Raw genomic sequence first — 52906 nt, 5'->3', positions numbered from 1 at the left:
ATTTAGCGGTCTTAAATCAACGATAAAGGACCGCAAAATTGAAAACAGAGTAGCTTTATCTTCTAAATATATTTTGATTGCGCATGCCTGGCTTTCTCACTTACTAATATAGATAAACATGTCCACACTTCGAAAGTTTGTTTGCGGATTTGTTTTGTATGTGATTTCTTCACAAAAATAAGCTTCTTACCTATACCAGGAATCATGAGGATTAGAAGGTATATGAACGCTCCAATGTTGTTCATCAACGTCATCGCGCCGTTCGTTGTGCCCTCGCAGATGGGGTAGGTCAGTTCACACCCAAACTCGAAGATGATCACTATCCTTCCAGCTAACACACTGATGTACACAGCAGCTGGGGGTAGAGAACAGACCTACAACAACCGTTTTGTCTGTAAGGTGTAACAGTGAACAATTAAAAACTAAAAGATTAAGTACTAATTAATTAATTACAGCTATTTGAATTTGCCATTTTCTGTCTTGGTCGTTGTGGGTTTTTTAATCTATATTTTCAACTATTCCATATTAATTGATGCCCCCTTTTGGGGACCGGTAGAAACACAAAAAATAACCAAAAAGAGAAGCTACTGATGTTTCAAATTTGTTTTACAAGTGGCATTTTGCATGTTTTTATTGTACTCTAGTTGTGAACTTTATACAATATTGAATTCAGTTTTATGATGAGTGTGTGTGAAAACAGCGGGTTGTTTTGATATCCATATGTTATTCTAACAACCTCAGGTCTCGGAAATTGTATAAATCAACTGTGTAATCATTTGGGTAGTAGTCTTCAATGTTTTTTCTGAAACATACTGAATTATATCTGCTCACTACACGCAGTTAATGTTTCCTGTGCTGCAATTCGATTTGATTAAGGCAGTTACAATTGTGACTTACTTGACTTAATCCCCTTTACTCCTCGAGGAGCATATGGCCTCAACAGTTGTCCTCCACGCTTGCCTGTCAGTGGCTATGCTCTTGGTAGCCTCCCAGGTTAAGCCGGATTCCCTTATTTCCTTTTCCAGGTTTCGTCTCCAGGTCTGTTTTGGACGTCCTCTTTTCCTCTTGCCTTGTGGGTTCCAGTCAAGCGCTTGTCTGGTTATATTTGTTTTGTGCTTTTTAGCGTATGTCCAATCCAACGCCACTTTTGTCGCTTGATCTGATCAGAGACTGGGTCTTGGTTTGCTGCTTCCCACAAGTCAAGGTTGAGGACTTTATCGAACCAGATGATGCAGAGAATCTGTCGGAGACATTTTGTTGATGTATTTTGATGGAACTGATCTTGAGTTTTACTTAAGTTAGAGTTTTACTCAAATTTGAGAAAACTCATTTCCCAGAATTCCGACCCATAGTAGACAGGACAGAACTTTTATATTTAAAAAAAATGCAGCTGAGATTGAAAAAGCTGAGGATTAGCAGCTTGGTTTTCAGAGATAGGACAGCGCTTTTCCAGATCGGTCTTAATGTGGTGAAAGCATATTGGGCTTTTCTGATCCTAGCCTGATGTCCTCGTCAGTGCCACCAGTTGTGCTGATTTTGCTGCCCAGATAGGTGAATTCGGTGACGTCTTCAATCACTTGTCCGTTGACCTGTAATGGATCTTGCTGTTTGTTTTGGGTCCTCAGAACTTTCGTCTTATCTCTGTTTTTGTTGAGATCCCAGTGCATCCAGCTTGTCTTGATGTCCTGGAGTCTGTGTGCAAGGAGCGCTAGGTCGTCTGCAAAGTCTAAGTCCTGAAGTCTACTGGTGAGAGTCCACTGTATGCCTTTCCAGTGTCAGCATAGGCTTCCCTTGTGACCCAGTCAAGCACCACCAAGAATAGTAGAGGTGATAGCAAGCGACATCGTCTAACTCCTGTTGTTACTTGGAATTCTTCAGACAATTTTCCATCATGAACAACTTTGCATGACAAATTGTACAATATCCCAAATCACACCATGTATTTTGATTGCGAACCATCTATAATGACGTGAATGTATCCTATCATACGTGGTGTTGATGTGATTGATGTTCGTATTTTATCTGTTCCTTAATACATATATCAACAAGTATGTATTTCGTATGAAAAGAGGGGCGGTGGGGTAGCCTAGTGGTTAAAGCGTTGGCTCGTCACGCCGAAGACCCGGGTTCGAATCCCCACATGGGCACAATGTGTGAAGCCCAATTCTGGTGTCCCCCCGCCGTGATATTGCTGGAATATTGCTAGAGCGGCGTAAAACTAAACTCAGTCAGTCAGTCGTATGAAAAGACCTTCCCCATGATGTGGAGCAATATTCACCAATCCAGACTGGTGTCCACATTTCACCACGTTCCAGTGAACAAAATGATTTGTTTGTTGGATGTGTTTGAGACAGAACTTTTAGCAAACAGCTGGCGTAATGACTAATATGATAGAAAATATCTCAATGTCATTTGTAGGAAAATAATCACTGAATCAGGAAAGTGTTCTTTAATTTTTATTCAAACATTGTATCAATATTACATTTTGTTCACTCTATATTGCACACACATGACTTCATAATGATATGTCGATTCGGTCAATACCTTAAATGAAAACATAGAAAGTGTTTATTGCTGACCGATTCGGTCAATACCTTAAATGAAAACATAGAAAGTGTTTATTGCTGACAGAAGATGAATGAAGACATAAATAGTTTTGGACACCATGACCATGTGGTATTACACAAAAGATGTATATTACGACCGTGGCAGTTAGTAGTAGTAGTAGTACTAGCAGCAACAGTAGTAGTAGTGGGTTTGATATCACTCAATAAATGTATGCCATGAGACAGGTAGTAGTTGTAGCAGTACGTTTGATATCACACAATAGATGAATACCATGACGCAGGTAGTTGTAGCAGTACGTTTGATATCACACAATAGGTGTAGACCATGACGCAGGTAGTTGTAGCAGTACGTTTGTTATCACACAATAGGTGTAGAAGCAGTACGTTTGATATCACAGAATAGGTGAATACCATGACGCAGGTAGTTGTAGCAGTACGTTTGATATCACACAATAGGTGAATACCATGACACAGGTAGTTGTAGCAGTACGTTTGATATCACACAATAGGTGAATACCATGACAGGTAGTTGTAGCAGTACGTTTGATATCACACAATAGGTGTAGAAGCAGTACGTTTGATATCACACAATAGGTGTAGACCATGACGCAGGTAGTAGAAGCAGTACGTTTGATATCACACAATAGGTGAAGACCATGACTCAGGTAGTTGTAGCAGTACGTTTGATATCACACAATAGGTGAATACCATGACGCAGGTAGTAGAAGCAGTACGTTTGATATCACACAATAGGTGTAGACCATGACGCAGGTAGTAGAAGCAGTACGTTTGATATCACACAATAGGTGAATACCATGACACAGGTAGTTGTAGCAGTACGTTTGATATCACACAATAGGTGAATACCATGACGCAGGTAGTAGAAGCAGTACGTTTGATATCACACAATAGGTGAATACCATGACGCAGGTAGTAGAAGCAGTACGTTTGATATCACACAATAGGTGTAGACCATGACGCAGGTAGTAGTAGCAGTACGTTTGTCGTTATTATGCACACTTCACGCTCACTTTATACATCAATTGGAACGGGTGTCCATGTCACAATGATATTGGCACACAGTTGATTCCAGTCATATCTTGCGTATCCAGGCATTCGTTTGTTGTGAACATTTAACTGTTAATCTTTGACGACTTTAGTTTCATCAACATCCAGTCTGTGGTGGGTTTCTCGGATCATTAATAACATGGGTATTGAAACTACAATGGCTCCAACCAATGCCCAGTTCATCCACACCGTCCCTGTAACAATGTAGAAGCATCACCTTAACGTACACGGTGAAGACACTGTGATCATGTCGGGGATGACAAAGTGCCGATATCAAATGAAAACAGGTATCCCTGAGAAATGTATTTTAAAACACTAGATATCTAATTAATATTTAATCTTTCCTCAACATGCTTGTCGTAAGAGGCGAAACAGGTATCCTGACGACATGTCATCGGTTTTATCGATGCACATGGTTGTCTGTATTCTTAACTCTCTGACCATATACAGTTGACCCGAGAAATATCACTCACTCATCTTGAAGATGCTGTTCACATAGACACAAACTATTAAAATAACTAATTCTGTTCATTTGACACATATGATATTCAAATATCTCTATCAGAAAAAGAACACAAGAGAATGTGGCCAAAATTGTATCCACTTACCAATATTTGGAATCATAAGCACCAACAAAAAGACCAGAGCTCCAGCGTTGTTCATGAGTGTCATGGCACCATTGGTAGTGCCCTCTCCGATAGGATAGGTGAGTTCGCAGCCCATCTCAAAGATGATTGGAATAGAAGTCTGGAGAGCTGTCTGCGCTGATATCACGCTCACGTATAATGTCGCTACAAACACAGTAGTCACACTGCAATATGGTCCGATATACCCCGTGTCCAGCAATCAGATATATAAAAATATATACGACAAACACTTCAGACTATGAGCAAATGTTTATAAATCACTATCAAATAGTGATAATACCAGCTGTATGTCTTTACGTCTGTGGATCGGTGGGGTAGCCTAGTGGTTAAAACGTTCGCTCGTGACGCCGAAGGCCCGGGTTCGATTCCCCACATGGGTACAATGTGTGAAGCCCATTTCTGGCGTTCCCCGTCGTGATGTTGCTGGAATATTGCTAAAATCATCTCACTCACTCAATTTACGTCTTTGTGATAATCAGACGACAACTTGGCAGGCGTACTATTAAGGACAGAGGTAAGTTTTTGAGAATGAACTTTACGAGTTATCGTGGTAAAACTGAATGGTTTTAAGACAGTGACATCTGACTGGCTCAAGCACCCATGCTTCCTTCGTGTATATTGATTGGACAAAGACGGCTCAGGGTTCAAATGATCCCACTTCCTATAGAATGTCCTTAGAATGTGAATGCAAATAAAAATATAATTATTATTATCGAGACAGTTATCACCATGCCTTATACTAGCTGCAACCATGGAGGACCAGCTGACAAACCAAGAATCATACTAAACCTGGATTAAAGTAGGCAGCATGTGTTAGGTAAGAGGAGATAATTACGTAAGGTGGCCGGCAGCAGTCCAGTGCATATGACGGCAAACCAGGCGAAGAATGATGCCGCGATGAAGTACACGCCACTGATGAACCACTTCATGTAGCGGGAGAACACATCAACCAGCCTACAACAGACACAGTGAGTGCGTGATGAACCATTTCATGTAGCGTTGGGCATAAGTTGTGAACGCCGGCAACACGCTATTAAAGCATTCGGTACAAGTTATCGAAACGTTCTATATAGGTTACTAATACGTTATCATAATATGTATACGTCAACTCGTTACGAATACGCTATGTATACGCCCAACACTTATAAAACATCGATTTTGATACGTCGACACACTCTGTAGGGGATGTCACGATACATCGATACTTTTGCTAAGAGGATACAATTATCGATACATTCAAAACTGTATCGATATTTAGTTTTGAAAATATCGGTTTATGTATTGTTTGCATTTTGCAACTTTATCTCTTTTTTTTATGTTATGAGAGTTATAAATGATTATTTTTAATGCACAAAGATGGGAAATTAGAACTTGTTAATCTCTGAGAATCAAAAATGTTGATCATTTCATGGACAATCATAAAATATGAAATATTAATGTTCAAAATGTAACTCAATTTGTGAAATAATGCCGCGAAAATAGGTATCATATGGGCCTTGTATACTATGGGCCTGTGGCCTTCAGTATGAATAAAGATTGATTGATTGATTAGGTATCATGATACGTGTCGATTCATGAAAGTTATGTATCGTGACATCCCGAATACTCTGGCTAAGTCGTCATGGTGTGACAGGGCCTAAACTCACTAGCTCACCTGGCTACTATCATCATGGCGGCACAGCTCACAAAGAAGGTGTAGAAGCCGATCCAGCCCGCCTGGTCCTGACTGATACCCGTGGGTTTCATGTTGACCTTCAGCACCCCGGACCACGCGGTACTACCCCCTCCGGCCATGCCGAACACCAGGGCGAGCACCCAGAACTGATACCTCCTGGTGAAGGCAAAATAGGAACAGCATCATTATCATGCTTTGATGCAGATTTTGATTCCTGAGGAGGTGATTGTATTTTGTTAGTGCTTCGGTTTGACTTTTTTGTGTGTTTTCGGTGTTTTATTGGTTTGTTATATTTCTTGTGGATGTTTTATGACGTGCGTGTGTGTCTGTGTATCTGTTGTCTTTTCTTTTGGGTTCTACTTGGTGTGGTTTCAGCTTCTAAAATTTAAAACTGATTGAATGTGTGTGTGTGTGAGAGAGAGAGAGAGAGTGGGTGTGTGTGTGAGTGAAAGATTCATTCAGCATATTACATTTATCGAAAATGGTCGTGACTTCACGGACATCCAATTAAGTACATCAATGATAACCAGTGTTGTTTGCAACATTGTATGGTTACCACTTAATGCATTTGTCTTGTTGTTGATGTTGTTGTTTTCATTGTCGTAGTTCATAGAGGTGTGAGTGGCGTTGGGATAGGGGCTAAGAGTTATGTGTGAATGTGTACCTTAGCAGATCTTTCAGTCCCTCTTTGAAGCTCTCTCTCTTGAACGACGCCGACACACAAGAGGGATTTGGGGGCTTGTTGGGGAAATACAGCAACATCAACAGAAACAAGCCCACTGACCAGGCACACTCTGAAACATTTGATGACATTTTGCACAAAATCCCGATTTGTTGATTTGTGTAAAAGTTCAGACAATGATACCGTGTGTCTTTCAGTCAGTGAGGTACTTTCGACTTTTTATGAAATGAAATTGTCTAGAATTGAATACTCTTTGAAATTAAACAGATATTTACTTATATTTGCTTTCATTTTATTTTCAGGTTTGGTAAAACTAACTGTATACTTTCTTTTGAGCACTAGCTTATTTTGAGCAGCTGGCAAAGCACACTTTGAAATAACTTAATGTGCTTAAGATTAAACTAATTTCCTTACCTATATACATGAGGAACATTATGTCTTCTCTCAGTTTCGCTACACTCGGCACTGGAAACACAACCAGTCATACATGGTTAAAAAACATGTGTTATAAATAAATCCAACACTTAGACGGAAATTTCTTAACTGTTACATATCATTCATAACTGATAAGTTACATATAACTCCTTCGTGATTTTTTAACATTCATTCTCTTGCGCTTAATACATATCATACAGCCTTTAAGGCTTCAATACGGTTTTAAGTATTGAATCTTTCAGAGTTAATGCTTTTCCATTAAAAGATGCCGTGGAGATAATTGTTTTCTTACCAGTGACATTGGTGCCGTTGATGCAGCCATCTCCGAGTTGAAATTCTTCAAACTGTGATACATCGGACAAACTTAAAAATAATGTTACGTTTATTCGGTTACTTCATGTGAAAATGTCAGAGACATACGTTTTGATTTTTGAAAAATTGGAGCAAGCATGTACACAAACTCGAGAATATTTACGTCATAGACAATTAACTAACAATTATTTAACGATTAAAACACCTTTCATACATAAACGCATATTCTTAAAAGGAATAGTTGTTTCCTTTAGTTTTTCATGCATGATCGCAAAATCTTATGTCTACAATAATAATTCTTCTATCTAAAAAAGGTTACATTACATTCTACATGATCATATTACACATAACGGGATATTTGAAAATGCATACCTCATGGTTAAGTTATCAACTGTGCAGTTTTTCGTATGAACTTCGGGTACCAGTTGGGGACCTGGATGTAAAACATATTGAATAAGAAACAAACAAAAATAGTATCACTGCTCTAATTTTGGTTTGTTTATTGTTGCTTTACGCCGCACTCAGCTATTTTCTAGTTATTTGGCGGCGGTCTGGAAATAATCGAGCCTGGACCAGACAATCCAATGATCAAACAGCATGAGAATCGACCAACTCAGTTTGGATACGATGACTGATGACATGTGTCAACCAAATCAGCGAGCCTGACCACTCGACTCTGTCAGTCACCTCTTACGACAGGTATGGGTTGCTGAAGACCAATTCTTACCCGGATCTACAAGGATCCGAAGTCTATTTAAAACCAAATAATTAACTACCATGGGATGCCTCTGAAAAGCGGTTTCAATCAGCTCATCGGCACTTCTCGGTTCAGGTGAACAAAGCAATCAGACATGCATATCTGAATCTGTGAGAAACATGTTTGTCAACAAACCATGACTTACCTACTATGAAAGAACAAGCTACCATGAGGAACTTGATGACTGTGGATAAGGCGGTGGCTGTGGTTCTCTCGTTGGGCGGAAACCACGCGGCCGACATGGAGGGGGGTCCGCCTGTCCCAACCGGCCCACCAAGACCGTTCAGAAACTGACCAATGTGCATTGTCCTGGAGAAAAAAACCCATAGTATATATAAAAAATTATAAATGCCATACCAAGTAGACGGTGTTCAATCTTTGTCCTCAAGTCATTGTCTCAACTTATATATTTCTATGTCTCTAAGAAGGTCGATTTGAAGTCTTCTGCACATTCTTTTAAAAACGTGAATAATTTGCTTAATGAGAAAATAAGCTGGGTCTATCTTCATTTTGAGTGAGTTAGACTTTGATTCAAGGGCGCTTTGAACAGTGTTCCAGTTTAAACTGTTTAAGATTCGTGAGGGAGGCAAGCCTAAAGTGAGGCAGACCTTGGGTTTCCACATGCCCCTCAAGCAGACAGTGTGTGATAATCTGGCGATCACATGATCTGGGATATGTGAGTGTACGATAACCATACTGACCACGTGACCCATGGTGGGGTGGTGGTTATACATCGTATTCCGCACCCGGCTGCTATAAAGAACATGCTCAGAAGAGATGATATCCTCAAACCTTCAACAGACGGTGAGATAAGTTTTGAAAACATTGTATGAAATAAAGAAAGGACGGTGCATGTATATACATGTAAACACAAATCTCTGTTTTGTCTGACAACACTTTGGACAATATTTCAGTCATGCCAGCTTGATGTGCAGTGGAGTGATTCCCGACAGAGAGCAAGTATGAGACCTCGTGTGGTGAAACCTAGAATAAAGATCATGGTGGAGCTGGATTCGAACCCACGATCATGGATAACTGGCACTCCGAAGGAACGCAATGCTGTATGGCTAATTGCACCGCCTATGAGTGAATGGATTTAGATTCAGTCTTTATCACCTTATTTGAATAAGACCATACATCTTGCCTCAGAAAAGGAAAGTGAAAAGAATATAGTTTGTGTCATATGCTTCAGTAAGAGTTAGGGTTGCCATTGTGTACGATATATCATGGCATGAGTGAGTTTGATTCTACGCCATTTTTAGCAATATTCCAGCAATATCACTGACACCAGAAATGGGCTTCACACATTGTACCCATGTGGGGAATCCAACTGGGTTTCTTCGTCGTGACGAGCGAACGTTTTAACCACAAGGCAGACGCATGTCTCTACTAAGTTGAGGAAATGCATAGGATATATAAACAGAAGTATCACCGATATGACATATAAAGGTATAGTGAACGATCCAATATCTGAAAATAATTTAAGTTCTTTTCACCTTTCATATCCAGCATCCAGGCGAATATTGGCATCCCAATAAAGTAAGTTATAGGCCCCCAGTTGGCCATAAGGGAGATAACCCCGTCATTCCATCCAAACGCTACTTCACTGGAAGTTGATATGGGCGACCAGGTATTCCATACAAAAGCTTGTGTCCCCGACAACAGGGAAAATACAACTAACATATACCATCGCCTCTTATACAGTTTAACATTAACATCGTCTTGTGTAACGTTCCCAGCTTCCTGAGATGCCGAGGTGTGTATGTCTATGGACGATTCTGAAGTCTTCCTGTCCGGGTTAATGGTGGCAGAACCGCCGATTGATGAGTAAGAGTGGTCCTCCTGGTCTGCTAACAATGGAGTCTTTGTGTCGTCCATGATGAACCTGTGTCAATGGTAAGCAATTTGTCATACTTAAAATAATCAAACTTTACGCACACCAATTTTTTACTTGTAGTCGTATGTTCCGATCACTGAAAGTTGGATTTGTAGTGACAGGATAATGTAGGTATTCACCGTTGTAACAGCAGTATCGATGTCTAAGTTTAGCCTCTAACGCCGTTATCAAGCAAGTGCACGTAGATAACGTGACAAGATAGTAAGAATATTCACCATCTTCTTTACACCACTAACTTCATAACGGCATTAGAATCTATACCGAAGCGCCCTGCATGTGTAAAAATATTACAATAATATACAACAAATAACAGCGAGCTTAAATCCTTCATAACCTTTAATAATTACATTTTATGTGAAACCGAATGCAATTTAAAATTGATTATTTTTACGAAGGCAGTATAATTAACATACATAAATAAGATGCTGTATCTGAAATTAGAAATTGTAAATCATACATGTTTCGGGTGATTGTATTTATGAGAATATAGTTTCATATCATGACAGGAATGCATTCACAGGAACTGTGTACTGACAGGAGATAATACGATGGAAACGAGTATTGTATAGAAAGATTCTGTTAATAACAATCTATCTCATATACGTGTTTTGTTTCAAATTGACATATTATATATATAAACACACTATGAACCAAAGAAAATAATAGTCTGCGAGTACATGGAATATAATTTCAGTAAGATTGAAATGATGCCTAAAATGTTCAGCCTAAAATCGCTGCTGCTCTCAGTCACTGATGACATATTTGATGGATAGCAACTTGTTTTATATCGGACATTTATCGTGCACTTACGAAATAAAAGAAGTTGTACTAAACACAGTGTTGACGAAGCAAGAATTGCGTGAGAACGACACAAACGTACTAACGAGTACAACATAATGAAAGCCCATTGCGAACTTTCAGAACCGCGTAGAAACGTACTACGAACTTCTTCAGAACAATTCATTTTGTTTTGAACATATTTGCACGGAATAGAAACTGAGTAAGGACGTAATGTGATCGAGGTAGGTCTGTCTGCGAACGGGATGGACGTGGTGGAAACTGCGTACAAACGTATTGTAAGTAATGCCCGACTGTACTACGTCCGCACACGTCCCCGGTAAGATTGAAGTACGGCAACTCCGTCCGTAGTACGGCAATCTCGTTTTAAGGACGTTGTCACTCCGTCCTATTTTAGAACGGGTATAACGTTGGACATGTTCAACGTTCTGGAGCACCCTTCCCTCCCTAGTCCGACCGAGCCCGTCCATACAATTCTTAAACATAGTGTAAACAGGTGCCACTACGTCCAGTCCGTTCGCACACAGTTCAAGCCCGATCCGAACATTTTATTTCAAGAACATTTTGAGAACAAGTTTGGTGTGATAGGGGTATTACTGTTAGTCACACTTTTTGACTTACCCGTTTCTCCGACCCAGTAGGGTATATCAGCCAGTCCACTACAGACTGACAGGTCGCTCTGCTATCTGCAGTAGGAAAGGGTTGTGCTCATGAAGTCTCTTCGTGTTGCCCTAGAAAAATACGGTGACACTGGCCTGCTGGTCCTGTGACCTATCCGTGTTGATATGCGGTCTAATCGTTGTATATTATCACACACATATAGTATTAATGTACATCAGTGAGGGGAATGTCGGCAGTGTATCGACCTGGTGCAGTGAGCTTAGTGCTTCTAGGTGGCGGCCAAAATATGTCGTACAAATCTTAATTCTAGCACAACATTGTGTGATACTCGATTCTGATTGGCTGAGAGCTCATCAAAACCGTTCTTAAATGGCAGTTTAAGACCGCTAATTAAAGTGACCGATTCACCGCGTATGAATACAACGAGCTCGTTGACCCTATTGTTTGTAAACAAACATGTCGGATATCGGCAATTTCTATCTCGGCAGCATCTTTGGTGTTTTTGAAGTAAAAAGCTTCTTTGAAGAAGAATTCCTTGACCCTAATCCCAGTGAAGAAACTACGAAGCTGGAAAATCCGTCAGCAGCGCAAAAGCGGCAGTATATAAATGTAAATTAAACATTCAGCGGTCTTAAATCAACGATAAAGGACCGCAAAATTGAAAACAGAGTAGCTTTATCTTCTAAATATATTTTGATTGCGCATGCGTGGCTTTCTCACTTACTAATATAGATAAACATGTCCACACTGCGAAAGTTTGTTTGCGGATTTGTTTTGTATGTGATTTCTTCACAAAAATAAGCTTCTTACCTATACCAGGAATCATTAGGATTAGAAGGTATATGAACGGTCCTATGTTGTTCATCAACGTCATCGCGCTGTTCGTTGAGCCCTTGCAGGTGGGGTAGGTCAGTTCACACCCAAACTCGAAGATGATCACCATCCTTCCAGCTAACACACTGATGTACACAGCAGCTGGGGGTAGAGAACAGATCTACAACAACTGTTTTGTCTGTCAAGTCAAAGTCAAAGATATTTATTGTACTTAAGGCCTCCGGCCCATATACAAGGATTACAAGTATATATACAGCACGTGTCACAGACATTTCACAAAGAAATTACAGTTCAGATAAGATATTGCTTCTAAGGAAAACAGCATGTTTTACATAAAGCGCAAGATTACGTATTACATTTTCATTTTTTGGAGGATAGAATGGAAGCAAAGGCAGATGAAGGATATTTTAACAGGTAATTATTTGGGATATATTTTTTTTCTTAAATCAGCATAATGTGGGCATACAAAAGCGAAGTGAATTTCATCTTCTATAGCCGAGTTACATAATGGACATATCCTTAAACGTCTCTCTATTGAAAATCGTCGGCCCTTATTTACTGATAAGTCTAACAAGCCCAATCGAAAATTAACAAGTGTGCGTCTGATATTTCTAGATGTCAATACAGATAGATATAGTTCTGGTTGAATTAAGCTCTTATGTGATCTATACAACTGGTATCTTGAACTATTGTCTAGACAGGAATGCCATTCTTGATAATACATGCTAACAGATTGTTCTCGAAATTGCTTAAGAAATAGATTAATATTACCAACTGTTTGATTTAGCCACACGAATCCAAAGCCATGAGAAAATAAAAGAGTTCTAATATGAGATGCCCATGTTGTCTTACCTCTATCATCTAAATGTACAAGCATGTTATAAGCTAGTTTGGGGATTCTTTGTTCGTGCATTCCAAGGATCTTTAACCAATATTTTAAACATCTGATTTGTGAATTTATATATATCGGATATCTACCACATTCTCCATAAACCATACAAGTTGGTGCTGCTCGCGCTACATTTAAAATCTTTTACATGCTAAAAGGTGTAGTTTCTCTAGACATTCATGACGTTGAAATCCCCAAATTTCAGACCCATAAAGCATAATCGGTTGGATTTGTGCATCAAACAATTTAAAATATATTTTCGGGGTTAAAATTCCAAAATTCTGGGAAACTGACATAACATTAATAAGAGCCTTCTTAGCACGTGATTTCAGGTCTATAACACTCTTTTTAAAGTTCATGGTATGGGAAAACAATAGTCCGAGATAGGTATACTGATTAACAATAGATACGTTTTTGCCACTCAAAAACCATTTTTCTTTAGAGGCGACAGGCCCACCTCTTCTAAAGATAACTATGTTTGTTTTTTCAAAATTAACAAATAATTTCCATTCATTTGTATAACGTTCCAAAATATTCAGTTGGTTTTGTAGACCGACGATAGTATCTGACACTAAAATTACATCATCGGCAAAAAGGAGGATAAAAATTTCAATCATATCTGGAAACATTTGCACACCATGTTTACCTGCATTGGAAATATCATAATACAGTTCGCTTATAAGGAAGGAAAACAATACAGGGCTTAAAATACACCCTTGCCGAACATCCATGGGACATTCGAAAAAATCGGTGACATCATCACCACAACGAACACATGATTTAATATTCAAGTACATAGATTTTAAAATAGAATACATTTTCCCTTGTAAACCAGACTTTCGTAAGCAGTGCCATAATTTACAACGATCCACAGAGTCAAAAGCTTTCTTAAAGTCAACAAATGCTACATAAAGTTTGTGTTTATTACGCGATAGACACTTTTGTATTATTGCATATAGTGTAAAGATATGGTCAGTAGTTGAATAATCTTTTCTAAAAGCCGCCTGACATTCAGGAATTAAGTTTCTTAGATTTGACCAGTTTGAGATTCTGTTGTTTAAAACAGTTGTAAATATGTTCACTCATTAAAGATATGCCTCTATAATTATCTGGATTGTCTTGAGCCCCCTTTTTATGTATAGGGACGATAATTGAACGAGACCAGCTTTCTGGAAACGAACTGCTTTCAAATACAGTATTAAAACACTTATGGAGGAAGGGCATTAACTCTATTTGAGAACATTTAACCATTTCGATTATAATATTGTCGGGACCAGCTGCTTTTCCGCTCATTAAGTTGTTTATAGCATTCTTTATCTCATCTACTGAAATTTGTGTTTCCAAAATCATTTGATCAACAGTGTCATAGTCATTCGAAGAGATAATTTCATCATCGAAGGAATAACCATCGCTTGGAAAAACAGCATCATTAGAAAAAACTGTCTTGAAATGTGTCATCCATTCACATTTTGAAATATTACTTTTAGGATTTGATCTCTTTCTTAATGAACGAATTTGTTTCCAGAACATAGCAGGATTGTGGATAGAATCATTCAATCTGTTCAATCTTTGATTACGCAGGTTAGATTTGAATTTTCTACATGAAGCTTTGTATTTGTTTCTCATTTTACAAAAATAATTTCTGTTGCTCTCCTAACGTCTACACCGAAAACTTCTAAGTGCTTTGCGCGCGTCTCGTCGCGCAGATTTACACTCGTCACTTAAGGGTGTTTTATAGTTTTGCTTAAACGGCTTAGTCTTTTTCTTCATACAATCTGCTGAATCTAATATGACATGGACAAACTCATCTAAAGCTCCGTTTAGATCGAACTCAAGTTTCGATAAGAGACGGTCATTATAAAATGAAGTCTTACTTTTCAAATTATCTAAAAATATTTCGCAACAGGCGTCGTTCCAAACAATCTTTTCTTTATAATCATCAATATGGTTTTATCACTTGAGTTGTTCATATTTGGAAATTGACAAGTCAGTTCTAGTGGTAAATGATCAGAGTCTACTCTGTCTCCAATATTCAACAAGTTAATAAATTGGAAGAAGTCTGGTGAACCAATAAAATAGTCATTGACACTTGATCCCTGTTGCCCATGAAACGTATATTCGCCTTGCGAGTCTCCATACACTCTACCGTTCGCTATGAACAGGTTGAAGGTATAGCAGCATAAATCTAATAACAGATTACCAAAATTATTAACAACAGTGTCGTGAGAATTACGATCATCAATAGGATAGTTGTCATCATCAGCGCCCGCTTGGAATATATGATTCCTATTATCATCATCAAGACTAGGAGACACATTGTTCTGTTTACCTGTACGGGCATTCAGATCACCACAGATAACAGTGTGACATTCAGCAAAGTCATGGAGATTCGCTAGCAGATATTGCTCCAGTTGTTCAATATTACATTTGTGATTCATATGCTTATAGTACGTTGAACCAATAGGAGGAATATAAGTACACATCAAATTCATATCTTTGTCAAGTGAAAACAATTCCTTTAAGAATTTGATACAAATGAAATTATCAATATCAGATGTTAATTGTCTATAATTGTTCCTAAGCGAATGGTGGATGCAAACGCAAACACCACCTGAGAGTCTACCGTGATCTGACAATTTGATAGCAGGGCTATAGAACACGTCATAGCCATCCAACCAACTGTAAGAGATATCGGTTACAAAAGTCTCAATCAAACATATGATGTGAAATTTACAAACATAATCGATAAAACTGATATCATCAATCTTTTCAGTCAACCCATTTATGTTCCAGCACAAAAAAGGCTGTTTTCTCACTGTCAGTTTCAATCCGAGAAAGCGAATGACGATTATCACCGGTGTCAGTGCTAAGAGGACCCTGTGATATAAAGTCCGGGCCTTGGCCGCCGTCCTATTCAGATACAGTACTTGCATTTTGTTGACGGTCGTCACGATCAGTACGTGGCTGACGACTACTTTGTGTAATCCTCATATGGGGACGAGACTGAGTGTGCGCACGTTCACTCGGTACCACTACAAGTTCACCGTTCTTGAAGTAACCAAACTGGCCAGTTTCTTTCAGATCGTGAAGTTGTTGACGTTGGCGTGTGGTCAGATCACTGGATATACCATATCCATTTTCCTTCAGCACAGGCCTTGCTTTCAGTGCTCTAACTTTGTCATCTGACACTTGTACCTTGACAATTATCGGGCGTGGCTGAGTTGAATCGGCACGCTTACGCCCAAGGCGATGGGCTCTAATAACGTCAATTGGTTGCCACGTTTTGAACGTTAGGTACTTTGTGAATAGGTTGAGAATAGTTTCCTTGCATGCCATCGATTTCTCCCCTTCGGCTTCTGGTACACCATGTATGGTGTAACAGTGAACAATTCAACTAAAACTGAAAGATTAAGTACTAAGTAATTAATTACAGCTATCTGAATTTGCCATTTTCTGTCTTGGTCCTTATATTACTTTTTTCTATATTTTCAACTATTCCATATTAATTGATGCCCCCTTTTGGAGACCTGTAGAACCACAAAAATTAACCAAAAAGAAAAGCTACTGATGTTTCAAATTTGTTTTACAAGTGGCATTTTGTGTGTTTTTATTGTACTCTAGTTGTGAACTTTATACAATATTGAATTCAGTTTTATGATGAGTGTGTGTGAAAACAGCGGGTTGTTTTGATATACATATGTTATTCTAACAACCTCAGGTCTCGGAAATTGAATAAATCAACTGTGTAATCATTTGGGTAGTAGTCTTCAATGTTTTTTTCTGAAACATACTGAATTATATCTGCTCACTACACGCAGTTAATGTTTCCTGTGCTGCAATTCGATTTGATTAAGGCAGTTACAATTGTGACTTACTTGACTTAATCCCCTTTACTCCTCGAGGAGCATATGGCCTCAACAGTTGTCCTCCACTGCCTGTCAGTGGCTATGCTCTTGGTAGCCTCCCAGGTTAAGCCGGATTCTCTTATTTCCTTTTCCAGGCTTCGTCTCCAGGTCTGTTTTGGACGTCCTCTTTTCCTCTTGCCTTGTGGGTTCCAGTCAAGCGCTTGTCTGGTGATATTTGTTTTGTGCTTTCTTAGCGTATGTCCAATTGTCGCTTGATCTGATCAGAGACTGGGTCTTGGTTTGCTGCTTCCCACAAGTCAAGGTTGAGGACTTTATCGAACCAGATGATGCAGAGAATCTGTCGGAGACATTTTGTTGATGTATTTTGATGGAACTGATCTTGGTTACTCTCCACGTTTCCGACCAATAAAGCACGACGGAACGAACATAAAAGCTGATGATTAGCAGCTTGGTTTTCAGGGATAGGACAGCGATTTTCCAGAACGGTCTTAATGTGGTGAAAGCATATTGGGCTTTTCTGATCCTAGCCTGATGTCCTCGTCAGTGCCACCAGTTGTGCTGACTTTGCTGCCCAGATAGGTGAATTCGGTGACGTCTTCAATCACTTGTCCGTTGACCTGTAATGGATCTTGCTGTTTGTTTTGGGTCCTCAGAACTTTCGTCTTATCTCTGTTTTTGTTGAGATCCCAGTGCATCCAGCTTGTCTTGATGTCCTGGAGTCTGTGTGCAAGGAGCGCTAGGTCGTCTGCAAAGTCTAAGTCCTCAAGTCTACTGGTGAGAGTCCACTGTATGCCTTTCCAGTGTCAGCATAGGCTTCCCTTGTGACCCAGTCAAGCACCACCAAGAATAGTAGAGGTGATAGCAAGCGACATTGTCTAACTCCTGTTGTTACTTGGAATTCTTCAGACAATTTTCCATCATGAACAACTTTGCATGAAAAATTGTACAATATCCCAAATCACACCATGTATTTTGATTGCGAACCATCTATAATGACGTGAATGTATCCTATCATACGTGGTGTTGATGTGATTGATGTTTGTATTTTATCTGTTCCTTAATACATATATCAACAAGTACGTATTTCGTATGAAAAAGGGGCGGTGGGGTAGCCTAGGGGTTAAAGCGTTGGCTCGTCTCGCCGAAGACCCGGGCTCGAATCCCCACATGGGTACAATGTGTGAAGCCCATTTCAGGTGTTCCCCGCCGTGATGTTGCTGAAATATTGCTAAAAGCGGCGTTAAACTAAACTCAGTCAGTCAGTCGTATGAAAAGACCTTCCCCATGATGTGGAGCAATATTCACCAATCCAGACTGGTGTCCACATTTCACAATGTCCAGCAGGCACGTTCCAGTGAACAAAATGATTTGTTTGTTGGATGTGTTTGAGACAGAACTTTTAGGAAACAGCTGGCGTAATGACTAATATGATAGAAAATATCTCAATGTCATTTGTAGGCAAATAAACACTGAATCAGGAAAGTGTTCTTTAATTTTTATTCAAACATTGTATCAATATTACATTTTGTTCACTTTATATTGCACACACATGACTTCATAATGATATATCGATTCGGTCAATAACTTAAATGAAAACATAGAAAGTGTTTATTGCCGACAGAAGATGAATGAAGACATAAATAGGTTTGGACAAAATTGAATTGACATATGTCATTCTTGCCACCATGACCATGTGGTATTACACAAAAGATGTATATTACGACTGAGGCAGTTAGTAGTAGTAGTAGTACTAGCAGCAGCAGCAGCAGCAGCAGTAGCAGTAGTAGTAGTAGTAGTAGTAGTAGTAGTAGTAGTAGTAGTAGTAGTAGTAATGGGTTTGATATCACTCAATAAATGTATGCAATGAGACAGGTAGTAGTTGTAGCAGTACGTTTGATATCACACAATAGGTGAATACCATGACGCAGGTAGTAGAAGCAGTACTTTTGATATCACACAATAGTTGAATACCATGACGCAGGTAGTAGAATCAGTACGTTTGATATCACACAATAGGTGAATACCATGGCGCAGGTAGTAGAAGCAGTACGTTTGATATCACACAATAGTTGAATACCATGACGCAAGTAGAAGCAGTACGTTTGATATCACACAATAGGTGAATACCATGACGCAGGTAGTAGAAGCAGTACGTTTGATATCACACAATAGGTGAATACCATGACGCAGGTAGTAGAATCAGTACGTTTGATATCACACAATAGGTGAATACCATGGCGCAGGTAGTAGAAGCAGTACGTTTGATATCACACAATAGGTGAATACCATGACGCAGGTTGTAGAAGCAGTACGTTTGATATCACACAATAGGTGTAGACCATGGCGCAGGTAGTAGAAGCAGTACGTTTGATATCACACAATAGGTGTAGACCATGACGCAGGTAGTAGAAGCAGTACGTTTGATATCACACAATAGGTGTATACCATGACGCAGGTAGTAGAAGCAGTACGTTTGATATCACACAATAGGTGTAGACCATGGCGCAGGTAGTAGAAGCAGTACGTTTGATATCACACAATAGGTGTAGACCATGACGCAGGTAGTAGTAGCAGTACGTTTGATATCACACAATAGGTGTAGACCATGACGCAGGTAGTAGAAGCAGTACGTTTGATATCACACAATAGGTGTAGACCATGGCACAGGTAGTAGAAGCAGTACGTTTGATATCACAAAATAGGTGTATACCATGGCGCAGGTAGTAGAAGCAGTACGTTTGATATCACACAATAGGTGAATACCATGGCGCAGGTAGTAGAAGCAGTACGTTTGATATCACACAATAGGTGTAGACCATGACGCAGGTAGTAGAAGCAGTACGTTTGATATCACACAATAGGTGTAGACCATGACGCAGGTAGTAGAAGCAGTACGTTTGATATCACACAATAGGTGTAGACCATGACGCAGGTAGTAGTAGCAGTACGTTTGATATCACACAATAGGTGTAGACCATGGCACAGGTAGTAGAAGCAGTACGTTTGATATCACAAAATAGGTGTAGACCATGACGCAGGTAGTAGTAGCAGTACGTTTGATATCACACAATAGGTGTAGACCATGGCACAGGTAGTAGAAGCAGTACGTTTGATATCACACAATAGGTGTAGACCATGACGCAGGTAGTAGAAGCAGTACGTTTGATATCACACAATAGGTGAATACCATGACGCAGGTACATGTAGTAGAATCAGTACGTTTGTCGTTATTATGCACACTTCACGCTCACCTTATACTTCAATTGGAACGGGTGTCCATGTCACAATGATATTTGTTGTGAACATTTAACTGTTAATCTTTGACGACTTTAGTTTCATCAACATCCAGTCTGTGGTGGGTTTCTCGGATCATTAATAACATGGGTATTGAAACTACAATGGCTCCAACCAATGCCCAGTTCATCCACACCGTCCCTGTAACATAATGTAGAAGCATCACCTTAACGTACACGGTGAAGACACTGTGATCATGTCGGGGATGACAAAGTGCCGATATCAAATTGCCCTGAGAAATGTTTAAAACACTAGACATCTAATTAATATTTAATCTTCCTCAACATGAAAACAGGTATCCCACGACAGATAGTTTATGGGGTTGTCTGTATTCTTAAAACTCTGACCACAGTTGACCCGAGAAATATCCCCTCATCTTCAAGATGCTGTTCACATAGACACAAACTATTAAAATAACTAATTCTGTTCATTTGACACATATGATATTCAAATATCTCTATCAGAAAAAGAACACAAGAGAATGTGGCCAAAATTGTATCCACTTACCAATATTTGGAATCATAAGCACCAACAAAAAGACCAGAGCTCCAGCGTTGTTCATGAGTGTCATGGCACCATTGGTAGTGCCCTCTCCGATAGGATAGGTGAGTTCGCAGCCCATCTCAAAGATGATTGGAATAGAAGTCTGGAGAGCTGTCTGCGCTGATATCACGCTCACGTATAATGTCGCTACAAACACAGTAGTCACACTGCAATACGGTCCGATATACCCCGTGTCCAGCAATCAGATATATAAAAATATATACGACAAACACTTCCCACATCTATAAGAGTCGATTGAACCATTCAGACTATATCATGAGCAAATGTTTATGAATCACTATCAAATAGTGATGATACCAGCTGTATGTCTTTACGTCTGTGGATCGGTGGGATAGCCTAGTGGTTAAAACGTTCGCTCGTGACGCCGAAGGCCCGGGTTCGATTCCCCACATGGGAACAATGTGTGAAGCCAATTTCTGGCGTCCCCCGTCGTGATGTTGCTGGAATATTGCTAAAATCATCTCACTCACTCACTTTACGTTTTTGTGATAATCCGACGACAACTTGGCAGGCGTACTATTAAGGACAGATGTAAGTTCCTGAGAATGAACTTTACGAGTTATTGTGGTAAAACTGAATGGTTTTAAGACAGTGACATCTGACTGGCTCAAGAACCCATGTTTCCTTCGTGTATATTGATTGGACAAAGACGGCTCAGGGTTCAAATGATCCCACTTCCTATAGAAGTGTCCTTAGAATGTGAATGCAAATAAAAATATAATTATTATTATCGAGACAGTTATCACCATGCCTTATACTAGCTGCAACCATGGAGGACCAGCTGACAAACCAAGAATCATACTAAACCTGGATTAAAGTAGGCAGCATGTGTTACGTAAGAGGAGATAATTACGTAAGGTGGCCGGCAGCAGTCCAGTGCATATGACGGCAAACCAGGCGAAGAATGATGCCGCGATGAAGTACACGCCACTGATGAACCACTTCATGTAGCGGGAGAACACATCAACCAGCCTACAACAGACACAGTGAGTGCGTGATGAACCATTTCATGTAGCGTTGGGCATAAGTTGTGAAAGCCGGCAACACGCTATTAAAGCATTCGTTGGTATAAGTTATCGAAACGTTCTTTATTATACCCCCTCTACAAAGTAACGGGGGTATATAGCGTTCATTCTGTCCGTCCGTCCGTCCCGAAACTTTGTCCGGAGCATATCTCTTAAAGTTTACATACTAGGTTCACCAAACTTCACACACATGTTAATCATTACCCATTGATATGCCTTTTGCTATTTTGTTCGATTATTTTGTCCAGAGCATATCTCTTAAAGTTTACAAGTTTCATTCATGTGCCTTTTGCTATTTTAAATTTCAGAATTTAGTTTTTGGCTGTTTCCATGGAAACACGACTTAGGCTGTGACTGCAGATCTTCCAAACTATACATGCTAGCTTCATCAAACTTGGTACACATATCAAGCATCCCTAGATGTGCCTTTTGGGGGTAGATCCAGATATGAATTGTATTTTTGCTGTTTCCATGGAAACACGACTTAGGCTGTGACTATGAGGATGTCATCTTGTCGGAGCAGATCTTCCAAACTATACATGCTAGCTTCATCAAACTTGGTACACATATCAAGCATGATCCCTAGATGTGCCTTTTGGGGGGTAGATCCAGATATGAATTGTATTTTTTGCTGTTTCCATGGAAACACGACTTAGGCTGTGACTATGAGGATGTCATCTTGTCCGGAGCAGATCTTCCAAACTATACATGCTAGCTTCATCAAACTTGGTACACATATCAAGCATGATCCCTAGATGTGCCTTTTGGGGGGTAGATCCAGATATGAATTGTATTTTTTGCTGTTTCCATGGAAACATAACTTAGTGCCAAATGTGTTCGATTATTTTGTCCGGAGTATATCTCTTAAAGTTTACATGCTACGTTCACCAAACTTCACACACATGTTAATCATTACCCATTGATATGCCTTTTGCTATTTCAAAGGTTTTTCAGAATTTAGTTTTTGGCTGTTTCCATGGAAACATAACTTAGTGCCAAATGTGTTTGATGGTTTTGTCCGGAGCATATCTCTTAAAGTTTACATGCTAGGTTCATGCTAGGTACCTGCAAAATGTATTTGATGGTTACCTGACCACGGCATATCATCGAAACTATACATGCTAGGTTCACCAAACTTAATACACAAGTTAATCATGACCCACAGATATGCCATGTGCTAAAAAATAGCAATCTTCATCTACGTCCACTTCATTGTGTGCAACATGAGACAGTCAAGTTCAATTGTATGTCAGGTTTCCACGGAAAACAAATAAATCTAGTTTCCATAAATTATTACCGTAATCAGTACATGTCAAAACTATTATCTAACATGTATATAAAATTTAGTAGAGTCAAAGAGAAAGTCTTGTGAGCTGCTGATCCTTGTCACATTATACATATCAATATCAGTCATTTCCATGTCCCAAAGTGGGAAGCGGGGGTATGTGAGCTGTGCTCACTTCTACACTTGTAGGTTACTAGTACGTTATCACAATATCTATACGTCAAACTCGTTACGAATACGCTATGTATACGCCCAACACTTAAAAACATCGATTTTGATACGTCGACATGCTGTGTAGGGATGTCACGATACATCGATACTTTTTCTAAGAGGATACAATTATCGATACATTCAAAACTGTATCGATATTTAGTTTTGAAAATATCGGTTTATGTATAGTTTGCATTTTGCAACTTTATCTTGTTTCTTTTATGTTATGAGAGTTATAAATGATTATTTTTCATGCACAAAGATGGGAAATTAGAACTTGTTAATCTCTGAGAATCAAAAATGTTGATCATTTCATGGACAATCATAAAATATGAAATATTAATGTTCAAAATGTAACTAAATTTACGAAATAATGCCGCGAAAATAGGTATCATATGGGCCTTGTATACTATGGGCCTGTGGCCTTCAGTATGAATAAAGATTGATTGATTGATTAGGTATCATGATACGTGTCGATTCATGAAAGTTATGTATCGTGACATCCCGAATACTCTGGCTAAGTCGTCATGGTGTGACAGGGCCTAAACTCACTAGCTCACCTGGCTACTATCATCATGGCGGCACAGCTCACAAAGAAGGTGTAGAAGCCGATCCAGCCCGCCTGGTCCTGACTGATACCCGTGGGTTTCATGTTGACCTTCAGCACCCCTGACCACGCGGTGCTACCCCCTCCGGCCATGCCGAACACCAGGGCGAGCACCCAGAACTGATACCTCCTGGTGAAGGCAAAATAGGAACAGCATCATTATCATGCTTTGATGCAGATTTTGATTCCTGAGGAGGTGATTGTATTTTGTTAGTGCTTCGGTTTGACTTTTTTGTGTGTTTTCGGTGTTTTATTGGTTTGTTATATTTCTTGTGGATGTTTTATGACGTGCGTGTGTGTCTGTGTATCTGTTGTCTTTTCTTTTGGGTTCTACTTGGTGTGGTTTCAGCTTCTAAAATTTAAAACTGATTGAAATGTGTGTGTGTGTGTGAGAGAGAGTGGGTGTGTGTGTGAGTGAAAGATTCATTCAGCATATTACATTTATCGAAAATGGTCGTGACTTCACGGACATCCAATTAAGTACATCAATGATAACCAGTGTTGTTTGCAACATTGTATGGTTACCACTTAATGCATTTGTCTTGTTGTTGATGTTGTTGTTTTCATTGTCGTAGTTCATAGAGGTGTGAGTGGCGTTGGGATAGGGGCTAAGAGTTATGTGTGAATGTGTACCTTAGCAGATCTTTCAGTCCCTCTTTGAAGCTCTCTCTCTTGAACGACGCCGACACACAAGGGGGATTTGGGGGCTTGTTGGGGAAATACAGCAACATCAACAGAAACAAGCCCACTGACCAGGCACACTCTGAAACATTTGATGACATTTTGCACAAAATCCCGATTTGTTGATTTGTGTAAAAGTTCAGACAATGATACCGTGTGTCTTTCAGTCAGTGAGGTACTTTCGACTTTGTATGAAATGAAATTGTCTAGAATTGAATACTCTTTTGAAATTAAACAGATATTTACTTATATTTGCTTTCATTTTATTTTCAGGTTTGGTCAAACTAACTGTATACTTTCTTTTGAGCACTAGCTTATTTTGAGCAGCTGGCAAAGCACACTTTGAAATAACTTAATGTGCTTAAGATTAAACTAATTTCCTTACCTATATACATGAGGAACATTATGTCTTCTCTCAGTTTCGCTACACTCGGCACTGGAAACACAACCAGTCATACATGGTTAAAAAACATGGGTTATAAATAAATCCAACACTTAGACGGAAATTTCTTAACTGTTACACATTATTCATAACTGATAATTTACATATAACTCCTTCGTGATTTTTTAACATTCATTCTCTTGCGCTTAATACATATCATACAGCATTTAAGGCTTCAATACGGTTTAAGTATTGAATCTTTCAGAGTTAATGCTTTTCCATTAAAAGATGCCGTGGAGATAATTGTTTTCTTACCAGTGACATTGGTGCCGTTGATGCAGCCATCTCCGAGTTGAAATTCTTCAAACAATGTATCGGACGAACTTAAAAAAAATGTTACGTTTATTCGATTACTTCATGTGAAAATGTCAGAGACATACGTTTTGATTTTTGAAAAATTGGAGCAAGCACGTACACAAACTCGAGAATATTACGTCATATGGAGACAATTAACTAACATTTATTTAACGATTAAAACACCTTTCATACATAAATCGCGTATTCTTTAAATGAATAGTTGTTTCCTTTATTTTTTCATGCATGATGCAAAACTTACGTCTACAATAATAATTCTTCTACCTAAAAAAGGTTACATTTCATTCTACATGATCATATTACACATAACGTGATATTTGAAAATGCATACCTCATGGTTAAGTTATCAACTGTGCAGTTTTTCGTATGAACTTCGGGTACCAGTTGGGGACCTGGATGTAAAAGAATAAGAAACAACAAAAATAGTATCACTGCTCTAATTTTGGTTTGTTTATTGTTGCTTAACGCCGCACTCAGCTATTTTCTAGTTATTTGGCGGCGGTCTGGAAATAATCGAGCCTGGACCAGACAATCCAATGATCAAACAGCATGAGAATCGATCAACTCAGTTTGGATACGATGACTGACGACATGTGTCAACCAAATCAGCGAGCCTGACCACTCGACTCTGTCAGTCACCTCTTACGACAGGTATGGGTTGCTGAAGACCAATTCTAACCCGGATCTACAAGGATCCGAAGTCTATTTAAAACCAAATAATTAACTACCATGGGATGCCTCTGAAAAGCGGTCTGCGTCAAGCGAACTTTTCAATCAGCTCATCAGCGCTTCTCGGTTCGGGTGAACAAAGCAATCAGACATGCATATCTGAATCTGTGAGAAACATGTTTGTCAACAGACCATGACTTACCTACTATGAAAGAACAAGCTACCATGAGGAACTTGATGACTGTGGATAAGGCGGTGGCTGTGGTCCTCTCGTTGGGCGGAAACCACGCGGCCGACATGGAGGGGGGTCCGCCTGTCCCAACCGGCCCACCAAGACCGTTCAGAAACTGACCAATGTGCATTGTCCTGGAGAAAAAAACCCATAGTATATATAAAAAATTTTATAAATGCCATACCAAGTAGACGGTGTTCAATCTTTGTCCTCAAGTCATTGTCTCAACTTATATATTTCTATGTCTCTAAGAAGGTCGATTTGAAATCTTCTGCACATTCTTTTAAAAAGTGAATAATGAGCTTAATGAGAAAATAAGCTGGGTCTATCTTCATTTTGAGTGAGTTAGACTTTGATTCAAGGGCGCTTTGAACAGTGTTCCAGTTTAAACTGTTTAAGATTCGTGAGGGAGGCAAGCCTAAAGTGAGGCAGACCTTAGGTTTCCACATGCCCCTCAAGCAGACAGTGTGTGATAATCTGGCGATAACATGATCTGGGATATGTGAGTGTACGATAACCATACTGACCACGTGACCCATGGTGGGGTGGTGGTTATACATCGTATTCCGCATCCGGCTGCTATAAAGAACATGCTCAGAAGAGATGATATCCTCAAACCTTCAACAGACGGTGAGATAAGTTATGAAAACATTGTATGAAATAAAGAAAGGACGGTGCATGTATATAAACACAAATCTCTGTTTTGTCTGACAACACTTTGGGACAATATTTCAGTCATGACAGCTTGATGTGCAGTGGAGTGATTCCCGACAGGGAGCAAGTATGAGACCCCGTGTGGTGAAACCTAGAATCAAGATCATGGTGGAGCTGGATTCGAACCCACGATCATGGATAACTGGCACTCCGAAGGAACGCAATGCTGTATGGCTAATTGCACCGCCTATGAGTGAATGGATTTAGATTCAAAGTCTTTATCACCTTATTTGAATAAGACCATACATCTTGCCTCAGAAAAGGAAAGTGAAAAGAATATAGTTTGTGTCGTATGCTTCAGTAAGAGTTAGGGTTGCCATTTGGTGTACGTTGTATCGTGGCATGAGTGATTTTTGTTCTACGCCATTTTTAGCAATATTCCAGCAATATCACTGACACCAGAAATGGGCTTTACACATTGTACACATGTGGGGAATCCAACCGGGTTTCTTTGGTGTGACGAGCGAAAGATTTAACCACAAGGCAAACGTACGTCTCTACTAAGTTGAGGAAATGCATAGGATATATAAACAGAAGTATCACCGACATGAAATATAATGGTATAGTGAACGATCCAATATCTGAAAATAATTTAAGTTCTTTTCACCTTTCATATCCAGCATCCAGGCGAATATTGGCATCCCAATAAAGTAAGTTATAGGCCCCCAGTTGGCCATAAGGGAGATAACCCCGTCATTCCATCCAAACGCTACTTCACTGGAAGTTGATATGGGCGACCAGGTGTTCCATACAAAAGACTGAGTCCCCGACATCAGAGAAAATACAACTAACATATACCATCGCCTCTTATACAGTTTAACATTAACATCGTCTTTTGTAACGTTCCCAGCTTCCTGAGATGCCGAGGTGTGTATGTCTATAGACGATTCTGAAGTCTTCCTGTCCGGGTTAATGGTGGCAGAACCGCCGATTGATGAGTAAGAGTGGTCCTCCTGGTCTGCTAACAATGGAGTCTTTGTGTCGTCCATGATGAACCTGTGTCAATGGTAAGCAATTCGTCATACCTAAAATAATCAAACTTTACGCACACCAATTTTTTACTTGTAGTCGTATGTTCCGATCACTGGAAGTTGGATTTGTATTGACAGGATAATGTGGTTATTCACCGTTGTAACAGCAGTATCGATGTCTAAGTTTAGACTCTAACGCCGTTATCAAGCAAGTCCACGTGGATGACGTCACAAGATAGTGAGAATATTCACCATCTTCGTTACACGGCTTGCTTCATAACGGCATTACAGTCCTGCAAGTGTAAAAACATTACAATGTACAGCGAGCTTAAATCCTTCATAATCTTTAAAAAAATGACTCTTTTTTTAAAACTTAATATAATTTAGAAATGAATAGCTTTACGACGTATATACGTTGTAATTAGCATATATAGTATTAACAGAAATTATTGAGAAAGTTGTTTCGGCAAATATCTAATACGTGTATGTAAATTGTAGAAGCTTTACTTATATGAATATGTTGAGATATGATTCTCTTACAGTCTAAATGACTTTTCAGTACTTTTTGAGACCTCCTTGCCCTGCAATACACGACTGAATGTGCCTAGGTACACTACAGATCAAAGTTTGTAGGAAATCGTGTGACGGCGTATCCGAATATTCGACCACTTCTTTCTTCATATCCTCAATATTTCTAAGTCCTTTTGGGTTTATTCTGTCCTTCATTAGTCATTGATCTCAATAGGGTTCTTTCGTCAAATTTTCATTGACAATACACAACGGCGTCACTCCATGTGGTGATTCCGGGCTATGTTTTGAGCGCTGGTAGATAGGTTTCATGGTATCTTTTGTCCAAATTTTCACACAGTTCGGAAAAAGCCAGACAGAACTTTTATCAGAAAAGAAAACATTATCCCAATCTTGTTTTTCGTGAGCCCTACACCAGTTTAAACGTCTTTCTTTTTGTGCATCTTTCATCAATGGTGAGGGTATTCCGCGCTTTTTCACTCGGTTAATTCTGTGTAATTCTTTTCTAAGGTTTTCATTACATTCCTGAGGACTTCTATTACAATCATCTCATTTCTGATATTCTCAACGCTTTTTAATTTTACCCTACTCACAATCTGACCAAGTCGCCGACGATCCAACTTCATTGGCCTCCCTGTCCCTGTCTTGTGCTCAATCCAAACTCGTGACTGAATAATCAATATCCTTCAAAGTTCTGTATACTGTAGACAGATGAATGTCATGTCTACCTGCTAACTCTTTTGCATTAGTCACCAGGTGGTCACACCCCTTTCGAAATCATCTAGAAAGAGCTCTCTGCTGTCAAGTCTGCCATGTCAACAAAGGAAGCCGTCTGCTATACCAGGGAAGATAACTCTTGATGTAGTAAGGTTCATTCTTAAGCCTACAAGAGTTGCCTCCCATAATTTGTACCTTACTTCATACTGTAACACCTATTTTAAAATTCTAAATTTCTAGGAAAATTGTATGAATATGACACGGTATCTGATATAAGGAATTGTACATCTCATGTCATACGGTGTACATGTATTTATGAAGATTTATCTATTTACACCATGACAGGAACAGATTCACAGTTAATGTGTACAGACATAAGAATACATGATGAAAACGAGTGATATATATAAAATATTCTATATATAACTATAACAATCTGTCTAATATACGTGTCTTGTGGCATACAGCTTCTAAAATGCCACTCAAAGAAGTTACTGTTAGTCACACCTGTGTTTTGACTTACCCGTTTCTCCGACCCAGTAGGTTATATCAGCCAGTCCACTACAAACTGACAGGTCGCTCTGCTATCTACAGAACGAAGGGGTTGTGCTCATGAAGTCTCTTCGTGTAACTGTTGCCCTAGAAAAATGCGGTGACACTGGCCTGTTGGTCCTGTGACCTTCCCGTGTTGATATGCGGTATTATCACACACATATATTATATATTAATGTACATCAGTGAGAGGAGTGTCCACATGGTTTATCGAACTGGTGCAGTGAGCTCAGATTTCTAGGTGGCGGCCAAAATATGTCGTACAAATCTGAAATATATTTTGTGCGCATGCGTAACTTCCTCACTCACTAATGTAGATAAACATATTCACACTTCGAAAGTTTGGGGAGATAAAATAACATATTGCTCGGCTATTGTTAATGTGTCGAGAACCATTTTACTTGACATACAAGTTTTATGCACCCACTAAACATGATCATCTTGATTGTCAAAAAGACTGTTTGTGACCATAAAACAGAAACGATTGACAACCTTCCAAACTTTAATATGCAAAGTCCGTGATTATTATCATATTACTAATTGTGCAGTTCAAATGTCAAATAGAGTCGATATGTTTTACAAATTTTGGTCTTCTTGTCATTTTCTGTTCGTGTAAATGTATTGTGTGATTGATACTTATACTTACTTTGAAATAAAAGTTCAGATTTAAAAAAAAAAAAATTAAGAAAGGTTACTGCAGACTGTTGTTTGTTTGTGGCCGTGTCGTATTAGTGTCGTAATGTCGTCCTGTCGGGGTCTCAGAGGATTCGTCTAACACAATTACATATTGATTGTAATACACTTTGGTCAGAGTCAGCGCATATTGGTGTAGAGTCGTGGGATATTTATCCGATAATGTCGGCCAATCCTACTCAAGTGCCTGTCTCACAGTCTCTGAATCACATTTTCCCTACTGCCTAGCCCTCTCTGCAGTGCTAAAGCCCTAAATGGTCTCCTTTTCAATTTAAATGGGTTTGTTTGTTACTATCAACATTATATATATTCAGAGGCTAAGCGTTAGTCTATCAAGTGCCGGGCAATCCTCGTTATCTTAACTTCACAGCGCCTTGCTGTGAGCGATGACTTTAACATTGCAAGGAGTTTACAATTGAAACACGGAAGTGACATTGGACTTTGATCAGCATGGCTAGTCGTCTGCTAAAGCCGATTTATATGCAAATTGGAGCAAAGCGAGAATGCTTTGTGCGACATTTTTCAGTATCAAGAGTATGTCAACAACAAAGTGAACCACAGAAAGCATTGTTTGGGCCTGAACACCAACAACTGAGAGAAAACCTGAGAAAGGTAGTTGCGCTCTCTTGACACCTCGGGTTCTATCAGGAAACCCACGTTTCTTGGTCTTTTGTGACTTGTCAGCCTTTATTAACTCCACCACAGTGCATAACTGATTCTAAAATATTGACAGACATAAATTACCTCCCGTTAAAATGGTGAAGACCCGGGGTATAAGAAGTTGCACTACATTGATTGAGAACTGGATTTCTGATTTCAGATAATTGACAAAGACATCAATCCCTATGTCGATGAATGGGAAGAAGCTAGAATGTTCCCGGCCAAGGATGTGTTCAAGACGCTTGGAAATGCTGGGTACTTGGGTGTAACAAAACCAACAGGTATGCACATGGACAGGTACCTTGCCTTCACAGATAAGGCAGTTTTTTCCTTTTCCAAGATTTGATAAATCTTCCCAATAATTAACATCATTAACATGCTCAAGCAAGAGTTAAGTAATTCTTTCATTTTGATCAAGTTCATGGACATGTAGTATGACTGACGTAATTTTATATTTTCCATCGCAAAAGACATTATTCCAATGTGTGTTTATTGTTTTTTAACATTTAACCCCTTGTGATTTATTAGTGTCTAAATGTTCATATCTAATTAATATTGATACTTTATTTTGTTCAACATAGTCACATTATTCATCTTGAGAGTCATTTAGTTTCTTTGTGTGTTGTTTAACGCTGCACTGAGCAATATTCCTACTATATGATGGCAGTCTGTAAATAATCAAGTCTGGGCCAAACAATATCTTAGTCATAGTTAAGCATGGATTGCTGAAAACCAATTCTAACCAGGTCTTCACATGTTGAGAGTCTTTTAGAAGGTGTTGGAGTAGAAAGTAAGGATAAGACATATTGATGAACATCATACATAGTCACATAATAGTCAGCAGAAAACATTAATGGAAAGTAGAGTATGGGGACTTGTTTCTCCACTGTAGGGTATGGAGTCTTGCCCAAGACTACTGGCTGTGGGATAATGTTCATGCTGTTGTTTCTGTTTCTGCAGAATATGGTGGACTTGGCCTGGACTACTCGTATAGCATGGCTGTGGCTGAGGAGCTTGGACACATCAACTGTGGAGGTGTTCCCATGGCGATAGGGGTACAGACTGACATGGCCACTCCCGCTCTAGCTAGGTATGTAAGGTCACTTCACACTAGGGCTGAAACGCTCTTACCACGATACGGTATGTATTGCGGTACAAGTCCTTTGGTTCAGTCCATTTCAGTTTGGTATATGAGAACTTCTGGTGACCGTCTGGCAAAGAAATGCATACATTTTGACAAAATGATTCGATTTCTAGACATTTTAGAAAAGGTTTATCTACTAATACCGCAGTGTAGCGTTTCACCCTACTTCATACTACAGTCCGTTTGAGTGAAAATCTCCCCAATGAATTGCACTCTTAACTAAAAAACAAACAATCTTAAATGACTCAAACCAATGTCAAAGTAAATAGGAAAAACACACCAACACTGCAGAATTTTGTCATAAATTTTGTCTGCAAAATAAAAAACTTGTTTAACAAACCATCATTGTTTTCATTAGCTATATCACAATTTGAGACAAGGGTGTAGCAACAGCCTTGGTAACAGCCAGGTAAGCGAGAGGCACGTGCAATGTTGATTTCTTCGGTAGGGAATGGTATGGTACTTTTTTCAGGCAGCAAACGAAAATATAGCAGGCGGGTTTTTTTCTATACTACCCATCAAAAGTTTAGACTCACCAGTGTAAATGTAGCCTCTTACTTCAGTCAACTGTTCTAAACTAGATTTTGCAAAATATTCCATACTGTTTAAAGGTACTGTTTACATATGAACTGATGTATTGTAAAACAAATTTGTAACTTTGAAAAGATGATTGTCAATGTCATGAGTTTAATAAATGATGAAACTCAGAAAACTGACAAATTCTGCACAAAACTGTACACCAAAACGCAGCTGTTCACATGCATGATATTTGCATTTTCAGCAGTTTGATGTATGATCCTCAAGCAATTCATCTGGATAAGGTTTGCAGTTGGTTCTCCCAAGTTAGTAGAGAAATTCATCTTTGATGTAACCATATATATATACATAACATAGTGAGTGCTAAAGTTTTGATGGGTAGTATATTGATCATCACACCACCAGGAAAGATCACAAACCTTACACATTTTATCAAATTACTTATTTAATTGGTAAGTAAGTGCTTGTTGTATAAGTGTGGCTTGTTAACAGTGTGTGGTATTATCGGGATATCAGTTTACTGAGGTTCATTCTAATCATTCATGTATCACAATAATATTTTTTAATGTTCGGTATATCAGGTGATATTTATTATGTGTTTAAGTGTCATACACTTACCATCACTTTCAAAATGTTTCGACCGCATCCATGGTGTAGTGGTTAGAGCGTCCGCCCTGAGAGCGGAAGGTCGCGAGTTCGATCCCCAGCCGCGTCATACCAAAAGACGTTAAAATATGGTACTTGTTGGTCCCTGCCTGGCGTTCGGCATAATGGGTACAACAAGGACTGGTCGGCTCGGAGTCAGTATAATGTGTCTGAGTGGGGTATTCATGCTTCACTGCGGCATGGTATCTCAGTGGGCCAGCACTATAAAACCAGTAGTACAAGCAGCCGCACATACACATACACACGCATGCACGTCGTCATATGAGCGAAATATTCTCAAGCACGACGTTAAACCCAATTTCACTTCACTTCACTTCAAAATGTTTCCTTGCTTCTAAAGTCTGCGCAGTTACCTCCCTTATGGAAAGGCACATTGTGACACTTCCATCAACAACATCACAGGTTGAAGTGTTCAAGACATCCTGACAATTTTATTGAATGAATATAGAGTAAACAATATCATGATTTTCATTACTGGATTGTCTGGTCCATACTCGATTATTTACAGACCACAGTCATATAGCTGGAGTACTGCTGAGTGCAGCATTAAACAAACAAACAAATAAATATACACCTTGGCCTAGATTTTCGAAGCTCTCTTAGCGTTAAGATAGTCGTAAGTGCCATACATTAACATTAACTTACGACTATCTTAGCACTAAGACAGCTTCGAAAATCTAGGCCCTGAATCCCAGTACACGCATTCTTCCATGTGTGGGCAGAGATTTCGGTAGAATGTATAAAATGGGTAGAATAGTTATAGATGAATCAAAGCTGTTTCATTTCCTTTCAGGTTTGGAAGTGACAAGCTGAAGAGAGAGTTCCTTGCTCCGTCTATTTCAGGTGACATGGTTGCCTGTCTTGGAGTCAGTGAGGTCGGCGCAGGCTCAGATGTATCAAGTAAGGCAACAGGGGACTTAATGCTGTTTATGTTTCAGATGTTATTGCTGGTTATTATGTAAAGTTATTTCTAAAGTTATTGTTGGTTATCTAAATGTTAGTGAGGGATATATCCACACTTTCCACAGTACATTGGATATTGATACATGTTGATTCCCAAGTTGAAACTAATTCAGTAGTTAACCAGAAATCAGATTGTAAAAGAACTTATTATGAAATCGACAAGGAACAAAGCAATGTGATATACAATCTAATCAACATTTATATTCTACAAAGCTTACAAACTAATACAAATCACTACAAAGATATTATTTTACTGTGGCAGTAAAAAATAGAATGGCAGTACAAATTCAACTACAGACAGACAGACTTTTTATTCAGTATTTTATAAAAGCCAAAGGCCCATAATACATATAAATTACAAAGGTGAAACAAGAGCACATAAAAGGTTACAGGTTTCTGCTTTGACAAATGTAGCTCTAGTTTTATGTGCACTTTTATAAAAATTACAAACTGTTTTTACTGTAAACTAGATAATATTAACTGTATTGAAGATGAAATACATGTCATCTTTGATTATGTGAAGAACTTCTTCATAAAACTGGTTGATTTTACTATTTCAACATTTGTCAATGGTAAAATAATGGAAACCTTTCACTATTCCTGGACAATACCCTCAGGAAATCATGATAAATTTGGACCGCCTTCAATTAGAAGAGACAAGAGAAAAATATGTCATACCCTGTAACTGACAAAATGGTCCGTATCAAAGGGGTCAAAGGTCACATAATATTGGTCACAGCAAACCTGAAGCTTTGGATATTCCTTAAATTTTCTTAAATTTGTAAATGATACCAAAAATTGCCCATAGGAGCTACAAGCCAAAATATCCAAAGCAATCTTTTCAGAATATTTCTTACTTTCCATCAGGTATTTTCACAAAAGCATCTCGTACTGGAGATGATCTTATCATCAATGGCTGGGCAAGATGTGGACAACTAATGGTACACAGGCTGACTGGATGTGTCTGTTAGCTAACACAGGACAGGGAAAGGCCCACCAGAACAAGTCTCTCATCTGTCTGCCTATGGACCTCCCAGGTGAGTAGATACCTGGATCAAGGGGATTCTCCACACAACAGTATGTGTCATCATTCCAAATTCACCATGCCCAAATATTCTGGGACTGATTAACTTATGGGCAGTTTATGAAATGCCTAGATATTACAGTCATTTCACAAATTCACTGATAAATCTATCCCTGTATTTGACTTGACACCTACAGTATTAAGTTCTAAAGTGCCTAAAAATGACAATTGAATAATTATTCTTTGATTATAATCCACAACAATATGTAAATGTATGTTGACTTCCTTTTTTTTCCAGTCACTGGGAGATGAAATTGAACTTCAAAATGTTTGGAATTGTTGTCATTAATGGATTAGAAACACAAAACAGTATTTCATCTTTGTTGATTAATATGAATATATGCCCTCATGCTATCAAATGCTTTTACTGGTGGGGTAGCAGAGGTGGGAACCAATCAAATTCTGGGATATCATCCATGTAGCCTTGGAAAAAACAATAACAAATGCAACAACTAGTCCAAGGAATATGTTCTAGATCAGTGGCATTGTAAGAGGAAGCTATGCATCAAAGTCAGATTCAAAATGGCGGCATTCAGCCCTCATTCCCCAAGCTTATAAGAAGAAGCTGGTTCGTAGCATTCACAAGAAGTTTTTGTTTAGGCAACTTGGTTACCTTGTTGAGAAGATCTTGTTTCTACCTAGCTAAGAGGCATGCATACTGTGTGCCTGTGTCACAAGACAAAATACATCTATATGGCTTTAACCACATTGTCTGCATCTTGTCATGCACAGATGATACCGGATGTTCTGAAGACAAACCTGTAAGGGACCGTACATAATTTATGGCTAGGGGGGTGATGATGATTTTTATGGAGAAGCATATACAACATGAATGACACCCCACCCCACCCCACCCCTAAAATTTATGTACAAAGTAAGTGGACCCCCATGCATGTCATGTACAAAATCCAGGGCTCCAGATAAGGGCCGTATCGGCGTATGTACGGATAAAAAATATGCACGATACGGTAGGAAATAATTTAGAAAACGTAGCAGATATGGTGTACGGTCTTGGAATCACTTACAGACGTATTTATCTCAAAAAAGTATTGTTTTATTGTTTATTGACCTGTTTACACAAGAGTAGCAATGTTGTGGTGCATATATGAAACGAAACACAAGATTACTGATAGTCCATTAGCTTCCATTCAGTACTCTAAATGTACACTTACGGTTTTCCAGTACTCAATATTGAACAAATAAGGAGTACGTACTCCTGATGTTGAAAAATTATCTGGAGCCCTGAAATCAAAGATCCCCCCTCCACCATTCCTATAATTTTTAAGCATACTTTTTTCATATTTTTATGTACAAAATTGCTGACACCCCTACCTCCCCAGAACAAAATGGGTGACACCCCCACCCCCACCCCCCTAAAATCATAATCACCACCACCACACACACACCCTTAACCATAAAACGGTCCCTAATCTTCCCTTGCAGGTATCCAGATAGCTAAGAAGATAGAAAAGATGGGAATGAGGTCTTCTGACACAGCACAGATATTCTTTGAAGATGTCCGTATCCCAGCCAGCTACATTATCGGAGAGGAGGGGATGGGCTTCACCTACCAGATGTTGCAGTTTCAGGAGGAGAGACTGTTTGGAGCAGTACTCGGTGGGTTTCAAGTACTGTTGGTGGTACTGTACTGGGCGAGTATTTGTTGTACTATAGCGGCTGGAATGGGTGTTGGTATGATGGTTCTGTGTGTGGTGGTATGAAAATCTAGTGGTTGATGGTATGATGGTTCAGTGTGTTGGTATGACAGTTGTGTGGGTGTTGGTATGACAGTTGTGTAGGTGTTGGTATGACAGTTGTGTGGGTGTTGGTATGACAGTTGTGTGGATGTTGGTATGACAGTTGTGTAGGTGTTGGTATGACAGTTGTGTGGGTGTTGGTATGACAGTTGTGTGGGTGTTGGTATGACAGTTGTGTGGTGTTGGTATGACAGTTGTGTGGGTGTTGGTATGACAGTTGTGTAGGTGTTGGTATGACAGTTGTGTGGGTGTTGGTATGACAGTTGTGTGGTGTTGGTATGTGTTGGTATGGTATGACAGTTGTGTAGGTGTTGGTATGGCAGTTGTGTGGGTGTTGGTATGGCAGTTGTGTAGGTGTTGGTATGACAGTTGTGTGGGTGTTGGTATGACAGTTGTGTGGGTGTTGGTATGACAGTTGTGTAGGTGTTGGTATGGCAGTTGTGTGGATGTTGGTATGACAGTTGTGTAGGTGTTGGTATGACAGTTGTGTGGGTGTTGGTATGACAGTTGTGTAGGTGTTGGTATGACAGTTGTGTAGGTGTTGGTATGACAGTTGTGTAGGTGTTGGTATGACAGTTGTGTAGGTGTTGGTATATGAGTATGTAGTGTGTGGTGTTGGTATGACAGTTGTGTAGGTGTTGGTATGACAGTTGTGTGGGTGTTGGTATGACAGTTGTGTGGGTGTTGGTATGACAGTTGTGTAGGTGTTGGTATGACAGTTGTGTGGGTGTTGGTATGACAGTTGTGTGGGTGTTGGTATGACAGTTGTGTGGGTGTTGGTATGACAGTTGTGTAGGTGTTGGTATGACAGTTGTGTGGGTGTTGGTATGACAGTTGTGTGGGTGTTGGTATGACAGTTGTGTAGGTGTTGGTATGACAGTTGTTTGCACGTTGGTATGACAGTTGTGTTGGTATGACAGACAGTGTGTGGGTGTTGGTATGACAGTTGTGTAGGTGTTGGTATGACAGTTGTGTAGGTGTTGGTATGACAGTTGTGTAGGTGTTGGTATGACAGTTGTGTAGGTGTTGGTATGACAGTTGTGTAGGTGTTGGTATGACAGTTGTGTGGGTGGTGTTGGTATGTACAGTTGTGTGGTTGTGTTGGTATGACATGACAGTTGTGTAGGTGTTGGTATGGCAGTTGTGTAGGTGTTGGTATGTGCAGTTGTGTAGGTGTTGGTATGACAGTTGTGTAGGTGTTGGTATGACAGTTGTGTAGACAGTGTGTAGGTATGGACAGTTGTGTGGGTGTTGGTATGACAGTTGTGTGGGTGTTGGTATGGCAGTTGTGTGGATGTTGGTATGACAGTTGTGTAGGTGTTGGTATGTATGACAGTTGTGTAGGTGTTGGTATGACAGTTGTGTAGGTGTTGGTATGACAGTTGTGTAGGTGTTGGTATGACAGTTGTGTAGGTGTTGGTATGGCAGTTGTGTAGGTGTTGGTATGGCAGTTGTGTAGGTGTTGGTATGAGCAGTTGTGTGGATGTTGGTATGACAGTTGTGTGGGTGTTGGTATGACAGTTGTGTAGGTGTTGGTATGGCAGTTGTGTAGAGTGTTGGTATGACAGTTGTGTAGGTGTTGGTATGGTATGTGTAGGTGTTGTATGTAGTTGTGTAGGTGTTGGTATGACAGTTGTGTAGGTGTTGGTATGACAGTTGTGTAGGTGTTGGTATGACAGTTGTGTGGGTGTTGGTATGACAGTTGTGTAGGTGTTGGTATGTCAGTTGTGTGGGTGTTGGTATTACAGTTGTGTAGGTGTTGGTATGGCAGTTGTGTAGGTGTTGGTATATAGCAGTTGTGTGGGTGTTGGTATGACAGTTGTGTAGGTGTTGGTATGACAGTTGTGTGGATGTTGGTATGACAGTTGTGTAGGTGTTGGTATGTCAGTTGTGTAGGTGTTGGTATGACAGTTGTGTAGGTGTTGGTATGACAGTTGTGTAGGTGTTGGTATGTCAGCTGTGTGGATGTTGGTATGACAGTTGTGTAGGTGTTGGTATGACAGTTGTGTAGGTGTTGGTATGTCAGTTTTGTGGGTGTTGGTATGTCAGTTGTGTAGGTGTTGGAATTACAGTTGTGTAGGTGTTGGTATGACAGTTGTGTAGGTGTTGGTATGACGGTTGTGTAGATGTTGGTATGACAGTTGTGTAGGTGTTGGTATGACAGTTGTGTAGGTGTTGGTATGACGGTTGTGTGGATGTTGGTATGACAGTTGTGTTGGTGTTGGTATGGCAGTTGTGTAGGTGTTGGTATGACAGTTGTGTAGGGTGTTGGTATGACAGTTGTGTAGGTAGGTATTCAGTGTGTGGGTGTTGTATGACAGTTGTGTAGGTGTTAGTATAGCAGTTGTGTAGGTGTTAGTATGTCAGTTGTGTGGATGTTGGTATGACAGTTGTGTAGGTGTTGGTATGTCAGTTGTGTGGGTGTTGGCATGTTAGTATGTGTGGATGTTGGTATGACAGTTGTGTAGGTGTTGGTATGACAGTTGTGTAGGTGTTGGTATGACAGACAGTTGTGTGGGTGTTGGTATGGTATGACAGTTGTGTAGGTGTTGGTATGACAGTTGTGTGGATGTTGGTATGACAGTTGTGTAGGTGTTGGTATGACAGTTGTGTGGGTGTTGGTATGACAGTTGTGGGTGTTGGGTGACAGTTGGTATGGTACAGTTATTGTATGGGCAGTTGTTGGGCGTTGTATATGACAGTTGTATGAATGTTGGTATGACAGTTGTGTAGGTGTTGGTATGACAGTTGTGGAGGTGTTAGTATGACAGTTGTGTAGGTGTTGGTATGACAGTTGTGTAGCTGTTGGTATGACAGTTGTGTGGGTGTTGGTATGACAGTTGTGTAGGTGTTGGTATGTCAGTTGTGTAGGTGTTGGTATGACAGTTGTGTAGGTGTTGGTATGACAGTTGTGTAGGTGTTGGTATGACAGTTGTGTGGATGTTGGTATGATGGTTGTGTAGGTGTTGGTATGACAGTTGTGTAGGTGTTGGTATGACAGTTGTGTAGGTGTTGGTATGACAGTTGTGTAGGTGTTGGTATGACAGTTGTGTAGGTGTTGGTATGACAGTTGTGTGGATGTTGGTATGATGGTTGTGTCGGTGTTAGTATGACGGTTGTGTAGGTGTTGGTATGATGGTTGTGTGGATGTTGGTATGACAGTTGTGTAGGTGTTGGTATGTCAGTTGTGTGGATGTTGGTATGACAGTTGTGTAGGTGTTGGTATGGCAGTAGTGTGGGTGTTGGTATGGCAGTTGTGTAGGTGTTGGTATGTCAGTTGTGTGGATGTTGGTATGACAGTTGTGTAGGTGTTGGTATGGCAGTTGTGTGGGTGTTGGTATGACAGTTGTGTAGGTGTTGGTATGACAGTTGTGTGGGTGTTGGTATGTCAGTTGTGTAGGTGTTGGTATGTCAGTTGTGTAGGTGTTGGTATGACAGTTGTGTGGGTGTTGGTATGACAGTTGTGTGGGTGTTGGTATTACAGTTGTGTAGGTGTTGGTATGACAGTTGTGTGGGTGTTGGTATGACAGTTGTGTGGATGTTGGTATGACAGTTGTGTGGAGCGTTGGTATGTCAGTTATTGTGTAGGTGTTGGTATGATGGTTGTGTGGGTGTTGGTATGACATGATAGTGGTGTGTGTGGAATTGGTGTGTTGGTATTACAGTTGTGTAGGTGTTGGTATGACAGTTGTGTAGGTGTTGGTATGACAGTATTGTGGATGTTGGTATGACAGTTGTGTGGGTGTTGGTATGACAGTTGTGTAGGTGTTGGTATGACAGTTGTGTAGGTGTTGGTATGTCAGTTGTGTGGATGTTGGTATGACAGTTGTGTGGATGTTGGTATGACAGTAGTGTGGGTGTTGGTATGACAGTTGTGTAGGTGTTGGTATGACAGTTGTGTGGGTGTTGGTATGACAGTTGTGTAGGTGTTGGTATGACAGTTGTGTAGGTGTTGGTATGACAGTTGTGTAGGTGTTGGTATGTCAGTTGTGTGGATGTTGGTATGACAGTTGTGTGGATGTTGGTATGGCATTAGTGTGGGTGTTGGTATGACAGTTGTGTAGGTGTTGGTATGGCAGTTGTGTGGTTGTTGGTATGACAGTTGTGTAGGTGTTGGTATGACAGTTGTGTAGTTGTTGGTATGACAGTTGTGTAGGTGTTGGTATGACAGTTGTGTAGGTGTTTGTATGGCAGTTGTGTAGGTGTTGGTATGAGAGTTGTGTGGGTGTTGGTATGACAGTTGTGTGGATGTTGGTATGGCAGTTGTGTGGGTGTTTGTATGGCAGTTGTGTGAATGTTGGTATGGCAGTTGTGTGGATGTTGGTATGGCAGTTGTGTGGATGTTGGTATGGCAGTTGTGTAGGTGTTGGTATGGCAGTTGTGTGGATGTTGGTATGACAGTTGTGTAGGTGTTGGTATGAGAGTTGTGTGGGTGTTGGTATGACAGTTGTGTGGGTGTTGGTATGACAGTTGTGGGGGTGTTGATAGAGGCAGTTGATGTTGAACATAATAAGCCTTGTCAAGGTTGTATTCTGACCTCCAGACATTACTGTCCATGACCTTTAGGTAACAAATAAAGTATGACCAGAAAGTATTGAGAATTTTAGGAATATGTTTAATTGGATTTCTAGTATAAACAACCTTGACCAGCTATCAAGTGCTTGGTTTCATTCAAGAGAGACAACTCCGTTAATCCTTTTTCATTAGTTTGTGAAGAGTTATCCCCCTTTGTTTACTTGCTAGCAGCCGACATTTTCAGTGATCCTCTGTAAGGATGATTTAGAGAAGAGGAAGTTGATTTTAGAGTATTATAACAAGGACATCAGGGTGCCGTTGTACAAAGCAATCTTAGCGCTAAGGTGACCGTAACTCCCATACCTTAACATGGACGTAAGGTAGCCTTAGTGCTAAGGTTGTTTTGTACAACGGCACCCAGATCAGCTAATGTGATTTCAAGTAGAACAGGCATCCCATTGTCCACTGTTTATCGTGTTTTGAAAAATATTGCAAATGGATATGGCATTGAGCACCAGGAAGGCGCAGGTAGGCCCAGAAAATTGACTGTCGGTGACAGGAGGCGGCTTGGTATTCTTGTTTCTATAAACAAAAGAAGGAGTTTAGAAAACTTAAGGCTGGATATGATTGATAGAGAAACTGTGGCTGTCTGTAAGGAGACAATTAGAACTGAGCTGCATGCAATGGGTTGGAGGAATTCCATCACCGATCATGAAACCTGAACAAAGGGGTGAACGTTGAACTGGTGCTTACAGCATAGAAATTTTAACTGGGACAATGTGATTTTCTCAGATGAAAGTTCTGTGTGTCTGTTTCCTAATACACTGAAATTCTGGACCAAACAAACTGAAAAACCTTTGTATCAGCGCCCAAAGTACAGTCCGAAATTTAACGTGTGGGGTGGCATATCTGTGTTAGGGACAACGGCCCTCTGTGTATTTGAAGGGAATATGAACAGTGAGCGGCACACAGATATTCTCGAGGGACATTTACTTCCATCTGCTCACGTGTTCTATGGAAATGTTTTGATTTTCCATCAGGACAACGACCCAAAACATCGTTCAAAGCATTCACAGGCCTTGTTTCAGACCCAAAATATGACATTATTAGACTGGCCAAGCTATAGCCCTGACCTTAATCCAATAGAAAATGTTTGGGGACTTATGAAGGAAAGTGTCAATAAGAAAAATATGACAAATATTGCTGAAATGAAAGAAGAGGTGGTCCGATATTGGGACAGCATGGACCACAACTTTCTAACTTCTTTGATCAGTAGTATGCCCCGCCGCATTGAAGCCTGCATTGCTGCCCATGGTGAATTGACAAAATACTAACTGTTCACCTGTCTTTGAATCTGGAGTTATGTTCTGCTAATATTCACATTTAATACGTGAGTAATGAGTGAAAAAAAAAAATTACAATCTTAAATTCTCAATAATTTCTGGTTGTACTGTACATCATGGAGCTGGTGTTGTTTCAGTGTTGGTTCCCCTACAGAAGATGGTACAGGAGACTGCAGCATACACAGCTCAACGGAAAGCCTTTGGGAAACCAATTCTAAGCAACCAGGTTGTCCACTTCCGTCTTGCTGAGCTGGAGACTGAGATTGAGAGTCTGAGATCACTGGTGTACAGGACTGTTGGTAAGAAATGCTCTCCTGAAACCCTTTAAACATTGTTAAAGGTGTCAGAAAGGAAAAGGGTTTAGATGCTCCAGATAGGGCATGACACAAAAAACAGACACTTGTAACACAGCTTTCCTGTGAAGGGGTCTGTCTACCATGACTATAGTCACGCATACCCTGAGGGGTTGCTGGATCAGAAAACTGTGAGATTATTCTGCTTTCTGAAGCAAATGGACAGATATTATCTGTGACCACTCGCTGAAAGAAGGAGTTTATATAGTCCATTGCGATGGCCAGAGACTTTAGGTGAAGTATCAATGACCAGATGCCTTAGCCAGAGGCTATGCGTTAAGTGTCACTGCCCCAGTGCCGGAGGGTAATGGCTGTGGCTCGTATCAGGGTTTATTATGGGAGATCAAGGGTAATGGAGGAGAGCGTATTTAAATTCAAATGGTTATTGTATCAAGGGTCACAACAGGCTCATATACATGGAGAGCACGCTATATAGTGTAGTATCATTTTACAAATATAGTCAACATTGTTATTGAACCATCAAGTAGGTGAACAAGGTTTATGCCAACTTACTAGCTGGGTCTGAGTATTATGGCAGTGTGTTTAAGTTAAACAGGTGGTTCAGCCCATGCTGAATACATGACAAGTAACAGTTACATGTGAATATAAAATCCACGTGAAACTGAACTGCATTCATGATTGTTTTGTATTATCTGCACAACTAATTAAAAATCGTAGACCTACATGTTTCATTGAATTACTGCTCTTTTTATATATAATAAATAATATAACATGGCAGATTCAAACCTTGATAATTTGTGTTGCTGTAAGAAGAACAAACTGTTGGACTAAAGGACAAATGTATTTGCTATGTATATTATATTATTATCTTATTGACCTTCTTGGGGCGGTGGGGAAGCCTTGTGGTTATAGCATTCTGGGTTTGATTCCCCACATGGGTACAATGTGAGAAGCCCATTTCTGGTGTCCCCACAGTGATATTGCTAGAATAGTGCTAAAAGCAGCGTTAAACCTCACTTACTCACTCACTTACTCACTCACTCACTCTTAAATCATGGCAGCCAGTATTATCACAATTATCATACATGCTGGTACTTTGATCTCCTACACATTGAAGTGCCTGTTATTTCAGCTCTGTACATGGAAGGCAATGATGTGACGAAGCTGGCCTCCATGTGTAAGCTGAAGGCGGGGCGACTCTCCAGGGAGGTGTGTGACTCCTGTCTGCAGTACTGGGGTGGGATGGGCTATACTGAGGAAGTGTTCAGTCAGCCGCATGTACAGGTGAGTCAACACGAACAACCCTTACAACAACAGAGTTTAGGACACAGTTAAGTTAACGTTACCCCAATGGATATCATCTTGTTTAAATTGAATCTTCTACTCTCTGCATTACCCCACGGTATCTTAAAATACCTTCATAGATGTGTGTTAGGTGGACCCTGTGGTAACCTTGGCTGCCCAGTGGAAAAGGAGGCAAGTGTTCTTGTACCAATTGCATCAGTTCTGAAATTTGTACTTTTGTAACAAATGTATATGAAATATCCACTTATAATTGTTTAGTTGGATTCCTAAATAGAGAAATCAAGTGGTGGTTTGAACTGTACTGAGAATTTAGAATCCAAAATACTGATTAGAAATACTAGTATCATACATCTCAACCTATGGAGGTGACCTGAGATCTTCATGCAGGAGGTGTCGAATTGCAGTAACAGAATCACGATGGATAAATACTTTATTTCCTTAAAGGGCACATGCAACCAACTAATCAAACATAATTAAAACACAATTATCACCTATTCATGACAAATAATATACATTGCTGATTATGAAAAAACATATAAACACAATTATAAGCGTACAATCGCAAATTAAAAGTGCAATATTTTGTACTTGGGTTTACTTCCCTTGAAACGAAGTACCTGGGATACCGAACCCAGTCAGAGCGGGTGGGTGTGCACTCAAGTGTAACGAAGCCTTTCATTGGCTGGTTCATTTGCCGATGCTCTCACGGCTCATTGTGTATGCTAATCTTCAATACAGACAAGTTTTATTACCATTTTGCAGTTCTATGGATATACAACTTCTTTATATTAAATATTAATATTAAAGAAGTTGTATATCCATAGAACTCTCCTCGTTAATATTAAAGCAGTCCTGTCCCGGCATTTTGTCATTTCTGTTATTAATTACTTTGCTATTTCCAGGGACTTCCGACTTCTGTCCATTGGAGGCGGGGCTGATGAAGTGATGCTGTCAATCATCTGTAAATACATGAACATCTTGCCTCGATCCTCATAAATCAAATGTACTGACGTAGGTTGTACATATACTGAGGGGGAAAAATTAAGGGACACATGAAAGCCAAAGCATTCATTTATACACTTCAAGGCTTGTTTGCAAGCTTTGTTGAAAGCTGGATGTAAATGAGTGTTCTTGACTTCTGTTGAGTAGTATATGTTACAACTGTTCATCAGTGAATGCCATGTTTTAAGTCTTGTATATCAAGGGACACAAGAAGTGGAAACTCCTCCACCACAGAACCAGTCTATGCTGTTTCGGACACATGCAGAGATTTCCACAGTGTGCCAGTGTTAATTATAAGTGCTTAGTTCCACAGAGCAGTGAAATATATGACAGACCTCACCGGCCCGAGACGTAGCTTTATGCCTGCAAAAGGGCCACATCTCTCAGTTGTCTGCAAAGTTTTCCTGTACAAGTCATTTATACTTCATATACTGAAGGAAAAAAATAAGGCAACATCACATCAACATAGTGTTCCTACTTTTGTATAAATGGAGTACTGAAAGAATTCTTCGATGTTGCTATAGTATTTAGAAAGAATCAGGTTTCTTTAACTTCAGTTGAGTATGTTGAAAGTATATTCTTGGAGTTTAGTGAAACGTCACTCGTCAGAAGCCAATTATCCTGGATGAATCGTAAATTTGGACATTTGTTGCCTCGCACATTTTCACCGCTAACAGTTCCTGTCAGATTATTTAGGTATCAGTTAATAAACTAGTTTGTTTGCATTATATATGTGGGTGTATATTTAACGTCACATCGGCAATGTTTCAGCCATTTCGTGACAAGCTTGTATGTAATGAGTGTCCAGATGTTTATGTACTGTTACAAAAGTCCAAGACAGTCTTGCCCACTTTACAGCATTATTCTTCTGTGTTTTCTTATGTAAATCAGACTATTTGTTTATATATAAAAGAGGTTGAATTTGTTGTATTCTGAAATTAGTCATGAAAGGGTTAATACAGGAATTAAGTTAAAAACAAATTTAATCATTGACACATTTTAAGGTGAAATGAGATCGTGGACATCATGATGATGGACATAAGACAGATGTTGTCACATGTTGCTCCATAAACCCCAGATTATTTCCCATACTGATGTGTTTTGTACAGAAAGTGAGATAATTATAGTGTTTGAGATTTATGAGATATGTGCCTGATTTATACAGACATTGTTTTGAAAACTTCATGGCCAGATATGACAACATTTTGCTTCTGGAAGTGAAATATTTATGAGACTCAGGGATTTGCCACTGTGAAAATAAAGATGATGCCATGTCAATAAAGAATTTTGTACGAATATTGTTCATATATTTCTTTTGTCACTCTTACCCCTCTAGAGGGGACAGTGCAAGTGTTCAGCACTATCACAACATCTGGTACACTACTCAGTATATCCAGCTGCTCAGTAGGGACATCATCAGTAATCACTCAGTAGCAGGAACATCAGTAACCAGTCAGTAGCAGGAACATCAGTAACCAGTCAGTAGCAGGAACATCAGTAACCAGTCAGTAGCAGGAACATCAGTAACCAGTCAGTAGCAGGAACATCAGTAACCAGTCAGTAGCAGGAACATCAGTAACCAGTCAGTAGCAGGAACATCAGTAACCAGTCAGTAGCAGGAACATCAGTAACCAGTCAGTAGCAGGAACATCTGTAACCAGTCAGTAGCAGGAACAGCAGTAACCAGTCAGTAGCAGGAACATCAGTAACTAGTCAGTAGCAGGAACAGCAGTAACCAGTCAGTAGCAGTAACATCAGTAACTACTCAGTAGCACGGACATCAGTAACAAGTCAGTAGCTGGAACACCAGTAACTACTCAGTAGCAGGAACACGAGTAACTAGTCAGTAGCAGGAACACGAGTAACTACTCAGTAGCAGGAACACTAGTCACTAGCAGGAACATCAGCAACTAGTCAGTAGCAGAAACATCAGTACCTAGTTAGTAGCAGCAACATCAGTAACTGGTCAGTAGCAGAAACATCAGTAACTAGTCAGTAGCAGAAACATCAGTAACTAGTCAGTAGCAGGAACACCAGTAACTAGTCAGTAGCAGGAACACCAGTAACTCGTCAGTAGCAAGAACATCAGTAACTAGTCAGTAGCAGGGAACATCAGTAACTAGTCAGTAGCAGGAACATTAGTACCTAGTCAGTAGCAGGAACATCAGTAACTAGTCAGTAGCAGGAACATCAGTAACCACTCAGTAGCAGGAACATCAGTAACTACTCAGTAGCAGGAACACCAGTAACTAGTGAGAAGCAGGAATATCAGTAACCAGTCAGTAGCAGGAACATCAGTAACTAGTCAGTAGCAGGAACACGAGTAACTAGTCAGTAGCAGGAACACCAGTAACTAGTCAGTAGCAGGAACATCAGTAACTAGTCAGTAGCAGGAACACCAGTAACCACTCAGTAGCAGGAACATCAGTAACCAGTCAGTAGCAGGAACATCAGTAACTAGTCAGTAGCAGCAACATCAGTAACCACTCAGTAGCAGGAACATCAGTAACTACTCAGTAGCAGGAACACCAGTAACTAGTGAGAAGCAGGAATATCAGTAACCAGTCAGTAGCAGGAACATCAGTAACTAGTCAGTAGCAGGAACACGAGTAACTAGTCAGTAGCAAGAACACGAGTAACTAGTCAGTAGCAGGAACACCAGTAACCACTCAGTAGCAGGAACACTAGTCAGTAGCAGGAACATCAGTAACTAGTCAGTAGCAGCAACATCAGTACCTAGTTAGTAGCAGCAACATCAGTAACTAGTCAGTAGCAGAAACATCAGTAACTAGTCAGTAGCAGGAACATCAGTAACTAGTCAGTAGCAGGAACACCAGTAACTAGTCAGTAGCAGGAACATCAGTAACTAGTCAGTAGCAGGAACATCAGTAACTAGTCAGTAGCAGGAACATCAGTAACTAGTCAGTAGCAGGAACATCAGTAACTAGTCAGTAGTCAGTAGCAGGAACATCAGTAACAGGTCAGTAGCAGGAACATCAGTAACTAGTCAGTAGCAGGAACATCAGTAACTAGTCAGTAGCAGGAACATCAGTAACTACTCAGTAGCAGGAACACCAGTAACTAGTGAGAAGCAGGAATATCAGTAACCAGTCAGTAGCAGGAACATCAGTAACTAGCAGTCAGTCAGCAGGAACACGAGTAACTAGTCAGTAGCAAGAACACGAGTAACTAGTCAGTAGCAGGAACATCAGTAACTAGTCAGTAGCAGGAACACCAGTAACCACTCAGTAGCAGGAACACTAGTCAGTAGCAGCAACATCAGTAACTAGTCAGTAGCAGAAACATCAGTAAACTAGTCAGTAGCAGCAACATCAGCACCTCAGTTAGTAGCAGCAACATCAGTAACTAGTCAGTAGCAGGAACACGAGTAACTAGTCAGTAGCAGGAACATCAGTAACCTCAGTCAGTAGCAGCAACATCAGTAACTAGTCAGTAGCAGAAACATCAGTAACTAGTCAGTAGCAGGAACATCAGTAACTAGTCAGTAGCAGGAACACCAGTAACTAGTGAGAAGCAGGAACATCAGTAACCAGTCAGTAGCAGGAACATCAGTAACTAGTCAGTAGCAGGAACACGAGTAACTAGTCAGTAGCAAGAACACGAGTAACTAGTCAGTAGCAGGAACATCAGTAACTAGTCAGTAGCAGCAACATCAGTACCTAGTTAGTAGCAGCAACATCAGTAACTAGTCAGTAGCAGAAACATCAGTAACTAGTCAGTAGCAGGAACATCAGTAACTAGTCAGTAGCAGGAACATCAGTAACTAGTCAGTAGCAGGAACATCGAGTAACTAGTCAGTAGCAGCAACATCAGTAACTAGTCAGTAGCAGCAACATCAGTAACCAGTCAGTAGCAGGAACATCGGTAACTAGTCAGTAGCAGGAACATCAGTAACTAGTCAGTAGCAGCAACATCAGTACCAGTTAGTAGCAGGAACATCAGTAACTAGTCAGTAGCAGAAACATCAGTAACTAGTCAGTAGCAGGAACATCAGTAACTAGTTAGTAGCAGCAACATCAGTAACTAGTCAGTAGCAGGAACATCAGTAACTAGTCAGTAGCAGGAACATCAGTACCTAGTCAGTAGCAGCAACATCAGTAACTAGTCAGTAGCAGGAACATCAGTAACTAGTCAGTAGCAGGAACATCAGTAACTAGTCAGTAGCAGGAACATCAGTAACTAGTGAGAAGCAGGAATATCAGTAACCAGTCAGTAGCAGGAACATCAGTAACTAGTCAGTAGCAGGAACACGAGTAACTAGTCAGTAGCAAGAACACGAGTAACTAGTCAGTAGCAGGAACATCAGTAACTAGTCAGTAGCAGGAACACCAGTAACCACTCAGTAGCAGGAACAATAGTCAGTAGCAGGAACATCAGTAACTAGTCAGTAGCAGCAACATCAGTAACTAGTTAGTAGCAGCAACATCAGTAACTAGTCAGTAGCAGAAACATCAGTAACTAGTCAGTAGCAGGCAACATCAGTAACTAGTCAGTAGCAGGAACATCAGTAACTAGTCAGTAGCAGGAACATCAGTAACTAGTCAGTAGCAGGAACATCAGTAACTAGTCAGTAGCAGCAACATCAGTAACTAGTCAGTAGCAGAAACATCAGTAACTAGTCAGTAGCAGGAACATCAGTAACTAGTCAGTAGCAGGAACATCAGTAACTAGTCAGTAGCAGGAACATCAGTAACTAGTCAGTAGCAGGGAACATCAGTAACTAGTCAGTAGCAGGGAACATCAGTAACTAGTCAATAGCAGGAACATCAGTAACTAGTGAGAAGCAGAAAACATCAGTAACCACTCAGTAGCAGGAACATCAGTAACCAGTCAGTAGCAGGAACATCAGTAACCAGTCAGTAGCAGGAACATCAGTAACCACTCAGTAGCAGGAACATCAGTAACCAGTCCGTAGCAGGAACATCAGTAACCAGTCCGTAGCAGGAACATCAGTAACCAGTCAGTAGCAGGAACATCAGTAACCAGTCAGTAGCAGGAACATCAGTAACCAGTCAGTAGCAGGAACATCAGTAACCAGTCAGTAGCAGGAACATCAGTAACCAGTCAGTAGCAGGAACATCAGTAACCAGTCAGTAGCAGGAACATCAGTAACCAGTCAGTAGCAGGAACATCAGTAACTAGTCAGTAGCAGGAACATCAGTAACTAGTCAGTAGCAGGAACATCAGTAACCAGTCAGTAGCAGGAACATCAGTAACCAGTCAGTAGCAGGAACATCAGTAACCAGTCAGTAGCAGAACATCAGTAACCAGTCAGTAGCAGCAACATCAGTAACTAGTCAGTAGCAGAAACATCAGTAACTAGTCAGTAGCAGGAACATCAGTAACCAGTCAGTAGCAGGAACATCAGTAACCAGTCAGTAGCAGGAACATCAGTAACTAGTCAGTAGCAGCAACATCAGTAACTAGTCAGTAGCAGGAACATCAGTAACTAGTCAGTAGCAGGAACATCAGTAACCAGTCAGTAGCAGGAACATCAGTAACTAGTCAGTAGCAGGAACATCAGTAACTAGTCAGTAGCAGGAACATCAGTAACTACTGAGTAGCAGGAATATCAGTAACCAGTCAGTAGCAGGAACATCAGTAACTAGTCAGTAGCAGGAACATCAGTAACTAGTCAGTAGCAAGGAACACGAGTAACCAGTTAGTAGCAGGAACATCGGTAACTAGTCAGTAGCAGGAACATCAGTAACTAGTCAGTAGCAGGAACATCAGTAACTAGTCAGTAGCAGGAACATCAGTAACTAGTCAGTAGCAGGAACATCAGTAACTAGTCAGTAGCAGCAACATCAGTACCTAGTTAGTAGCAGCAACATCAGTAACTAGTCAGTAGCAGAAACATCAGTAACTAGTCAGTAGCAGGAACATCAGTAACTAGTCAGTAGCAGGAACATCAGTAACTAGTCAGTAGCAGGAACACCAGTAACTAGTCAGTAGCAGGAACATCAGTAACTAGTCAGTAGCAGGGAACATCAGTAACTAGTCAGTAGCAGGAACATCAGTAACTAGTCAATAGCAGGAACATCAGTAACTAGTGAGAAGCAGAAAACATCAGTAACCACTCTCTAGCAGGAACATCAGTAACTAGTCAGTAGCAGCAACATCAGTAACCAGTCAGTAGCAGGAACATCAGTAACCACTCAGTAGCAGGAACATCAGTAACCAGTCCGTAGCAGGAACATCAGTAACCAGTCAGTAGCAGGAACATCAGTAACCAGTCAGTAGCAGGAACATCAGTAACTAGTCAGTAGCTGGAACATCAGTAACCAGTGAGTAGCAGGAACATCAGTAACCAGTCAGTAGCAGGAACATCAGTAACCACTCAGTAGCAGGAACATCAGTAACCAGTCCGTAGCAGGAACATCAGTAACTACTCAGTAGCAGGGACACCAGTAACCAGTCAGTAGCTGGAAGACCAGTAACTACTCAGTAGTAGGAACATCAGTAACCAGTCAGTAGCAGGAACACCAGTAACTAGTGAGAAGCAGGAACATCTGTAACCAGTCTGTAGCAGGAACATCAGTAACTAGTCAGTAGCAGGAACATCAGTAACCAGTCAGTAGCAGGAACATCAGTAACTAGTCAGTTACTAACTTAACGATGTCAAAGTCAGTTACTTTCAGAATCCAATTCACTCTCGCCACCCAGTTCAATTATCATTTTTTTCTATCGACCTTGTCTCGGCTGTTCGGACATGTTGACAATCTGCTGACAAAGGCGCACCCCTTCACAGTAATAGACCCAACCAGTTGTGTCAGTAACAGGCAACATCAGTAACTAGTCAGTAGCTGGAACATCAGTAACCAGTCAGTAGCAGGAACATCAGTAACTACTCAGTAACAGCAACATCAGTAACTAGTCAGTAGTAGGAACACCAGTAACTATAGTCAGTAGCTGGAACATCAGTAACCAGTCAGTAGCAGAAACATCAGTAACTACTCAGTAACAGCAACATCAGTAACTAGTCAGTAGCAGGAACACCAGTAACTATAGTCAGTAGCTGGAACATCAGTAACCAGTCAGTAGCAGA

The 52906-nt window shown here is 40.1% G+C and overlaps 2 protein-coding genes across 2 annotated transcripts; one reads left to right on the top strand and one right to left on the bottom strand.

Annotated features, from left to right (window-relative positions):
• Positions 1-20361: 20361 nt before the first annotated feature.
• Positions 20362-28075, bottom strand: LOC124262667 (solute carrier family 49 member 4 homolog). The gene is made up of 11 exons (XM_046697175.1): positions 27694-28075; positions 26900-26990; positions 26343-26506; positions 25803-25863; positions 25412-25479; positions 25100-25150; positions 24667-24796; positions 23987-24163; positions 21760-21878; positions 20850-21032; positions 20362-20483 (listed from the first exon to the last, which is right to left on the bottom strand). Exons 1-11 carry the CDS (start codon positions 28073-28075, stop codon positions 20362-20364), a joined length of 1548 nt encoding a protein of 515 aa, XP_046553131.1.
• A 2891-nt stretch (positions 28076-30966) lies between these two features.
• LOC124262689 (probable acyl-CoA dehydrogenase 6) lies at positions 30967-47133 on the top strand. The gene is given in 11 exon segments (XM_046697206.1): positions 30967-31159; positions 31368-31488; positions 32168-32297; positions 34348-34454; positions 35385-35434; positions 35437-35554; positions 37045-37218; positions 43354-43515; positions 44663-44796; positions 44798-44814; positions 45738-47133. Coding segments are annotated over 11 exon segments (1269 nt in total). The 5' UTR covers positions 30967-30997; the 3' UTR covers positions 45832-47133.
• The last annotated feature ends 5773 nt before the right edge of the window (positions 47134-52906 follow it).

The sequence above is a fragment of the Haliotis rubra genome, unplaced genomic scaffold, assembly GCF_003918875.1.
Source record: "Haliotis rubra isolate DU_JTF1 unplaced genomic scaffold, ASM391887v1 Scf85, whole genome shotgun sequence".
NCBI lineage: Eukaryota > Metazoa > Mollusca > Gastropoda > Lepetellida > Haliotidae > Haliotis > Haliotis rubra.
Note: the sequence above shows the minus strand (reverse complement) of the source record. Positions and strands in the feature narration are given on the sequence as shown.

Excerpts from the sequence above, each read along its gene's own strand:
- LOC124262667 (XM_046697175.1), bottom strand. The coding sequence starts at position 28,075 with ATGGACGACACAAAGACTCCATTGTTAGCAGACCAGGAGGACCACTCT. Across the intron at positions 24,797-25,099 it reads AATGTTCCTCATGTATATAG|AGTGTGCCTGGTCAGTGGGC; the intron begins GTAAGGAAATTA and ends CAAATGTTTCAG. Across the intron at positions 21,879-23,986 it reads GCCATGATGATAGTAGCCAG|GCTGGTTGATGTGTTCTCCC; the intron begins GTGAGCTAGTGA and ends TGTCTGTTGTAG.